Source organism: Zootoca vivipara, chromosome 1 (genome assembly GCF_963506605.1).
Source record: "Zootoca vivipara chromosome 1, rZooViv1.1, whole genome shotgun sequence".
In the NCBI taxonomy this organism is placed as follows: Eukaryota; Metazoa; Chordata; class Lepidosauria; order Squamata; family Lacertidae; genus Zootoca; species Zootoca vivipara.
In genome coordinates this window covers 55,793,728-55,854,675 of record NC_083276.1, presented here as the reverse complement: position 1 = coordinate 55,854,675, position 60,948 = coordinate 55,793,728, and the positions used below count along the sequence as shown (strand labels likewise).

Below are 60,948 nucleotides of genomic sequence, written 5' to 3'. Positions count from 1 at the left end.
TCACTGCTGAGAACATTAGCATCACCAGGGAAACTTGCCTGAAAGATACGGTACTTTGCCAACCCCCTCGTGACCTCCCCTGCATTGTGCAACCTCAAAGTGTGCTCAAGGGATCAGTCTCCGTGTTTGTGGGACAATGGCCAATCCTCCTCGTGAACTGACTGGGGGTCCTGGAACTTGTGCCGGAATCCTCTTCTGTCTGTAGGTGTTCAGCTGCAGACACATTAAACAAGTCAGCGAGGAAGGGGATCCATCAAGACAGAAGGTTTGAAAAATGATAGGATTCAGTGGTCTACATTTTTCTGGTTCTACCTGTCCAAAGAGAGAAAAACTATTTTTGATAGATCAGACTCGGAGGAATAAATGGTAAAGTGTTAGCTTTCAGGTTTAAAAGAAACCTTTGTTTATTTGAATGTGTAATGTACTCAGGAGGGCAAAGAATACAACATAGAGTACGGCAATATAGATAGCTTCTAGTGACCATAACAAATTAATCCAACTTCCTAATTATCTCTTTCCAGCCTCCTCCCTGTCTCAGACTCGGATGAAAATAATTCTAATGGTTTCATTCAGGTGATCGTTAAATATAGATTGAAGACCGCTACTTCTGGTCATCGTGTTTTTGGTACAACAACCCACCATCCATGCACACCCTACTCCCACCAGGAGAAAAGGGGGCAGCTGAGACATGCCAACCCATCTGCTGTGTGCAGAGCCTCTGGAACAGATGAAGTGGCCTGGCTTGATAGCTAGACTGTATCAAATTGCTGAGACCCCTGCTTCACCTTTCTTCTACAGGTGTTCCATCAATGGGGTGACAAATCTAAAGTATCAGAGACTGTGAGAGAAATGAATATATTTAACATTTTTTTAAAAAAACAACACTGGAGGGGAGGGTGGGGGGGGGGAGTGTTTCATTTCATGTTCTTCTCAATCCAGTCTTTGAAAGGGATGGCTCGGGTGTAGCCGGCATAGAGTTCTAGGCTGCATGTTTTATCGTAGCCCCAGCTCACTAATCCTATGAGATGCCAGGTTAACTCGGGAGATGATTTTCCTGGCAAAGCTATAGCTGCTATGCCTCCAGTCTCAGCAGGGCAGATGTTGGAAAAGGCGGTGGGGTGCTGCTTGGCGCAAAACATGCTCTCGGTCACGCTGACCTGGATGCCGTTGTCCTCATACTGCTGCTCACACAGCAGGGAGTCTACCATCTGAACAGACCCCATGCGGAGGGTGTCGTTCTTGTAGCTCGGATTGGCAACATCTGTCAAGATCTTCCAGCCAGTGATCATTATCTGCAAGTCATCTGCGGGTGGATCGATATCGCGTATAGATGCCAGGCATATGGGTTGGACACGGCTGCTGATTTTCCCTTTGTCCAGGAGTTTAATGAGAGCAATGTCAGAGTCGAGCAAGATAGGGTCATAGTTAGGGTGAACTATGATGGCTGAAATCTAGGAAAGAACCCAGAAATAGTCAACAAATTGTAACAGCTTCATTTTCAGTTCACCATTTACTTGAAATTATTATTATTATTATTATTATTATTATTATTGAAGAGTTTGGATTTGATATCCCACTTTATCACTACCCGAAGGAGTCTCAAAGCGGCTAACAATCTCCTTTCCCTTCCTCTCCCACAACAAACACTCTGTGAGGTGAGTGGGGCTGAGAGACTTCAAAGAAGTGTGACTAGCCCAAGGTCACCCAGCAGCTGCATGTGGAGGAGCAGGGAATCAAATTATGAGTCCACCAGATTATGGGTCCACCACTCTTAACCATTACACCACACTGGCTCTCTTTAGGCTGGCCTCTTCCCTGAAAGGTACTCAAGGAGGCTAAAATAGAAAGAGCTTAAAGGGGGGGAATCAGTCATTAAAAAAATAGAAATATTAATAGAATACTGTGTGTGATCTGTTAAAACATACAGATGATTACGATAAAAACGTTGCAGCACCAGCCACTTCCCAAAAATGTGTTTGGACATAATATATACATCTGGGAAATTCTGAGGTGTCTCTAGTCATTGTAAGGTGGTCCCATTGCTCCTGGTGACTCATTGTCATTATTTAGAAAGATCTTATGGTAGATTACACTGTTGAATAGAAAATCAAATGGCTATTGTTCTAACAATGCTTCATTCACCAATGGAAATTAATTTGGGGAAGGTCCACATGTTTTCATTTAAACTGTAATTTCTGTAGCTAGAACTCAGTATTTTGTAGCAAGGTCATTTACACTGGACATATTTGCATACATTTCACAGCTGGATGGCAAACATCCTTTGCAAACATCCTGTGGAGTGCTTCTCAGAGACTGGCAGGGGAAGGAGGTATCACAGTACTGGAAGTGCAAAAATTCTGCATCTGCAATGACCAGGGCCAGGGGGCAGGAGAGGGAATACTCTGCAGTGCAGAATTCCCAAGTGTCTGGTCTGGGTCACTAGAAGAGAATGTGTAGAGCCTTCAGACTTTTTAAAACATTCTTGATGCCAATTAGTAAATTTCTTTAAAACATTGGCAAATGAAGGTGAGGATTTTGCAATACCAGGCAATTCTAATAAGTAGAGTGATCATAGCAATGTATAGGCCCTCTGCCTACAAATGGGTTTCATGATAACAAATAGCTAGCTAGGAAATTGCCTGAGATGTTATCTAATAATACTTCAAGTTGATAAACCTACTTGATTCAAATGGCAGCTAGATAAACCTTCCAGCAGAGTTGACCAGGGACAACAGGACAACAAATTTACGAGCTCAGCTTTAAGCTTTCAGTTCCCCCCCCTCCAAAATGCAGTCAGCAAATGAAATGATGCACACAGCCAAGGGTATACTGGATGCCTGCCTTACTAAATATATTTTCTAATTAGCACTGGTATTAGCTGGCACTTTTTAAAAAAGCAATCTCATCTAAGATGCCAAACATTTAATGAGGAAACTAAAATATAATCACATTGTGAAAGATTCTGGTATAGAGTATAATAGAAATATATTATAATATAATATAATATAATATTATATTATATTATATTATATTATATTACACACACATACACACAAACACAATGGAACACAATCATACAGCTTTCGTTGGTAAATTTGATTTAGACATTATTATTTTAAAAATACAAATGACGTGCTAATCATAGCCATGTACGTAAAACAATGGGGGGGGGGCAAATTTAGTGGGATCTACCGCCATGTAAGTACAGTCGTACCTTGGTTCTCGAACGTAATCCATTCTGGAAGTCTGCTCAACTCCCGAAACTGTTCGAAAACCATTGGCTACAGGAGCTTCCTGCACTCAAGTGGAAGCTGCGCTGGATGTTCGGCTTCCGAAAAACGTTTGGACACGGGAACACTTACTTCCAGGTTTTCAGCATTTGGGAGCCAAAACATACGGGTACCAAGAGGTTCGAGAACCAAGACGCGACTGTACTTACACTTTCAGTCCCCAAATGGTCTCTCTGTTTCAACACGGAGCCCTGAACGTGCAGCAGTCACTTCCTGCAGGCCTTTGCACCTGTTTGGACATGCACAGTGTCATGGCGCCTCAAAGCCTTACCCGTAAGTTCTGTATGGTCTTCTCGTCTCTATCATCATCTCTGTAGAACTTGCCGAGAACGACTTTAATGTCTGCTGCTTTGAGAACAGTGACCTTCCCCAGATTGGTGACGCAGTGGGCTGCCACGACGACTGTGCGCTCGTTTAGAAGGGCCCCACTGCAAATCAATATCCAGGCCCCTTTTCTGTGACTGGGAACCTTCACCCCATTGGGCCTCCTATAGATGGCTGCTTGCCACGGCCATCTGGTTGAGGATGTTTTTGGAACAGTGGTGTTTTCTGCCTTTCCACAGACTGCCATAAAAGAGAGATGAAATTATTATTATTCCTGCTATTGTCTTGGTTTTTCTGTAAGGTATTATATGTTTCAGAGGCTTCTTACTTGGGATGCATGAAGGAGCTCTGCCGCTCCACTTCCCTGTTTTCAGACAGGTTCTCCGGCTGCTTCCCAAACGACGATAGAAAGGAGAAATGCAATCATACTGAAGCTGTGTGTGAAGATGCTGGAACCCTGGAGGTAGTTCTCCAAATGGTAGTAATGGTTTTTTGGTTGGGTATACGTCCAGCTTCTGCTTGTTAAATGTCGACGAATAGAGCCGATGCAAAGGGGTTTCTCTGTTCCGATGCATAAAGAACATAGGAATATCACCCAAAAACCTGCCATCACAGTGTTTTATGGCACATATAAGCAAATGTTTAATGCAGGCATGGCCAAACGTGGCCCTCCAGCTGTTTTGGGACTACAATTCCTATCATCCCTGACCACTGGTCCTGTTATCTAGGGATGATGGGAGTTGTAGTCCCAAAACACCCGGAGAGCCAAGTTTGCCCACGCCTGGTTTAATGGGTACAATTCAGATAAACTGCGCACATGCTTAAACCCTACCGAAGTGATTAATTGTGTCCTTGTAGCCAATAGATTTCATTGCTCAGAATCCAACACAGAGAAGGGTGTGCAGTGGGTTTAAATCATGCCTAACTTGTGGCAAGTGGATCTAAAATTATTTCGAATGTGTCCAGAATGGATCACCAACTTTTTGGGGTGAGTGGGCACATTTGGAATTTTGAGAAAGTGCCATGGACTCCAAAATGGCTGCTCAGTCTAAAAGTGCAGAAAAAGAGGCAGGGCCACAAAATGTATGGCCATGCCCCCACTGGCAGGGTGTGGAGACAGACATTCAAGCTATGAGATGGTCCAGAGCTTACCTTTAAAATAAATCAGTCAATTTATCATTAAAGGTAGGATCTCAGAAGATCCTTCCTCCCCACCATTTCATCTCTTAGGTTTCACTATCAAAGCTGCAACAGATCTATCAGCAATCCATAGGAAAGTCCTGGGATGTCTCACCTGCTGTATTATTAGTTACAGTGCTTACTGATACAACACCTGTGACTATCTCTACCTATGTGTTGTCTTGGATGTCTATACCCAGTGTACCCCCATCCAACTAGCAACCATTATTTCTGGAACATCAGTGTTGTTCATGCAAAGCATTTGGTAGAATGCCCAAACAAGCTAGGACACATAGGGGGAAAGTATCAACATTGCTCATTAACACTGTAGTTATGACACTGTGATCTCACCTGGATTGAACCTGCATTGGGAGTACTTTCTGTCTCACCAGGTCAGAGATCTTTGGCTCTCTGCAAGCTAGGGGGAAAAAAATACAATGTTCCACAATGCTTTTCCATGCTCAGAACTCAAACGTTATGTTTCATATATCTGTCCATCCTTTCCTTTTCCTTAATAGCAATGCCTCAATATGAGAGGCAATCAGTATACAAAATAGCGGCACCTGAATTTTCTTTTCAAAGCAGCTACCGTATTTTTCCATCTATAAGACATCCCCAGGGCCGTTTCCCAGCGCGGCGGGCGGGCAGGCACCCTGGTGCCCTGCGCCACCCAGCCTGGCCGTAGGGCCGGCCCTGGACACCCCCATGTATAAGGCAACCTCTATTTTTTGAGCCCAAAATTAAGAAATAAATATTTTAAACATTCCGTGTATAAGACGACCCCCAATTTTAAAGTTAAAAAAATTGGGGGAAAACATAGTCTTATACTTGGAAAAAATACAGTATGTTTAGAGAGAAGTTTAGCTGTGCATTTTAAATGTATGTTCATGTTAAAATACTATAAACCAGCTTGAGTTTTAGATCAGGGATGGGGAACTGGTGGCCCTCCAGATGTTACTTGACTACAACTTCCATCAGCCAGAGTCAGCATGGCAAATTGTCAAGGATGATGGGAGCTGTAGTCCAAAAGCAATTGGGCGGGCCAGAGGTACCTCCCTTTCTTTAGATAACTATATGTTAGAAATGATACATTTGGTTTTTCTTTATACTTTTCAAGTTTATACATTTCAATTTCACAATCAATTTAACATTTCAAAGTTTGACTTCCTTCCCCCTCTTTCTGCGGTTCTTTAAATTTATTTTTTTATTAGCTTCTCCATATCGAAATTCATTTAATTTACTCATTTAATTATCTGCTTTAAATATATACTCTTATGAAACTGCAGGTTATTACAATAATCCTGCCAGTGTTTTTATCTGTTTGCAGCTTATCTGTAAATATTCAATAAACCATTTCCATTCTTTTATAAAAAGTTTGTTATTTTGATTTCTTATTCTTCTGGTAAGTTTTGCCATTTCTGCATATTCCGTAAGTTTTTGTCTCCATTTTTCCTTTGCTGGTACTCCTGCTTCTTTCCACTTTGGGGCGAGTAGCATTCCAAATGACACATTTGGATCCAGACTAATTGTGAAATCCACTGAATGCTTACTGAGAAGTAAATCCCACTGAGCTCTATGGATCGTACTCCCTGGTAAGTGCATAGAGGATTGCAGCCTAGTTACATTCAGTTCCCATTGAAATAAATGGGATTGAAATAAGACTACCTTCCAAGCAGATATAATGAAGATCACACTGATAAAGAGATGGCAGGGTGGAAAGCAAGAGGCATGAGCCTGGAGGGAAGTCTTGCAGGCAAGTGAAACTTCAGCACAAGAGTCAATGCCAGAAGGCAGACAAATACAGTAAATGTCAACAGTTGCCTAGACCAGGCATCCCCAAACTGCAGCCCTCCAGATGTTTTGGCCTACAACTCCCATGATCCCTAGCTAACAGGACCAGTGGTCGGGGAAGATGGGAATTGTAGTCCAAAACATCTGGAGGGCCGAAGTTTGGGGATGCCTGGCCTAGACAATGATCAAAGTTGATCTGGAAGACACTACAATTGTACCAGTCAGTGGAAGCAAATGTTGGTGGAGTCACCGGAGAATGAGAAGATAACTGAGCCATGGAACCTCCTTACCTGCAGCCCCCCATGGCTGACCACTGAAAGCCATCAAGTACAAACCAAAAGTGCCCCATCTTTAGGTTCTGGTGCAAACATTTTGCAGAAAACGAGTTTTTGTCATTTCTTGTGCATATGCGCACTTAAAAAACCTAGAAATACACATCTGCTGGAGTAGATTCTAAATTCACTGAGAGCAGTGGAGGATGATTGGCAGAGATTGTCTGCTTCTGCAATGGGCGCCAATCCATCCTTGTTTGCCAGGAAGCAGCTTGTATCTCATATGTCTCAGCTATAAAACTAAGCCAATGTAAAAAACAACAAATTTTCAGTTGTCACAGAAGGGACTGTAAATTACCTTTAATGCAAATTGGCTGTTTTCCTGACCATTCTCCATTATCTTGGCAGGTCCTTTGCTCATTGCCACTGAGAATATAGGAGTTATTGCAAAAGAATGTAATGACTGCTCCAATTTTTGCATACCGGCCGTTCATCAAAGCAGCACCGTCCATCATTTTCTTGTACCCATTGAGTGGAGCACCAGGATCAGAGCAGTTTCTATCTTCTGTGACTAACGGTGAGGGAGCAAATGTTATTTCTCCATGCAGAAAGTATTAACCCTGACCATCAGATCATTCCACAGTTTATACACTTATTGTACACTGCCGTGCATATTATTAACTTTCCTTTTATGAGCATTAAAGAAGTAATTGCAACTGCAAAATAACACTACAGGTATAGACAGTTTGATCTGATGAAATCTAATTTCATTGAGCATTGCAATGAATTACTTCAAGCTTTAGCCAAGCTAGATGTGCTCTCCAGATGTTTCAGACTTCAACTCCCATCAGCCCCAGCCAGCACAGCTGCGTTGGGGCTGATGGGAGTTGTAGTTCAAACATTTCAAGGACACCAGGTTGGCAAAGGTTGTTCCATTGGACCATTGCACTCCATAGTTGCATCCAGCAAGTGGTAAACCAAAAGTCTAATGGCAAAAACTAAGGATAGAAGTTGTTTTTCCACAGTTCATCCACAAAATTGCACAGTTTGCAACAACACTGCCATTTTATTTATCATTGCTTGACTGGCTGTAATAACAGCAGATTAATGTGGAAACAGATCAGACTTATGAATGAACTCATGCAAAATTGACACTGGGTAGTAATCCATCCATTTTTATAGGAGTGCTCTCCATATGATCAAGAAACCTGTTTTTTTATGCACATGAATATACTGGAGCTCTTTCTGGCCTTAGCATGTGGCATATTCATTATCACCTGTCTCTGCTCCCCAATTACTATCTCAGTGGGGCTCTCATTTCTCTGGGTTGGCACTCAAGCCCAGAGCCCCAGAGCTTCAGCGACTGCTGAATCGTCAAAGGCTGGAGCTTCTCATAAAGAGAGATTTGGAAAGGAAAGAATTAAGAAGTAAATTGCAACTTGGGATGTGCCACATAACTGCTGGTAGCCTTGGAGGAAAGTGCTTTAAAAGCAATGGGAGATGGAGAGGAGGGAGGATAAGGGCATATCCTGCTGAGCATGGAGAAACAGGGATTCACCTACACACAATATGGTAAATGTATGCATTTTCCATCATGAAACTTAAATGGAATATTGGAAGAATCTTGACAATGGCCTGCCAGATGTGGGTCTCAGATTTGTATCCAACTATTCAAAATGGCACTTCAGCTGTTTTCCAGCCATTTCCAAGGAATGCATGCCAGTTCTGACTTCAAAATTCCAAGTTAGCAATTAAGGGCTGTACATCTGTACATTTGGACTGGTATATTTGTTAGGCTTTTAAAGAAGTACCACAGGGACAAAAGTCTCTTTTGGCCTCTGGCTCTGGCATCCAGAGTACAGCTGTCTGTGGCGGCAGTGACTCAGTCCAGTTTAAGCCTTGTCCCAAGCTTGAAGAAGAGACCTCACAATACCCTTACCCTTACCCAGAATCCCTTGCCAGAAAAGAGCAAGGAAGTAGTTGGATGGAAAGTTTTCATTTTTCTTTCTGGCAAAGACCAATTTTGCCCTCAGCGGAGAAGGAGAAGAGCATCAGCCACAACATACAAAAAATGAAAATGATTTCCTGGTACCAAGGGCAAGTCCTTCCTTTAAGGAAGAGCAGCTGTTGCCAAGTGGAGCAAGACATTTTTAGGAGCACAGGCAAAAGTCTGCCAGGAGCAGGCACTCGTACTTGCTGTAATAATTGGAAGTCACTACAAGCACATTGAGGCTTCTGAACAGGTAGTCTCTTATTAAGAGGGACCATGCAAATGAATGTCACACTATTAATTCATCTACCTCAAAATAGTGTGTTGCCTTTGCTGTTAATTAGCCGTAAAGGAAAATAATAATGGAATAATGGTTGAAACTTGATTTTTAAAAAATGTAAAGCATCCTTACCACATTCAGAATGATGTTTTGACCAGCTCCCATCTAGCTGACAATCGGCAACACGGCTGCCTTTCAATGTGTAACCTGCGTTGCATTTGAAGTAAACCTGGGACCCGTATTTAAAGTCATCTCCTTCCACAAAACCATGAGCAGGAGCACCTGGAGTCCTACACATCACCACTGACAGTTCAGATATTTCAAAAAAATCCACTTTATTACAAAAACAGGGCTGTGTTAAGTTGATTCTTTACTTAGAATGTAATAAAAATATTAAGAAAGAAGAGATACAGAGACAAAAAAATCAAAATATTGAGACTGCTATACATAATTCTTTTTTATAAAAAGAAAACACATGCTTCATTCCAATCTACCAAATTCCTGGTGTATCTTTCATCTTAAATACTAGCACCTAAGTAATCGGATTAGTTACTTGACTTAAAGCATGAGTATACAATTACTTGCAGCAGTAGGCCCTCAGTTTTTCTGTACTCATCTGTGACCAGGTTCTCATGGCACACTAAGCAAGACCATGGGTTAGCGTGATCCCACTGGCTCCCAAGGAAATCAAAGAAATTTTGCTCCTTCCCAGGCTCTTTAAGTCACTGAGGTGTGACAGCCAAGCCATGGTTTTGGCTTAGTGTGTTGTCCCAACCCAGAACCATGGTTGAGGACTCTCCTTAACCATGACTGCAACCATAGGACAAACTTTGGAAAAACTGTTATACTGATGTAAAAAGCCCTGGGAGGGAGCAAAATTGATGCAAGTTCCTCTCTGGGAACCAACATGTTGAATGTTCTGGCTTACTGTGACATGTGAACCAGACTATTATTTAATATGTTATCTGTTCTAGCCAAAGTTTTCAGTGAAGTGCCAGACATCATTTACTAGCATCAAGGGTGTCTAGAACTTACACTATTATTAAGCGATTTTCCCTTTGTGCCCTTGATAAAGTGACTTCTAATTTTTAAGTAGTACATATATAATGTGATTCGGTCAAAGTCCAATGGTATAACAAAATCCTTCTTAGCAATTTTTACTTATTATAGGAAACAGAGAGAAAAAAACCCAAATAAGTAAAAGCAATTTTATAAACCTTTAGAATATAACTCTGTTCATATAACTCACTGGCTTTTTAGGAAATTATAAATATACATCCATCTAAAGAAACAGTAATATCTAAGCTTATTCATGACTCTTTATTCTTCTTTTTCTTCCCTTTTCCTATATCAAAATCAAGAGAAGAAAAAAGGTAACCAGCAAGGAGCAAAAAATAAATGTTTAGCTCATTTTTAAAAGATACGTATAAAGGTATAATTTTAAAATGCTCAGTCAGGTATTGTGACCAAGAGGAGTTTAATCCACCAGAATGCTACAAAACTCTTTTCTCCCGAGTCTTCTAAAGTCTCTAAGTGACCACTGGGTGTCCTTTTGTGCTCTTTGTGTTTCATTTTTCTTATTTTGGGAACACAATTTAATTCAATCATTGTACAACATCCCCCCCCCAAAAAAATACCTTGTGTCTTGTTCATAGGATTTTTATTTTCTATTTTTTTAGCCTCTAGGCCAGGAGCAGGCAATATGTGCTCCTAGGCCAAATTTTATTGGGCCCTTGGTCTGATTTCAAAAGCCCCCTGAAAGTGACAAGCTCGTTTCTCTGTTGAGAGTAATCTGGAACAGTGAGAGTAAGGTGTGTGGCAGAGGCAATAGCTTAGCAGCAGCTTGAAAAAGAACATTCTGAAAAATGTGTCAGCCTTAAAACTGTTAACTTAAGGATATTAGCTCCCAAGGATGCAGTAGCCCCAGCCCAGGGGGGCATGATCACATCACCAAATTGTGGTACTAATAGTATTTCCATATAAGCTATCGGTTATTTTGTCATTGGCGTCAGTTGGCTCAGGGCTGTAGCAGCCTTACTTGGTTGACTAAAATATTCTCTAATGAAAATGATCAGAAATATAATCTCATCTAGCCCTGCCACGACTTACTAATGCCATGGACTTGCAACATTATTTATTCTTTGCATTCTGACAGCCAGAGCTTTTGCTCACCTGAGAGTTTGCTGTCACATACTGTACTGCCTTATTTGGAAGGTGGGCTAAGATATATATGGTATATATAAGGACCCTTGGATGGCTCCCAGGAGGTGGGAACATCATAGCAACTGCATCAGATTTCACTACTACGAAGAGAAGCCTTAGTCCAGCAAAGTGTGCCATGTTAAATTTGTTAAGTCTTTTAGGACCTCGCCAGTCTCTTCGTCATTTTCTTGGGCCAGCAGTCCACATTCACACTTGTCATGTGTGACAAATGCACACATGGGGGGATATTGTTAAACTAGTTAATGGGTAAAATAAAAAAATTCCTTCAGTAGCACCTTAAAGACCAACTAAGTTTTTTTAAAAAAATTTTTTAATAAAAACTTAGTTGGTCTTTAAGGTGCTACTGAAGGATTTTTTTTATTTTGCTTTGACTCAGACCAACACGGCTACCTACCTGTAACTAGTTAATGGGTATAAAGCAGGAGGAGAAACTACCATCTTACATGGACCACCGTAAGCAAATGGCTCCATCCTACTTGTAACAATGCTACATAGGGCCGCCCCTCCACTGAAGTTACCTGCCCCAGTTGGTGGATCACCATCAAATGGCAGCAAATACCAGCCATTTCATATGTTTATTAGCAACAGCCATAAAGGCCACCACATGCCAGAAGTTCCTGGACTAGCCCTCTATGCTTTATGACTTTGCTACCAGCAGAGTTTGCAGGTTCGTATTGGCTGCCTTGTCATTCTACCTGATGAAAAAGCAAATGCATTCAGGACCTTTTTCACCCAGTAAAATGGGGGCAACACATGCTGTCTTGTAACCCATTTTAAGCCCCTTCCTTCTCTAGAGCATTTCCTGCAGTTTCTCTGCAGCTTGATCCTTTTTCTGCCTCATTCCTGCTTTGTGCAAGAAAAGCTCTGAAGCTGGTTTTGAAATGAGTGCTACTACCCTGTGTGTTTTATAGCAAAGTTTTCTTTCATTGTTCGAATGATTGCCTGTCGAGTACATGAACCTGATTGATTTTTTCTCCCTCTTCAGATCCCACTGTGCATTCAATAGAGTTTTAGCCAAGGATAGGATCCTTTATAAGATATATTTTTTAAATGCCTTTTAAGAGTGTCCCCCATCTTCAAGGCCAATTTAACCTTTGCAGCTGCCTATGTGGCTCTAGCTGGAAAGAGGTTTCAGAGAGAAAATGGAATAGTGGAACATTCAGTGCATATCTCCACTTGTAATGCCCATATTCTGCTGGGGTCTGATCCAAACGGGAGAAGTCACACTCAAATCCCTTTAGAAGCACCACCAAACTGTAAGTGTTGGGTTGTCAACAATGAAAGAGTAGCCTGGATGGCTGACATCTTATCCCATGCTACAAAAGAATTACAACTGTACCATCATTTTTCAGAAAAGAATGGAAATGATCCTGTCCAAAAGGATGGTCCTATCCAACCACTACTAAGCACATTTAGGTCCCATTAATTCCAAAGGAAAAATACTGAGGGCATGCTTAACTGCCACATTAAAATAATGGGACTTATTTTAATCCTTTCTAGCATATAAGCATCCATTCTTAAGGAAATCAACCCTGAGTGCTCACTGGAAGGACAGATCCTGATACTTTGGCCAACTCATGAGAAGACAAAACTCCCTGGAAAAGACCCTGATGTTGGGAAAGATGGAGGGCACAAGGAGAAGGGGACGACAGAGGACGAGATGGTTGGACAGTGTTCTTGAAGCTACCAACATGAGTTTGACCAAACTGCGGAAGGCAGTGGAAGACAGGAGTGCCTGGCGTGCTCTGGTCCATGGGGTTATGAAGAGTCAGACATGACTAAATGACTAAACAACAACAAAGCATATAAGTCCCAGGAACCAATAAAAGTGATGCTATGTCTGTGTTACAGGTGCAGAACCTTTAACTATACAAGACCTTCCTAACCATTATTTCTGAATATTCAGCACTGGTAGGAAGTTTCCTGCTTAATACAGATGAAAAGACAAGTTTTCAGTGCTGCAGGAGAATGAAAAGGCAACAAAAGTAAACCCGATTAGGTGAAGTTCAGGCAGCAGCATTGTATAGAACCACCATTAAGTACAAATGAAGGCATTATTAATGTGAATGAAGAACATTCTAGCCAATGTCAATTTTTCTATTTTCACTACATGGCATAGGAACATAAGGAAGGTGCCTTTTCCTAGGCTATTGTGACCGTTTATCCATCTAGACCTCCATGGTCCTCTCTGATTGGCAGAGGATGCTACACAGGCCACATTCACGCCATACATTTAACGTGCTATGTAAACACTTAACAGTCATAACTTCTCCCAAAGAATTCTGGGAGCTGTAGTTTGTTAAGGATGCTGGGAGTTGTTAGGAGACCCCTATTGTCCTCAGCAATTCCCAACCCTCTTCACAGAGAACATGGTAAGACATGTGGAACTGAGCTGTATCTCTCTGGCCCCATGTCATGCACATTTTGTGCTCACAAGGGGAAACTGGTAAGGGTAAGGGACTGGGCCAAAAGAGTTGTTTTGGTCAGTCCACACAGCCCTCTTCCTGACTGATGGAGGAGTGCCAAGGCAGAAAATGTGGGGGGTCTCAAAACTCTACAAGTCCACGAGTGTGTGATGAGATTTAATACCATCCCTGCCTTTTTCTACAGATATTCCTTGGTTTCTTTTTCTTACAATGAACTATATTTAATGTTCTATGTTATATTTATGTTCTGTGGGTATTTCTAGAACTCAAAGACAGTCTAGAATAAATGAAGACAAAGTATCTGAATTTTTAAGTTAAATATTCTGGGTTATTAATAACCCAGAGAATAATTTCATTCCTTTCTTCCTCAATTACTTATGGGCAACATTCCTCAACTTTGAATTATTTGCCATTTAGAAATAGCTTCTATACTCAATTTGCTACGGAAAAATTGGATTACCTATTTAAAACCACTTTCTTCTTCTGCTGAACATTCCCCTATTAATCCTTTCTAAATCCCGACTGTTCTTTGCCCATTACTTCCCTGCATAAATAAAGCCTACTTTTCTTTTTCTGGTCTCTTTCCCCTCCATTATTCATTGCTAAATAATACATAGGTTAATCTCATCCACCCACATCTCATCCATAATATATCCCATAGCTAGATAATAACTCTTTGTCTCCAGTATGACCACAGATATTGACATTTGCCACCTATACCTCTGAAATATGGCCCACAAGAGGCTATAAAGAATCTGATCTTTCTGAAGTCCACTGTGAATTGACCTGAACCAAGCCTATCAGATTGGAATGTGGATTGGAATGTAGCTATCTGTGGGATTTTACACTTCTCCAAATGTTGCAGCACTGCTCTCGGCTCAAAAATTACATCATAAGACAATTTCAAATGTGTATTTTGAGAGAAAGTGTGTTTAAAACCATGCTTTTGTATATGAATTTTAATGCAAGGTTTTTTTCTTATAAATATTCACAGAGAAATGCAGAAATGGTACAGAATGTATAGAACGGGTGAACACATGGAAAAGGTGACTTGGACTAAAAACAGAGAGTGTTCTGTGTCTATTCCAAATAAAATTCCTTTCATGTTTTTAGGGGCAGACTTTGGTCTTTCAAATTTCAGTGGTGCGCTGTGCAAGGCAAAAATTTGGCACCCCCGCCTTTTGCCTCCCATTCTACTCAATTCACTATGTCATAGTTGTGAGAGTCTGTGGTGCCCCCTTGGTTCGGCACCCAGTCTGATGGAACCAGGCGCTCTGCTCTAAATCTACCTGATATTTTCAAGGTATTAATATGATCTTTTAAAACATAATTGATTCTTGACTCAGAGGAAGTTGATCTGATCACTCTGTGACTGCAGCAAAGGATAAATACTTTACATCTAGGTAGGAATTTCCAATCACAGGAAATTACGGGATAGTCTGTCTCTCTAGAACAGGCATAGGCAAACTCGGCCCTCCAGATGTTTTGGGACTACAATTCCCATCATCCCTGACCACTGGTCCTGTTAGCTAGAGATGATGGGAGTTGTAGTCCCAAAACATCTGGAGGGCCGAGTTTGCCTATGCCTGCTCTAGGACAAGCACAGGGAAAGGCTGCCTGGAATACAAATGCTTCCACGTGTGGCAAATGTGTGTTTGAGGCACTTCCACCACACTTTTGAATGTCTGTATTCACACACACTTGTACAGTATTCCTTGCTCATGCCACATACACAACATGGAAGGGAATCTTGTAGTGATCACCGAGCCTCACGGTATATTTTCATCCATGGATTTAGAGTTCTGGTTTGAGCAAAACATCCTTTTCTGCAGTTATCCCAACAGCCAGGAATCACCAGAATAAAGCAATGATGTAATCCCAGCAGCGATGAAAATCTTTTCATGCCCTTCCAGCCAAGTGGAACCCACCCCAATGTCTTCCAGTTCCATGCGTCTGTGAATGAGACAGTAACCATGTGAAAGTATGCTTGGGTCAGCCACTGGGATGTATTCATCCGGAGGCAATTTAGAGGCTGTTGCTTACAACTAGCCACTTGATCTTTATCAGCATTGTTCGAATCCCTTGGAAATCTGTGTCTTTGGATACAATCTTTCCGGTTATTTGGTTAACCCATTTAATTATAGAACTGAACTGGTTTGCATATAAGACTGGGCTGAATGAAAACTATAAACGTCCCCATCAAACTTCACCTTCTCGCTCTATGCTTCTATCATTAATATTGTGAATAGGTTCCAGAAGGTATCCCATGGTAAGCGCATAAGGAACGCCAAAATAAATAGCTGCTTAAAAGGAAGATTGTGGGGCTGAATAAAGGATGGTATTTTCTTTAAATAATAAAAAAATTACAATAAACCAAATCTGTATCCTGTCCTTTCCCCACTTAGCTCAGGATAGGGATATTCCTTAGTAGCCTGGCTGAGACATTACTGGGCTGTTTTGTTGTTTTTGTTGGGGAGGGGGGTGCCTCACTTTCCCCGAAATTGTTTTGGTATATCTACAAATATCAGGCTTTCCCCAAGCCTACCAATCACTCCCAATCACAGCTAATCAATATTTTGTTGTTATGGAATAAGGTTGCATGTGATTAGGAAGTATCCTGGCAATGCTATGAGTTATTATGTCTTTATTGAATTGTATTCACTGTTTTGATGATGTTGTTGTTTGCTTCAAATGCTATTGTGTTTGATATTATAAGTGACTGCAATGTGTGTGTGCTTTAATGTTCTTGTGGTTATTGTAAGCTGCTTTGAGCTCAACATCTGCTGTTGGGAAAGCGGAATACAAGTATGAAACAAATCAGCCCTCTGAGATGGTGTCATTTTTGTTGTGCAAGGATCCACATTTGCAGAATGCATTTGTCGTTAGTGTAAAGGATTTGGGGTCGAGGGAGTGATTAGGAAAGGGGAGCAACATCCCTAGCTGAAATAACCATGAGGTGACATTATTTAAACACCCCATACTAGATAGACTGTAGTTTGGCTGCTTTGTTTGGAAGCAACAGACACTTCTGAAGACATGAACCCCTTACAACAATCCAATCAGGGCATAATCTGAATAACCACAGCCAGATCCTGTTCCTTGGTTGCGGCATCAACAGAATTGCTACAAGTATGCACCTTTTCCTACCAATAATATTTAAGCCTACAGATGAAGTTCATTAATAATCACAGCAACAATAGAAATAATGCAAAGATGTGGAGGGAAGCCACCATGTGCCTTAATTCAAGGTGACATGGTGAGTCAGTAGCAGAGCTGTGAAACTTGAGTTTTTCCCTCTGCATTGTTCTGCAATTCCAAATACAGAATTGGAGCCTAACTTTCCTGACCGCCAACACACACACACACACACACACACACACACACACACAGAGAGAGAGAGAGAGAGAGAGAGAGAGAGAGAGAGAGAGAGAGAGAGAGAGAGAGTGTTTGCCTAATGACATTTCCATCAGCCTGCATGATTTGCCACAGTTTCAGTAATTCTGCCCTGCCTTCCTTTTCAACAAATTCATCTCCCAGATTGCAACGTGATATATTAAGCAATATACCTTATGCTGCATTTTGCAATGCCAAGAGGTCATCAAATTTTATTTCACTCAGAAGAATTCAGGAGCAACCTTGGCTGTCATTTTCAGAGTCCACGCATCCTTGTTCTCAGCTCTTGGATGAGAAGCTCAAAAGGAAAGGGATTAAGTAGGACCTCCACTACACGTTGCTTGGTCTTTGAGGTACTGGTCTTAGGGCAGCAGTCAGGACATAGAAAGTTGTCCTATATGTACTGAGTCATGTCAGACCACTGGCCAATCTAGCTCAGTATCAGGAGTGCCCCGTGACTGTGGATACACGGAGCCATGGGTGCCATGTAGTGTGCATGGCCCTGGCGCCAAAATTTGTGGGTTCCTGGCCCCTTCACAGGGGTGCTCGGGCTCCCAGGGCCCCAGGGAGCTGGCACCTATGCTCAGTATTGTCAGTAATGGGTCTCCAGAGTTTCAGACATGAGTCTCTACAGAGGAGGATTTAGGGCAATGCGCGTGGGGCAGTGGTACTGGGTGTGCAGCCAAGGAGGGTACTTTCTCAGACCCAGGTAGGCTTGTTCAGCTTTGGGAAGGAGTTGTGAGGGCTCTGACAGGGTCCTAGAGTCTTCCCTCCTCCTTCCCAAAGCCAGGCAAGCACCCCTCACCACTTCATTGATGTCAGCAGGTTGGTGGTGTGTATTGAATTTGCACTTAATGCTCCCTACTTCTCGATCCTGTTTACAGATAGCGCACCTCTAGATGCATTGCTTGGGAATTCGGTCTGATAACTTCCCTAGGATATAATGAACGGTGGCATTATGAAAAGGTTGATAAGGTGGGAATGAGAAGCTGTGTGAAATGTATGCAAAATGTAGACCAGTAGGGCGATATATTTTTGGAACATTTCAAAGTGCCTTTGGCAGGGCATGCCAGTAGTTCTCACAGATTTGGTATGTGATTTATTCCTTACCACACACTGTGCATCCCTGACAGCGCAATCCTATACATTTCAGCTCAGGCGAGTCCCATTGAGGTTTACATCCAGGTAAGTCTTGCAGTCTAATCCTATATACATCTTTTCAGAAGTAAACCCCACTGCTTTCGATAGGGCTTGCTCCCAGGTGTGTATAGGATTTCAGCCTTATTCATTTATTGTTTTTTTTTAAACAAACAAACAGATTTTCCTCTGTCCAATATTAGGAAGGCATGTTCAATATTGGCACTCAGTAATTTCAGGTAATCACATGAACATCTCCTCTTTATCAATGCAGCAACATCGTAGCGGTAGTCCCACAACACTGACTCTGTAAAGATTAATTTCTCTTTTTAAAATAAACAAACAACCATGTTCGATACCCTACAGAGAGCAGCTGTTTCTACTTCTCCCGCTGCCAGAGGCTGAGAGGGTGTCCCTTTTAAACACATGAGTCAGTCGGCAAAGACAAGGAAGCCCTGAAGAGCTGTCTTTCTGAAAACCTTGTGTGTGACTGAGTGATGGCAGTGGGCAAGAGTCAAGCACAGGAGAAGAAGGACCAAGAGAACACTTTCACAGGCCTATCCTGGAAAAAAGTGATGTTGGCACGATTGGGGGGGGGCTGCTAGTGATAGCACAGTACGCCACAGTTTAGCTCAATGGAGCACCCTTCATTAGGATGCGGAAGAAGTGTCCAACGGCTGGCAAGGGAGACTTGGAAGCCGCAAAGAAATGGAAGTTGGATCTAAGCAATGAATTCCCCATTCAATACAAGATCCCAGCATTTACTCAAGGACTTGAGCTTGCTGGGTTTTGTTTCAGACAAAGGTGACAGGAAGTCTCAGAGCAAAAAGGGGTCAGATTCCCTCGCTTAGAAGGCCAGCAATTCCCTGGGAGGCCCACTGAGCCAGAATGCTCTGCACCCCCTGAGAGGAACACAGTACACAACTTGAAAGGGAGGGCAGGGGAGGGGGAAGAAGTATTTCTCGCCTGGTCAAAGAGAGGCTGAGCAGGGATAGGAGTGTATTCCACATATACATAACAGGGGTTAATAAAGCACCAGGGTGGGGTGGGGTGGGGTGGGGTAAGAGAGCATTTAAGCTAAAGTTTTTCAAAACTTTGGCTACTTACAGCCTAAGTGTCCAATCTGACCATGGGTGGAGTTTGTTAAATTGCTACGAAAATACTTTGGGTTGGATTCAGACACACAGCTGCTTTCTCAATGTTAGAAAAAGCCACTTCCGGAAATATACCAGAATACAGTGGAAATTTAGCTCTCATTTCCGTGTTATTTGCTTCCAGAAAAAAAATATCCATTTGTAAATAACTTTGAAATGAATGCTAAGCCTGCACTATATTCCACTATATATTTCCAGAAGTGTGTGTGTGGGGGGGGGGTCCTACTGGTAAGTTTGGCAAACAGTCCTGTGAGCCAGTGTGGTGTAGTGGTTAAGAGCGGTAGACTTGTAATCTGGTGAACCTGGTTCGCGTCTCTGCTCTTCCACATGCAGCTGCTGGGTGACCTTGGGCTAGTCACATTTCTCTGAAGTCTCTCAGCCCCACTCACCTCACAGAGTGTTTGTTGTGGGGGAAGAAGGGAAAGGAGAGTGTTAGCTGCTTTGAGACTGTTTCGGGTAGTGATAAAGCAGGATATCAAATCGAAACTCTTCTTCTACTCTTCTCTTATCCTTCCTCAGGTTGTCCAGCAGGGGTTCAAGCAAAGGGCAGAACAACACAGGCCTTGTCCACACACACACATTTAATGAGCATTTGCAGCTCCTTCCCCACTGCAAAGAATTTGGACCTCAGCCACCTGATGCTCCCCTGCACCAGCCCCCCTCCAATTTAGATTTAGAACTGTTTTGAATTTGCAGCTGCTCAATCCACATACAGTTGCACTAGCCAACTGTGCCAGCAACTTTCCATCTTGTTGCAGCCTTTTAAGCACCAGTTTAGTGCACTTTAGTTATAAATTACAAAGCCCATTGCCTGGCTATAATGATAATGGAGGCAGACGAGATCTAGCTGCAGCTTCTAATAGTTTTCTTTTACATCTAGGGATTGAGGCTGGTCGGCTAATTAGGATGAAAATTAGTCCATCCAATTTGCTCTATTAATAAAGGACTGCACATCACTTGAATAAGGGGGTGGGGAGAATTCATTGAGATCCGTCCCTAATGCTAACTATTCATACAGTTTAATTTGACAGAAGTTTAGTAAGCACAGAGAAGAATCAGGTGAACCCAATGCTTTTCTGTAGGGACGCAGGGGTACGCATACCATGTTTCTCATAATATAAGACACGTCTTATATTAATTTTTACTCAAGAAAATAAGCCTGTGGCTTATTTCCGGGGGTGTCTTATTTTTAAAAAAATTACCTCCTCTTCCTGCTGCGGCTCGGCGCCCGGAACTGGCTGCTGCGCACTTTGTTGGTGCTTCAGCAGGGCACGCTGCTCGGTTCTGCCGGGTTGGGGCTCCAAGCTGTGCGCGCTGCAGCTCTTGCTGCGTCCCGCCGCCGGCTTGGAGCTTGGCAAAGCGCGCGCTGCTGCCTTTGCCGGCTTCCGCTCCGTTGGGGCTTGGCAAAGTGCACACTTTGCCGAGCCCCGACTGAGCGGGAACCAGCAAAGGCAGCAGCCCGCCGCCGGCTTGGCGCTCGAGCCGGCAAAGGGTGGGCTCCCCGCCATGTAGTGCTGCTCCCATCTGGAGGAGGCTGCCATGGGTGCCGAGGCCCCGCCTCCTCTTCCTCCTCCTTCCCCATGTCCTTGTCTCGGCTCTGGCTGAGCTGGAAGAGACGGCGGGAGAGCAGCACAGTGCGAGCTCAGCGCGCGCCAGGGAAGGAGGAGCCAGGCCGGGCGGAGCTGCCGCGCTGCAGTACACGAGGAGCCGGAACACGCACCGCTTCCTCCTCCTTCCCAGCTCCCACCAGCGTATCCTCTGCCCCGCCACAGCTGCCCGGCCTGCCTGTCTGCCCGCCCTCCAGCTTCCCCACGCCAGAGGCTCCTCCTCGCCCTCCGGCTCCGGCTGCGCTCCCGGCTGCCTCCTTGTCTGGGTCCCTGCTTGCAGCTGCCGCCGCCGCTGCCCTCTTCCTCCTCCTGTCTCTCGCCTGGGCATGTCGTCCCGTTTTCCCTCTCGGAAGGTTCTTGCTGTCGGCCGCTGCCTGCTCCTTCCTCGCTTCCTGGAACCGCCCTCTCAGACCTTTGCTGGGTCCCACTGGGTCGGGACTTGGCATGGCGTGCCCTGCCATACCAGCATGTCTTATTTTCGGGGTACGCCTTATATTTCGCCAGGTCTTGAAAATCCTGCCATGTTTTATTTTGTAGGGATGTCTTAAAATATGAGAAACACGGTACCCCTAAACAATTTGTGAATCTAACAGGAGAAGAAATGATTTTTTAAAAAATTAGCTTCTTCTCTAGCACAGTGAATCGTCAGTTCTGTTGCTACCCCTGATGGCAGCCTCATTTCCTGTCACGGTGTTTCCTGAGTCCCAGACGGAAGTGAGCGTTTAATGTGTGAAGCAGTGTGGAATGTAGGTATGTGGCGTTTTACATATGAAAGTTTGGCCTCATTGAGGGGTAGTATTTCAATATGAGGAATGCATGTTCTTTGTACTTTTGTCCATTTACTGTATTCCCCCCCCCAATTTGAGCTATAAAATGGGGTTTTTCTTGAGTCAAAATGAGAGTGCCCCTAAACATTTTTAAAGGAAAAAAAGCATTGGGTGAACCAATATTGCAAATGCATTACATGAGGACGGAGAGAACACCTAAAAGTGGTGGGAAGATAGACAATCCCCTGATTCTTCACATCCACGACCAGGATGATAGCACTGGAAAATTAACAATGCAAAGTTAAGCCATTTCAGTTGTATGATCTCTAGGAGAACTCTTCCATTTAGGGTGATATTGCAAAGGTGTCCTCCACACTCTGAATCCCTATCTTCTGAGGTAATGCAAATAACCTATGAAGCACGACCCAATCCACCTACTGCAATTCAACCACTTTGCTTGATGGGACAGCATCCCAGAAGGCCTCACTTGCAGACAATGTCCTACTGCCCTCCACCCCAGCTGAAGCACTTCCAAAAGCACTTCTTTTTGTCTGTCAGGAAACAGTCTCTTATATCAGCGGGATCTGCCTAGAGAAAAGCTACAGTATATCCGGGCTCTTTCAAAGACACAGAATAAAAATGTTCCTGGTTTAGTTTTGAAAGCATTAAGGCAGAAATAATTTGGGTTCATGATTCTCCTCTATGTATCTAAATAAAATTGGGCCTGTTTTCCCCATGTACTACCCAGGAAAAAAATGTTCAGGCTTTGTTTGGTTATACCAAAGGAAATTTTAAAAATGTGTGTCAGGAGTGAATTTGAACAAAGACTGCCATAATTCTAAGACATGAGTAGGCAAAACTAAGGCCCAGGGGCTGGATCCGGCCCAATCACCTTCTAAACCTAGCCTGCGGATGGTCCGGGAATCAGCATGTTTTTTACATGAGTAGAATGTGTGCTTTTATTTAAAATGCATCTCTGGGTTATTTGTTGGGCATCGGAAGTTGTTCACTCCCCCCCCCAATATAGTCCAGCCCCCCACAAGGTCTGAGGGACAGTGGACCGGCCCCCTGCTGAAAAGATTTGCTGACCTCTGTTCTAAGATCTTCAGAATTTAGATAGCTGGGGGGCACACCTCAAGTTTTTTAGCATCTTATAGAACAGGATGATCAATATATTACCCTTCCCCCAATGTTCTTTTGTATAAGTCATGAGGTATTCATATTCTTCATTAAAAATGCACTCCTTTATAGAGAATGGTATTATTTACAATAATACATAAAGGTAAAGGGACCCCTGACAGTTAAGTGCAGTTGCGAACGCCTCTGGGGTTGCAGCGCTCATCTCACTTACAGGCCGAGGGAGCTGGCATTTGTCCACTCCACAGAAAGTTTTTCCGGGTCATGTGGCCAGCATGACTAAGCCGCTTCTGGCTCAACAGAACACTGACACCAGAGCAGCGCACAGAAACACCGTTTACCTTCCTGCCGGAGCGGTACCTATTAATCTACTTGCACTTTTGGCATGCTTTCGAACTGCTAGGTTGGCAGAAGCTGGGACTGAGCAACGGGAGCTCACCCCGTCTCAGGGATTCAAACCGCCGACCTTTTGATCGACAAGCCCAAGGCTCAGTGGTTTAGACCACAGTGTCTATTTCAAGGGTTTCAACCTTTTTGGCCCATTGGCACAATTGGAATTTTGAGAAGGTGTCATAGGTACCAGTCACAAAATGGCTGCTGTGGGGAACTGGCAATGACTGTCACATCTAAAAGCAGATAAGAGCACAAAAGGATGGTCCCACTCGCCTGACAAATTGGCCTGCAGGTGGCAGGGATGCGGGGAACTGGCCTACAAGGCAGAAAAGCTTCCCCACCCCAACTTATCATTATATATGAACCCTGCCCAGCAGTTTACAAACTTTGATTTGTTTTAATCAAGCACTCTTGCTTAAGCATGGTTTGTTGGGCCACCCCATCCCAGATGTTCACCACATTACAAAGGTAGAAGGCAAGGGCAGTTAGAAAACAAGGCAAACTTTGGAGAAGCAAGCGATCTGTGGGACAACTCATGCTTAAATCAATGTTTGTTAAGTAAACCATGGCTTAGTTTTATGTGTGGACCAGGGTATTCTTTCTTTGGCACTTTCCAAAGCATTATTATTATTATTATTATTATTATTATTATTATTAGCCATTGTGTGCCAGTTATCAGACTCCATCAGCCTGCTGGCCTGTGTTCCTTTGGGAAGAAGAGCAGGATATCAATTTCAAACAAACAAACAAATAAATAAATATTCTGCATAGCAATGCTACACATTAGCTGAAAACACAATAATTCAAATCAAGCTCATGTACATTCACGTTCACAGGCATAGGGATGTATGTACTCACAGCTTTCACAGCGGTTCCCAGTATAGCCAGCCAGGCAAGCACATTTGTAGCCACCAATTTTATCTAGGATGCAGGTTCCGTCATTCAGGCATGGAGAGGAAGAACAAGCTGGGAAAAAATATAAGAAGGACCACTCAGTTTCTTTCATAAAACAGCTTCCTTCACCTCTTTCATCTCTTATATGCACAGCCATCCCAGTGTGAAAAACTTTTGTAAGAGAAAGTATTTTCAGTTCCTGTTTTTAAGTGGCAATATAGACCTGTGCTGTGAAGAAAATCATTTTAAAAGTTCTTCCATTTACCAGACCCTCTGACCTGACTAACCCTTATTCTTCATGGTGAATAATATTTTTCTCAAAGACAGGGCATAGGCAGAGTGGTCTTATCTTCACAAATAATCTAAACCTGGAACTAAGGCAGCTCAATAGACACCCCTGTGGTTTTCATACAGATCACCTGAACTTCCTTTGCCACCTGGCCCCCAAGGAACTTAGAACACAGCCAAGACTTGACCCCTTATGATTTCAGAAGACTAGGAAAAAATGGGCAGGAAAGAAGCCATGGAGAAGGAAAACTGTAAAGCCCACAGAGTTGCAATTACAGCAGAAGACCCTGCAGAGACCAAAGGATTGTGAAATGTCAGTGAAGAGATCTAGGTGGGCAGTGAGAGATCTGAGAAGGGGCTTAATGAAGCTGATGTAAGCAAGTAGTTCCTAGCAACAGAAGTGCCAAAAGTTGAAAAACAAATATCCCCAAATGAGGAAGGCATGCCTGGCAAATCCACACCGTGATCAACTCCTGCCCAGGAACCAATGTGGTTCCCCACTGTGGAAGGACGTGTGGGTCCAGAATTGGCCTCCACAGTCACTTATGGAATCATTGTTAAAACCATGTTTATGGAAGACAGTCTTACCGTACTTAGCTACAAGTTATCACCGAAGAAGAAGAAGAAGAAGAAGAAGAAGAAGAAGAAGAAGAAGAAGAAGAAGAAGAAGAAGAAGAAGAAGAAAGTTTCTACAACGATTAATAAAACCACCACTTTTTAATTTTTCTTACTCAGTTGCAAAGCCCCTCTGGCCAGGCCCAGCTCTAGGTGTAGTCCCAGTGGCGCGGGGCACCAGGGCGCCGGGCTGGCAGGGGGGGCGCTGCGCTCTGCGAGGGCGGGGGCGCTGGAGCGATCTCCGCGCCTCAGCACCAGGGCACCTGACCTGCTTGAGACGGCCCTGCCTCTGGCAGCCTGATCCTAAACATGAACCCTCCATTCACTTCAATGGGACTCCTGGTAAGAATGCTTAGGATTGTGGTCCTAGCCAAGGATATCACCTGATCCCTTCTGGGCCACTGCACAGTCTTTTAAGTGTCTCAACCTGTTCTTAGCAATAAGCAGGAGAACAGCCAAGGAAACTCTGTTCATCTTGTTACCCCGATCTCAGCTACCCCTTGAGGTTTTTGTCCAGAGAAGGATTTCACACTGCTATATCTTGTTAAATTTGTGCTGCCAGAGGTCTCCATCCCACAGTCCTCCCCCCGCCAAGCCTCTTCACTCCCCATGCAAATCACATTCTTTCCCATAAACAGTGTCAGCGGCCTTGCAAAAGAGAGCGTTTTAAAAGCTTTTCATTTCAGCTGCACATTAGGCCAGGACAGACTCACAATAAGGCGCACAATAAAGCTTCCTTCTAAAAACTGTAAGCCCTCCATATCCCACTCTGCGTAGATTACCACTGTAGCAACCACCCAATCTCTAAATAATTGCTGCTAAAAATGGGGCGGAAAGAAAAGTAGATGGCAGCAGCGGAATACTAAAAGGCTCCCGCTGAGCAGAGGAAACAAGATCCATTCATTCTGCCCCGTGTGGAATACGCTAGTCCCATGAGTGTGGGAGGCCTTGCTGTAACATACCCCACACCAAGTTCAATTTCACAGAGCCGACTCTTGTTTTTCTTTTTCTTTTTTTTTTATAGGCTGCTTAATTAACACAGTGCTACTTATAGCAACTCCTGTGATGGTACTCTTTGTACTTCGTGCAATAATGAAAAGAGAAATCATGATGCAGAAGATCAACCAGTAAGAAAGGTGTCCAATTTGAAGTGATGAGCCCCAGTGGACTGAGAGGCAGACTTGGGAAGGTAGAAGCCCATAGTGAAAGCAATATGCAACATTCCAACATTCCAACTCTACAGTTCTATGATCCTTACCAATAACGTGTTGTGGAGTCACTGGGCTCTTGTAGATGACCTGTTTATTGAGCATTCATCCTGATTTGCTCACATAATGCTTACGGTATATGGAAGCTAGACTATGTCTGGTTTTTATCGAGCATCCTTTTTGATTGGTTTATGAGGTGGTTATCCTATTTGCTTGTGGGATATTTTGGTGTCTCCCCATTAATCATCCATTCATCCCACACCTTAAAGTGCATTTCCCCATCACTTTCCTAACTGCAAAAAGTTTGTTATTTTTAAGTGGATTTGTTGTGCCAAGGCAACAGGGCACTTTGATCCACTGTAATGGGGCCAACCTAAATTTCCGGCACCTGCTTGAATTCCTTGCACAAAGTCTGGACACCCCCCTTTGACAAGTAGCTATTCCTCTTGCTCAATTTCCCTCCAACCTACCCTTCCCCTCCATGAAATGAAATGGTCAGGCAAGCAGACCCACAAACTTTAGAGTGGCAAAAAAGAAGAAGAAGAAGAAGAGGACAGTGACTTGGAACAGCCTGGCAATCTGGGGAGAAATCTCAGAGGCAATCAGAACCATCTAAGCCCCCCTTTGTTAATTCACTGTTTTATGGCCAGATAGCAGTGAGATCAATTTTCAAAGGATTCTGCAGCTACATACATATGGAGAGCTGAGGATTCAGTAAGGGCTCATTCACACCTACTTTTGCTCCACATTTCTAGACACAGGTCTGGGCTTTCCAAGTCCATGTCTGAGTGCTTTTTCTTTTGCTCCGAATTGCCATTTGCTCCGATTCAACAGTAAATATTGGGTTTTCCTAGGGAAAGCAGCGGGGCAAAATAAAAAGCACAGACCTGTGCCTAGAAAACGCAGTGCAAAAGGTAAGCGTGGATGAGTCCTAAATTAGTCACATGAATAGCAAGAGGCAATCTTGCCCGTAGAATGAAACAGGACCATATTTCACACTCATTGAATTTATTTCTTCAAAATCATGTGGCTAAACCACTGCAAGGGGTATAGTCACAGGATTTACTTCAAAAACTCGAGACCTTTCTTTTCTCCCAGGTAGCTGTTGGTCATGCATTTTATACTTTTTCACCCTATTTACCTGTAATTTCTTCAAAGACGGCATGAAACCCATCAAAGTTCTTGGAACCATCTGAATGGAAGAGAACATGGAGAGAAGGCCCTGTGCTTCGGATCGGGAGAGGCCTGTCATTCCCACAGAAACGCTTAATTATCCTGCTATCAATGCTGTCCCCATCCCGGATCTCCACGTAATCATACTGGCACATGTAGTCAAACTCCAGACTCAGCATGGCAAACCTTGGACACAAAAGGGCGTTTTTTGTTTTTTTACAAATTCAGATGCCAAAATTTCTCACATATGTCTGTATTTCTAAATTACTTCTGTGCTCCTTAATTAGAGAAACAAACTTCCCACCAAAGAGCTTCCTTTACCCCTTCAGTTTCACAAGACAGCCTTCAAAGATAGCCTTTGCTGCTGGCAAAGGCTTCCCACATGACTTAGGCAAGCAAGCGGACACTCCTCTGGGTGGGCTGAGTTTGCAACCAGCCCTGTGGCCCCATATGCTGTGCCACTGCCCTGCCCTATCCCCATCCAAGCAATATCAATGTTGAGAGGATGGCTGCACCCCACCAACCACACCACTTCAGTTGAAAACCCCTGCACTGCTGCAATAAGCTTTCCCACTTACTCTTCCCCATACCCCTGTGTGGGACCCTTTAAAAGCCAAGATAAATTGTGATGCTTTGAGCATTCAATCAGGAATGCTCATAAACTCCAGTGCTCCTGGTGGGAAACATAACAACAGGATCAAGGTGGACACAATCTTCCATGCAACCTGACCCTGATCTCATGCACCCCACACAAGTGATATAGCTTCACTTTCCTGCTGGAGATGCGGAGACTTGAATCCCCAGTCTATTCCTCGGTGGGGAAAGGATTCTGAGAGTATGCATAGTTGCTGCCTCCCTCCTTGCTTCTCCCCAGGTAAGTTTTCTTGGGACCAGACAGAGGGAACCATTTATCTCCTTAAAGACAACCTAACACCATAAGCAAACAGCATGCTCACTGCATCATTTCTGACACAGTATAAGAAATACAGCCAGGGCTTTTTTCCCAGCCGGAACTAGCTGGAATTCAGTTCCGGCACCTCTCAGGTAGGCACCATTGCCATTCTTAAACAACGAGGGAGGCATTCCAACACCTACTTTTTCTAGAAAAATAGCACTGAATACAGCATAACATTAATTATGATTCATGTTAATGTTACAGGTAGGTAGCCGTGTTGGTCTGAGTCGAAGCAAAATAAAAAAATTCCTTCAGTAGCACCTTAAAGACCAACTAAGTTTATATTTTGGTATGAGCTTTCGTGTGCATGCACACTTCTTCAGATACACTAGAAACAGAAGTGTCAGACCCTATATATATACAGAGGGTGGGTGGGAATGGGAGATGGGCTGATGGGAGTGGTAAACCTGTAGATGGATGTTAATGGCTGCTGATGGCTGCAATTAGTCCTGGGCTGAGGTGCTAAAGAAAGCTTGATCATGCATAATGAGATAAGAATCCGATGTCTCTATTCATCCCAGGTGCTTCCATGGTTTTAAGCTTGGTAATGATTTCCAATTCAGCAACTTCTGTTTCCAGTCTGATCCTGAAATTTCTCTGTAATAAAACAGCTGCTTTGAGATCTTGTATAGAATGTCCTGGGAGATTGAAGTGTTCTCCTACTGGTTTTTCAGTCTTATGGTTCCTGATGTCAGATTTATGTCCATTTATCCTTTGGCGTAGGGTTTGGCCTGTTTGTCCAATATAGAGAGCTGAAGGGCACCGTTGGCATTTGATGGCATACACAATGTTAGAAGATGAGCAATTAAATAGTCCTGAGATGGTATGTTGGATGTTGTTGGGGCCAGTAATGATGTTGTCCGGGTGTATGTGGCAGCAAAGTTGGCATCTGGGTTTATTGCAGGCTCTGGTACCAGTGTCCATGTTAAGTCTGGTGGTTGTATTATTGTGGGTGAGGAGTTGTTTAAGATTGGGTGGCTGTCTGTAGGCAATGAAAGGTCTTCCTCCCAGAGCTTGAGAAAGGGAGCTGTCATTGTCCAGGAGAGGCTGTAGATCTCTGATGATGCGTTGTACTGTTTTAACTTGGGAGCTGTATGTGATGACTAGTGGTGTTCTGTTATTTTCTTTTTTGGGTCTGTCTTGCAGCAGGTTCTCCCTAGGTATCAGTCTGGCTTTGTTGATCTGTTGTTTAACTTCATCAGGTGGATATTTTAGTTCTAAAAAGGTTTGCTGTAGATCTCTTAGGTGAGATTCTCTGTCTGTAGAGTTGGAACAGATACGGTTGTCACGTAGGGCCTGGCTGTATACGATGGATTGTTTGGTATGTTTGGGATGGTAGCTAGAAGCATGTAGATATGTTTGTCGGTCAGTTGGTTTTCTGTATAAGGTGGTGTCTATACGTCCATCCTGTATTTTTATAGTAGTGTCCAAAAAATGTATTTCTTGCATGGATTGGTTCATTGTTAGGTTGATGGTGGGGTGAAAGTCATTGAATGTCTGGTGGAAGGTTTCCAGGGTCTGTTGTCCATGTGTCCAGATAATAAAAATATTGTCAATGTATCGTAGGTACAAGAGAGGTTTGAGTGGGTAGGAGTCTAGGAAACGATGTTCTAAATCTGCCATGAAGATGTTGGCATACTGTGGGGCCATGCGGGTGCCCATGGCTGTGCCGCTGATCTGGAGGAACAGGTCATCACCAAATTTGAAGTGGTTGTGGGTAAGGACAAAGTGGCAGAGTTTGGTAGCAAAGTCCGCTGTGGTTTTATCTGAAATGGTGTTCCTTATGGCTTGTAAACCATCATTGTGTGGGATGTTGGTGTATAGAGATTCCACATCCATAGTGGCTAGTATAGTATTGTTAGGAAGATTGTTCAAAGATTGTATTTTCCTCAGAAAATCTGTGGTGTCACGTACGTAGCTGGGAGCACTGATAGCATATGGTTTCAGAACAGAGTCCATATAGCCGGAAACACCCACTGTAATGGTGCCAATACCTGAGATGATGGGGCGATCATGTTAATGGTTGGGGGAGCAGAAAAACTCCACTGGAAATCCCTCTAGGTTACAGGGGTGAAATGTGATGGCTGAACACACCTTACATTTGTACATAAACTTGGAAATAATGATCTGTATGCTGAAGTGCATCTCCCACCTACCTTAACTCAACAACAAAACCAGGTTTAGCATGAATAGTCCACTCACAGCGGGCATTCAGTGGATAACTCTCCAACAAGATCTGACCCTTGGAAGCCTGCAGAACCTGACCACATCCTGAAGGGCAGGAAAAGAAGAATAAGATTTATATTAGGCTCTGTGAGGGAACACAAGACTCAGAAATAGCTCAGAGCTAAATGGACCAGTGGTGCGACTCGAGATAAGGCAGCTTCATATGCTCCTATGTCCTAATCTGTGGGATTGAGGTGTGTTCAAACCAGGATCTGAAACTACAGTTTGTTGAGCTGACTGAGTTAAAAGCAACTTCCTTTGCCACCTGGACACCCACAATATATAGATGGTGACCCTTCTGCTCAATGTGATGGGTCACAAGCGGTGTCTGCACCACCTCCTAACTTATAGGGAACTACACCGGGAAATCAAAAACGATTGCCCAAGGTGGAATTTAAATCTATTATTTTAGCACTGGTTTTCGTTGTGCTTTTCCACAGATCCTGGTTATTTCAGCTTCTTGGGTAGATTGTGCCATAGGTAAACAGTGGGATTCATTGCCATTTTGATGCTACGTCTAGGTATCAGGTATCAAAGCCTTGACACGGCCATAGTACTAGCCTCTACAACAACTTCCATGTTGTTGCTGGAGAAACATTTGGCATGCACCCAAGTATTACCGGTAGGACTTCGATGTGTGGCAAGACAATCTCACAACTGTGCCCCTGCAGATTCAGACTCAGGTAAACTATCAATCCACATTAGATTTGTTCAGAACTTCTTGTCTGTGTGTTCCCTGGATGAACAGAAGGAGAGGGTTTGCTCAGTGGCCCCACTTCCAAACTCTCTATGTCAGGGATGTCCAACCGGTTGACTGCGATCAACAGGTTGATCCCCAAGTGATTGTGGTCGATCATGGGCTCACTTTCCTCCATGGGGAAAAACAACAACATTCGGCCCCGCCCCCCACTCTGTCCTTCATTTGTACACAAATGGAAGACTGAGTTATGGCTGTGTGGTTTATTGAATAGTGAGCAATTTATGGCGTTTCCCCTCCTAAAAAAAATCAAACAGAAATTGCTTCTCCCCCTAAAAAAAGTTCAAAAACCTTGGCCCCTAGAAAAAGCTCAACAAATTTAATTCCCCCCTAAAAAAAGCTCAACAACTTTGGGTCCCCCCCCATGGGTAGTTCACTGACAGTTTTTTATTCTGGAAATAGATCACAGTCTCTTGGGAGTCGGACGTCCCTGCTCTATGTATTCAGAGAGGATGTTGCAAGGGAGATATGAACAAACCAGTGTTTGTAAGGTTGTAGGCAGGCTCACTTGATTTCCCATGTGTGCGGGAGATGAGCAGTGGCCTAAAAAAGCTCAGCAGCTTTGTCACATCCAGCAACATGCCATGTGCCATAGCATGATATTTCCTCTTTCCTGCAAGACTCTACAGTGTTAAGACTTGTCCGTTCTAATAAAGGGGGGGAATCTCCTTTTGTCAGTTTACCCTCAATTACCCTCAATTAAATGCACTCTGATGAAATGGAAAACAAGCTCAGAAGGGTTCATCATAAGTGTTTCGTTCCACACCAGGGCTTGTTGGTTCCTGATGTGAAAAGCTGGAGAATTAATTACTTTGCCCCCATGGCTGTCATTAAGATGCTATTGGGATATGCCAGGATCTGCCGCAACGTACATGATAATGCAGCTTCCCACACTGGAGAGAGGAAACCTTGCCCTGTTGCTGGCTCCTACCTCAAAACAACCTGAGACAAAGCTGCAGGAAACCTTCTTCAGAAGGATTGACAAGGTCCTTGAATCACCTCAGAGAACATTCCCCTTTCGTTATAAGGGGGCTTTTGAGTTGCCTTTGTTGCTCTTGCCTTTTGACGAGAAAGAACTGGTGCAAAGAGATGTTGGCGTGCCGGGAATACTGAATGCACCTTTCTCGGGAGAACATTATGGTCTGAACTTGCAGAAATTCCTGCCAAGGAAATAGGACTAGCCAACAAAGCAGGTGGTCCAGAGGCTAAAGAGAGAGAGCCATTCAAAGAGTGGCCCCAAAGAAACAGGCACATATTTGCCACAAACTTTTGCATGAAGCATAGCTGTGGTGAGACGTGGATCTTCCATTTCCCTCTGCCATCTCAAGCTCTCTCAGGAAAGGTTTATGTAATGCCTGCCACCTCTCTCTCTCTCTTAACAAATGATTGAGCAACCAGCGCCACCATTTCTACTCAAAGGGATCTTTTCTCTCTGAAGAAGAAGAGAAAGACTGGAAAGTTCTCAAGAATAATTTACACCCACAATGGCAAATCCTGGCAAATCCTTCATTACTTCTGAGGAGTGGAGAGGGAGGGAAGAGTGAGAAAAGAATCCATTTTGGAAGACTGTCAGCACCACTGTGCCATCTGAAAAGGAGGAAAAACTGTTTTCTGGGACACACAAAAATTAAAAAGAGAGAGAGAAATAATGATTGTTTAATCCTTTCAATAATTGTAATTTACATTCTGTGTTTATGCCAGAGCTGTTTATTATTATTATTATTATTATTATTATTATTATTATTATTATTTAGGACTACTTCAAGCCTTGAATTGTCCTCTTTAGATACAGTTCCTCTCCTTTAGATACCTCTCTGTGGAATCCTTGTAATGGAAGTGCGATGGTTTCAACGTGGATGTGAAAAGGAAGTGGAGTGGTTACAGTTCCACTTAAAAAGAAGTGGGATTCTATTTAAGGTCACCCGAGAAAATTCATGGGCAGATAGATATCAATAGGGGTGATGGGTACTCTTGTTAAGAGGTAAGTATGCCTTATTTTCCACTAAGTCCACTAGGACTTTGCTCTTCCACCAGACCATATCCATCTGATTCATTTGTATAGTCTTACATAGAATATGTAAGCAAATCATACTGCCCATGGTCTTCTCCCGTTTTTGGTGGGCCCAGAGCCAAGCCTCACCCAGTCTATTGCCTGGCAACAGAATATTAAAAACATGATAAAACATCAAACATTACAAACTTCCCTAAATAGGGAGTTCCACAGGGCGGGCGCTGTGACGATACTCTCTTCTCTATTACTAACAGTGTGCTGAAGGAATTCAGTTATTGTTCAAACAACCCACTATTCCTTCTTTCTCCCAAATAAACTCCCAGTTTTTATATGGGTTTGCTAGTACATAGAGTACAGTTCCAGCTTTCCAAATAACGTGGCTCTGTATCCTTAAAAACTCCAGGCAAATGTTTCAGGAACAATCTTGTGCCCTCAGTAAGGTTTCCCTCTCAAATCAGGTTCACCTCAGCAGCTGTTGCCTCAGCACTTTAGCCACTGCAAGGCACTCTTTCCCTCCACTTGCCTCCTCTGTGCGTGACTGTGAGATGCAAACTATCCACCTGCTCCTCAGGCTTAGTTTTATCTCCCCTCTTCAGTAACCACCCTTTTGAGTTTAGATACGTTGCTGGAATAAGGAGGAACATCCAATTTTGACACAACATAGATGAAAGCTTTATTTAACTGGAGAACATGTATATTTCTTTATGGTTTCATTTGTTTAAACTCTTAGTTCATCATCTTCTTTTCATATAACACAGACTTGTTAATACAGCTCCTGCATCCCTCTCTAACACTGTACTCTCAACTGCCAACTGCCAACTCCCAACTGCCATTTAGAATGCCCTCTAGCTCCGCCTCCCAGGGAACACCTGCCTATAATGGGAGTGATAGATTAACCCATGATGAACTGGAATCATCATCAGGCACTATTCCACCACAGGCACCACTACCAAGAAGGCCCTCTGCCTGGTTACCTGTAACTTCCCTTCTCGCAGTGAGGGAACCACCAGAAGGCCCTCAGAGGAGGACCTCAGTGTCTGGGCAGAACGATGGGGGTGGAGACACTCCTTCAGGTATACTGGGCCGAGGCCGTTAAGGGTTTAAAGGTCAGCACCAACACTTGGAATTGTGTTCGGAAATGTTGGGAGCCAATGTAGGTCTTTCAGGACCAGTGTTATGTGGTCTTGGCAGCCGCTCCCAGTCACCAGTCTAGCTGCCACATTATGTGCTTGGCACATGCTGTAATGTAAGAAGAGCCTGCTGAATCAGGCCAGTGGCCCATCTTGTCCAGCATCCTGTTCTCACGGTGGGCAGCCAGATGCCTATGGGATATCCGCAAGCAGGACCTGAGCACAAGAGCCCTCTCCCCTCCTGTGGCTTCCAGCAACTGGTAGTCAGAAGTATAGCCTCCTTCTCCATGACTGTGCCCAGTCCTCTTTCAAAGCCCTCCAAGTTGATGGCCACCACTGCCTCTTGTGGCAGCAAATCCCACAGTTTAGCTATGCACTTTGTGAAGAAGTACTTTCTATTGTCTGTCCTGAGTCTTCCAATATTCAGCTTCATGAGAACTCCATGAAGTTCTGGTGTTAGGAGAGGGAGGGAGGAAAACTTTGCTCCATTGCATGCATAATATTATACTCTTCTATCATGTCACCTCTTACTCACCTTTTCTCCAAACTAAAATAAAACCTGTCATTTTTTTTGTTTCCTCATATGTTTAGCTTAATGATGTTTCCCCATTAATCCATAATAGTGAATACGCCTGGGTGGAAAGGAATCACTCTTTTTATATATTCATAATGCCTTTTTCATGGAAGAGCTTCTGAGCACCACCTTCTGGATAGATTGAGGTACTACAGTAATTTGTACACTATGGAAATCTTTTTTAAAAAGCAAGGTTACCTAGTCTCCCCTATACTGTAGCCATGGAGGTATTTAAAGAACTTGACCCCTATTCCATATTGTGCCATTTCCTGCAAATATGATACAAACAAGTAAAGTACTTCCAGGCAGTGACTACTAGTTTTTGACACATGGTTGCACGGGAATGTTTATTGCATTTGCCATTAACCGTTTTATGTCTCAATTGATTGATAGCTCGCTTTGCTGTGACTTTAAATGTTGCAATATTCATATAACTAAAGTGCATTATTTGTTGGAGTGTTGCAGGTGGGATTCAACTAAATCATTGCATCACCCATTCATAGCTCTCACCTTATCCAATATTCTGAACGGCGTCGGCCATGACAAGGATCTGTATCTTGTCCTGGGTGGGTAGCTCTTTGGACCTAGCCATGCATTTCCTTGATTCCCACTTTATTCAGTCTTCCCTCCACCATATTTGAAGCAGTACCCTTTCCCCTATTGGGGAGCATGTCTCTAACAATACTCACTCATGCAATCCCCTCCATACCAGCCTGCTCTGCATTCTGCGCAGTAGATGCCCTTGATATAGAAGTTGTCTAGCGTTCCTCCCCAAGATCCATTGCGACAGGACTTACAGTTTTCAAAAATCATACAGCCTAAAAAGAAGAGAAAAACCATCTGGTGGGTGGAAGGCTACGTTCAGGTTTTTTTTTTCTGGATGGGGAATGGCATTTAGAGAACATTTCTGGTCTGATTGAACAGACCTTGGCTTGGAAAGTGTTTTGAGCCACACATATGTGACTTGTTTGTATCCCCCTGAACCCTCCTAAATTGGTTCTGGTCTTATCCCCAAGCCTTCAGTGTGGATTATGGGGCACAGCAAGACGCATGTGGGGAAAGGAGCGGGAAATCCCTTTATTCTAACACAAGAATTAACCGAATACTGCCCAATATCTCTGAACATTAGGCAATGTTTTTGAACATTCATAATCTGTATCTGAGTCTCACAGAACTATTGGAATCTCACAAACACACCTGGCTTTTATATCAAAAATACAACACTGCACAAATTTCAAACACTTAAATTTCTTTTAGACCTAGTACGAATTGAAACTGCTGGGCATGTACATTGGGCTACAAAGGAGCAAATGAAAGTGGATGGCAGAGATAATACACTACAGCAGACATGCTGTTTGCTCTGGACAGCCAGAACAAGTGATAAAAGACTGGCAGCCTGGTTAGATTGTAGCTGGAAATGTATAATATATCTAAATCTACTTATAGTTCCTTGGCTTCAAGATAGAGGAGCCGGAGGACTTGGGGAAAGCTGTTGGCCTATATAGTACTTCCTTTACTAAACACTATCTAGAGAATTTGACTATTTCCTTGGGATAATGTCAAGTAGTAGAAGCAGACTTTGGTTATATGGTGCTCAAAGCAAAGAGAAAATTTGCCCTCCCCCAAATATTTCTTATTTTCACAATAATTTCTTTTGGTACAGTTGCTTTTTAATGGATCTTCTCAGTAGGTACCCATATAGACGGTGCTTTTTTCCTAAAGAAAAAATGTTTAGGGGTATTCTCATTTTCCTACTCATATTGAAATACTGCCACTCAATGAGGCCAAACTTAGGTTCACAAAATGTCTAGGGGTATGCGTACCCCCAGAAAAAAGCACTGCATATAAATATAGGTTTTATTATTGGTACTGTAGTATTAGTAATAGTGTTATTTTGCTCCCCTTCAGCTCAGAACCATGTGCGAGGAACTGCCCGCACTGCCCTAAATCTGGCGTTGCAAGTAGACTAATGACCCAGGGTAAACAATTTGAATCAACTCCTAATAGAAATATTATCTTCTTGGTTCTACTGGCTGTTGCTTCCTTATTCCTTTGTCTTTATTGTTTTCTCATTCCTTTCGCGGAGTCTGAGCTCAGCAACTTTGTTCCTATCTTTTTAAGTAAGGCAATGTGCAAGCCAGGCCTGGGAGACTCAGGAATGAAAAATCTTCATCTGGTGCCGAAGCCAACAATGACTTTACTCTCTGGAGGGCTTCCAGGCATACACGGTGAAATCCTGGAAACTTTCAACTCCGAGTGTGAGTTTAAATTATTAGAAAAGGGGACGTACTAACGGCAATATGCTAAATGCATTAGCTTTCATCAACTCAGTAAACCATTTGTATTGGCACCCATCCATCTCTGGAGAGAGAGAGAGAGAGAGAGAGAGAGAGAGAGAGAGAGAGAGAACTATTCATCATCAATGTCTGGCAGACAAAACAGGCTGCACGCTCCACCTAACTACAAACAGGGTCATTGAATAAAGATTTATGTCTGGTGAGAACAGCCAAAAGGTGAGGCGGTTCAGATAAGGGCGATAGATCAACATACCTGGGTGGATTAGACAGGAGTCACACTCGTTGTCCTCGTTCCTGCAGCAGGGAATAGTGTATCCTACCACTTCTTTTCGCCCGGGGCACACACACTTTATCTGATCGTACTCACAACACTCCCGACACATGATATTCCATTCGGCTCCCGGACAATTTTCATTGATCACCGTATAACCTGCCGAAAAGCAAAGCGAAGAGGTGTGTGGGAGGAAATAATTCATTATTGGAAGAATGTCATCCATTCCGTTACAGCCAAACAACATGTCATGCAGGAGATCTGCGGTTTGATGTCCTGACTCAAAGAACTGTCATTTGGCCGCTATTCCTTGTTGCAGGAGACTCAGCACAATGTACCTTGACTATCACAGAATCCAGAGAGCAGCTTAACTCCATATCTGCACAATGCCATCAACAGGATCCCAGATATAGTAAGAGGCAATTTAAAAGATTGGCTTGACCTGAGTTCTGCTTTATTTAACATTGTTCACACAACTTGGAGTATCTAAGAAGAGGGATCCGATTCACATTTCCTTCCAGCTTATGGTGTTTTCTGGACTTCATGAGAAAATAGCTGCTGCATTGCATTTGTTTCATATGACATACATTATTGTTGTCAGATGACAGATTAGGAAATTGTATAAACACTGGATTATATTCTTGCTCTTGCATCCTTATCATCTTTTTAATGGTTTATCTGTTTAGCACTGTAGCTGAAATAGATTTGCTATTACTGTTGCTACTACCTATCTGAACATTGCGGAATATTTGTATAACTGTTATTTTTTAAGCAGTACCTAAGGTTTTCAACTTGGCAAATGCTGCCAACTCCTCTTTAAGAAACCCCAGACTGAAACTGCAAAAATTGTGACTGTTGGCTAAGAAAGTAATTCTGCAGATTCCATCTTCCTTCCATTGGCATGCTGTCTGCATCCAGCAAATTGAAATTTAATGAGCTGACAATTCTATCAGGGTGTCCCTCAACCAAAAGACAGACCTGAGGGCTCTTACCGTGGAGCCTGGAGATAAGAGAAGGTTGCAGAGATGAATAGAGGAAGGAATGTAACAAGACCGTCCTTCATTTTTGTCAGCAGCAGGGCCTTAAATTTCCTGTTTTATGTTCATTGCAACAAAACTGCTTCAATCAGGATTACACCTTCCACACACAAAGTGACTTAGAAAAAAATTACAATTTACTGGCAAAATTAGGCACACGGAAGTCACTATGAATAGAAACATAGGAAGCTGCTATATACTGACTCAGACCATTGGTCCATCTAGGCCAGTATCGTCTACACTGACTGGCAGGAGCTCTCCATAGTTTCAGACAAGGAATCTTTCTTATCCCTAACTTGAGATGTGGAGGGTTGAATTTGAGACCTTCTGCATGCAAAACAGATGCTCCACCACTGAGCACAATTTTTCTAGAAAAAGAGGCGCCAGAGCTTACCATGAATTTCTTGCTTGTTCTCTTAAAATGGCAATGGTGCCCACCTGAGAGGTGCCGGAGCTGAGCTCCTGTGAACTCCGTCTGAATAAGCCCTTGGTAGGACTCTTCCCTAAATACCTACAATCAGACACATGTCTATGTAATTAGAAGCAAGCCCCATTGAGTTCAGTGGGACTTACTTCCAAGCAAATGTCCATTGTGTTTTTATGAGCTAACTGATTCCAACGGAATCTTCATACATTATTATTATTATTAGTAGTAGTAGTAGTAGTAGTAGTTAGTAGTAGTAGTAGTAGTAGTAGAATTTACCCATCCTAAGGCATACCCTCCAAGTGTACCTATTTTCCAGGGACAGTCCTGGAATTACAAAAGCCATTCTGGCTTCTGATTTGATCCCAGAATGTCTCCATTTCCCCCACCAAGGCCGCCACTGAGCTCAGGGAGGAGGATGAGCCAGCATTATGCAGCTGTTCCATAATCCTGTATAATAAACTCTACACAAAGGATATGTTGGTATTCATGGAGACAGATAGTCAGAATGTATGGGCTGTTTATTACACCAATGGCTATTAAAAGTTAGATTGGAATTTTAGACCCATCCTGGTTTATAAGTCAGATGGGTCCATTTTTATTAACAACGATGATAAAATCTGGGTGACAGGCTGAGCCCTGTGATGTGGCTTGCAACAACTAATTGGAGGGTTTATTCACAGTTGGAATCACAAATATGAGCCAGGTGAGGCTTTGCGACACAGAATCGGTTTGGATGCAGTCTTCCAATTATGAATGAACACTAGAGGGAAAGCAGAGCCTCTTTAAACAAAGCAAAGAAATAATGCAGCGCTTGTTTTTTTGCACTGGCCTTAGAATTCTATTGAGGAGAAATCCCATGGCAGCTTGAACTCTGATTAAAGTACAGGGGGGGAAACATACCACAAAGGGTTTCAGAACGTCATAAAGTACACAACTGACTTTAAGCTATAATGCTTCCTTTCTTCATAGGAAATTGTTTCATTTTATCTGAACACACAAGTTTCACATTCATTCCCAGAAATCTTTTTATTTGCAGCAAACAGCCCTTTCGGAGGGAAATAGACACTCTGGAGGGCAGTATTTGGCCAGAAAACAACACAAAGAGGGAAAATAACCCCTTCCCAGGCCTGTTCCCCTCTATTCCAAAGAAAAAGCCATGGCCAGTTCTAAGCACAATAGCAAAAAACACCTCAATGAAACATGGGACGTTTAGTGGTATTAAGAATAGCCCTATTGCATAATGCCAAAGGCCCGTCGAGTCCAGCATTGTATTCTAACTCTGGTGGACCACATGCTTTAGGGATGCAATAGCCCTCTGCCCACACTTGTGATTCCAGGCAACTGGCACCCTGAGGGATCCTGCCTTCAACAGTCGAAGTAGAAGCTAGCCGTCATGAAGTACACATTTGTTGGAAGAGAAGAACAACTGAAAGGACTCACTGACAGATTTATTGTGTTTATACACAGCATAATTCTCTCAACTACATGGAAAGGTATTTGCTGGGGGGAGGTGGGGAGGAATGCACATTTTCTTCCGGCTCCATGGTTTAAGTATCCTTAAAAAATGATTAAAAGTCTAGATGAAGTGCCAGTTTCCTTAATATTAATCTCAATTTTATTACACCAGTAAGGTAAGAAGAAGCGAGTGGCTAATTTATTGGGATGGAACAAAGGGAGAAATGTCATTAAGTGCTGACATAAACATTTGCACATTCAGTGAGCCAGGAAATAGCCGTGCCCTTAATGTGTGTGAGAGAGAAGCGATTTGATTTCCCATTGCTAGGCTTGGGCATTCTAAAACAGGCAGGCACCCTGGCCTGTATATCACTGGCTTGAATCAGACTCAGCTATGATTTTTTCATTGAGAGAGAAGGAGAAAGAGATAGATGACTTGTGGAGAGGATAGAGGTTTGTAACATTATTCATAGAATGGAAAAAGTGGATAGGAAGACATCTTTTCTCTTAACATTACAGCCACTCAGTGAAGTTTATGGGCAGTAGATTCAGCACCAGCAAGAGGAACGTTGTCACACAGTGGATAAACAACTTATGGGATTCACCAGCAAAAGATGTGGTGGTGGTCACTATCTTAGATGGTTTTAAAGAAGGGCTTAAACAAATCTACCAAGTTGCTGGAAACTTCAGCAGGGGAGTGTGCTTTTGTGCTCATGTCTTGTTTGTGGGTTTCCCACAAGCATCTGGTTGGTCATTGTGAGAACAGGATGCAGAATTAGATTGGCCAGTGGCCTGATCTAGCAGGCTCTTCATCATGTTCCTAAGACCTATGTGATGTGAATTCCTGTTGCATATGAACTGGTTTTATGCCTCTGAATATCAGAGACCTTCCAGAAGCTCTCTCTCTTTTTTATTGAGGATTCATCATGATTTAACCTCATGATGTTACCAGGGTGGTCCCACGTGATCGTGCTTTCAATAACAATTACACCTGCAAATGTTTTTAGGTGGTCATACTGTTTCACTGGCAGTTGGTGCATCTCCTGCGGTTTCCTACTAAAATCCTGTAACATTTCATACCACAAATATTCCATGTGCTTGTTCCTCTTTCTTTGCACCATAGTATAAGAGTGCCCTCTCACGGCAATAATGTTTATAACACTAGGGAAGTATCACAGAACAACTAATAAAGTGGAATGATGTGTGGACAGTTCGGTATAAATTTACCACTAATGTACAATTATTGCATCAATGGCATGTTGTAGAATGCACCCACACACAGAAAAGACTAGTTTGGAGGGGACCATAATTTCTGGAAACCCACAGCAGATCTTCCTCACTGGGATCCAGTCTAGCCACTGGGTAAAAGTCTAGCCCTCCCTCTTCTCCTCTTGCACACCCTGACATCCACACCACCCCCTCAATCTGATCCAGGGGCTTGGGGGGAAGCCCCAGAGCAGATTTTTTGATGGGGCCAACAAACTTACACAATGACTTCATTGGATACAGTCTGAAACACAGGAGAACCTCTGCCAGCCAGTAAATAATGCTGGTTTGGACGTAACACTAATCCACAGTAACTCTGGTAAGATACAAATGTGCCATGTTTTTGTGAAGTACTTCTTCCCTGGTTCTAGTATGTTTACCACAAACCCTCGTATTTCCCTTCCAGCTATTTGAGGTGTTTGTTTCTTCTAATGGAGCAAAGCATTTCGGTTAGTGAATATAGCATGTCATAAATGAACTGGAACCATTGGTAATGTTTCCATCAGTCTTATTTGACAGGAAAGTGTCTGTTTTTCTCATCATGGTCTGGGCACATGTAATGACTTCACCCACTGTTCCCTGTGCCAAACCACCAATGCAACTCTATCCCAAACTGCAGGCTCCTGGAGCATGTGGCGATAGAATAGGCCCTCACAAAATGCTTTTTACAGCAATTTTAAGAAGTTAGGAACCAGTGGCTTTGAACAAACACTGTATCTCACAGCTCTGACAATGCAAGTGTTCCAGGGTCTAGATTTGCATCTCAATGCTTCTCAGCTGCTGTGCTAGAAGGATTGTTGGAGCCCTCTGCTGTATATGTTCTTATAAGGACCAAACTAGCTGTGCAAATATGATTACTGTAATGTGAACAAGCTTTGTTATGTAAACAGCACCACAGGGAAGCCTGGCACCTATGGGAATTTCCCTTGAAATGCAAAAACAAAAAAACAAAAACCAGCTTCGGAGAGGCAGTTTTTGAAGGGAGAGAAAGAGTTAATGACTCGGCTTTCCAGTCCTGAGGTTGCTCAGGCTTCTCTGTGTCTGGTAATTACACACACACACACCCCAAGTCTTATGGTGCTATCTGGTTAAGTAAGAGCAGTTGGAGTCTTCAAAAGACACAAATATTCTCATCACTTTGCTCCCTCCTATGACTTCAATAAAAACATAGGAAGGTTTTTGGCCATACAGTATAGGGAACATGAAGGTTTTTCTTGGCAGATAGAAGATGTGACATAAACTGTTACAGGGTTTTGTGTTGTTTTTTTTACACATGACACAGCTTTTTGACCTCTGAGCAAATCAGTTTGCAAAATATTTTTTATGAGTGGGTGGCCAATGTGTGGAGTGTGATCCCTTAATCATCAGTGCTTTATTTTTCTACTACACACACACACACACACACACACACACACACACTCCACTGATTTTTGACAAACACGCACACACACACACACACACATACACAAAATGCAGGTCCTTATGAAGAATTTATGTAATACATTTGCTGCATTGGAAAACCTGACCGTTGTGTTCTGCTTTGTGAGTGTGACTCATTTTCAGGGGATTGGGGGGGGATGGATGGGATTGGCAGGAATATTGCACAGAGAGTATCCTTACACAGATAATGCTTGACCCCATGGTACAAAACTATTTGTTTGGAATGCATCCTGGTGAATCATCTTTCCAAACCTCCCAAGAATCCCCAAGCAAACTGAGCACATCAGGGCGTGATCAACATGCAGAGAAATGGTTTGCTTCTGATGGAACTTTCTTATATTAAATAGTCAGCATGCTCATGGAAGACAAGGGTAGCAAAGGCTGCTAACTACAATAGCTATGTTTCACCTCCACTGTTAGAGGTGTTGCACTTCTGAATACCTGTTGCAGGTGGGCAGAGTCCTGCATGTCCAGTTTGTAGGCTTCTCAGGGGCATCTGGTTGGCCACTGTGAGAAAAGCATGCTGGACTTGGTGGGCCATTGGCCTGATCCAGCAGGCTCATCTTATGTCCTTATGTTGCATGCATGCTGACATGCTACTGAGACTGCATCTGCTTCTAAAAAGTAAGCTTGTACACCATACACAGGCAAGGCTCTCTCACCCTGCCATGTAGCATCACATACATTCCAAAGGGAACCTTGCCTTTTGGGAGACTATATATACAGGTAAAATAATAGCATAGAACAGAAATGAGGAGCTTGTGGCTTTCCATGTCTTAGAATCATAGAATTGTAGTGCTGGAAGAGACCATGAGGGTCATCTAATCCAAACCCCTGCAATGCGGGAATCGCTTTGCTTCGCGTGAGGCTTGAACCCACGACCCTGAGATTAAGAGTCTTATGTTCTACCAACTGAGCTATTCCTCCCATCATCCCTGAGCATTGGCCATGCTTGCTGGGGTTTATAGGACTCTGGAGGGCCATGACTTCACAATCCCTGGCACAGAAGGTGTCCACCCTATCTCACTGAAAGGCAAGGTTTCATGTTTCAAAGGAAGATGAAGGAATCTTGGGCAAGTCGCCCACAGTGCTCCCTGCCCCTGCTGTTCTGCATTGGCCCTTTTCAGACATTTTATCTAAGGTGATGCAGGCCAGTGGCACAGTCTGCAGCTGTGATCCTATCCCCACTCCACCCCCCAAATTCTACATAGACAGAATTTTTTTTAATCTCCCTGGGTCAGAAAAGCATCAGTCACTCTCTTCAGAAGTGCCGCTTGCTTACATCATGTTTGCCTCAAACTCCCTTTGATGCCTTTGATTCGATCGGAGAATTCTGCTGCACCTGCCAATCTTCTCTCTCCTGGCTCTAGGGAGATAAAATGGAACTGTCTCTGTGTTTTTTGCCGTCTCCCTGCCACCCACTCTGCCTCAAGTAAGCCAAAGGCATCCCATGTATTCTCATAAGTAAATGTGGGATGGAAGTCTCAGGGGTCTCCACACCTTTTTTCTCCAGGCTAAACTGTCTCTGCTTTGCGTCCTTTGTAGTGTTTTTGCCTGGCTGAAATGCCATAGAAGAAGAAGAAGAAGAAGAAGAAGAAGAAGAAGAAGAAGAGGGGGAGGAGGAGGAGGAGGAGGAGGAAGTTTGGATTTGATATCCCACTTTATCACTACCTGAAGTCTCAAAGCGGCTAACATTCTCCTTTCCCTTCCTCCCCCACAACAAACACTCTGTGAGATGAGTGGGAATGAGAGACTTCAAAGAGGTGTGACTAGCCCAGTGTTTCTCAACCTTTTTTGGGCCACGGCACACTTGTTCCGTGAAAAAAATCACGAGGCACACCACCATTAAAAAAGTTTAAAAAATTAACTCTGTGCCGCCCTATATTATAATTATGACTGTAAGAAACACTTGCCAAATATTGCTTTCCGGCGGGTCAGTGTTGTGTATTGGCGGCCGCCAGGCTCGTTTGCACTGAGCTTTGGGAAAGAGGAGGAGAAATATTGCTTTCCGGCGGGTTAGCGTTGGCTATTGGTGGCCGCCAGGCACGTGACAATGCAAATTTCCCTTCTCGTCGCCGCACGTCGCGGCACACCAGCCAGTGTCTCACGGCACACTAGTGTGCCGCGGAACAGCAGTTGAGAAACGCTGGACTAGCCCAAGGTCACCCAGCAGCTGCATGTGGAGGAGCGGAGACGCGAACCCGGTTCACCAGATTACAAGTCTACCGCTCTTAACCACTACACCACACTGGCTCTCATTGATCTCCAGTAATGACTTGTTTGTCTGGATGGGGAATGGAATGTGTAGCCTATGGTGCAAAGGTAAAACTCATAGTTGTTGCTCTGCTCGTTTTTGCCTCTGGCCCTGCCCACCACTGTGTGGCCCCCAGAAGAGAATGAGGCCCCTGGGCTGAGAATGGTTCTTCAATGGTGAGGGGTGTGGCCCAGAGAGAGGGTGAGGGGGGGGGCAGAAGTGGAAGCTTGGAGGGCCACGTTTGGTTCCTGGCCCTGAGATTCTTCACTCCTGTCCTAAAGAATTCTGAGAATTATAGATTGGTGAGAGCAAGTGTGCTGGAATAAATTCCTCCCCATTGCTTACAAAACTATGGGGTCCAGGTGAGAAGGAATGACTGTGAAATAGTTTGTGACAAAGATGGAGACAAAGACCAGCATTGCAGCATTCTCCTGCCCCAGCCCATCCCTCAGCAGGGGTGAAACTGGACTTTATTTCACCTGGGTCAGACTCAGTTTGGCACACACAGCCATGCATATTTGTGTACACACACACACACATACAGACTGGGAACCTCAATGGTGCCCCTCTGGAGGCTTCACCTGGAACAAAAAAACCTGGCTAGCCCCTTGTCCCCGCCCCCTGTAGCTACAGCTCTGCCCTCAGGCATAAGCATATAGAGGGGAGAGAAATGGAGACAGGAATGCCCTTACAGATTGCGGCCCTTTTTGTGTTTCTCCACACCTATCCATCACTACCCTGCAGTGTTTAATGTACAACAATTAGGTAGGATTGGGGAGCAAAAAAAGGAAAAAAAGAGGGCAAAGGCAAGAGCCACAGCTGAATATCAGAGGAAACATTGACTATCATGCCTTATAAAGTGACTCAGCAGGTAAAACTAATCGCTGACTCTGCTAGAAAGTCTGTCACTGTTTGGCAATAGGAAATTAACCCAAGAGACAAAGCTGATCCTATGGAAGGAATGTGGATTACTATCCGAGGAAATTAAATGCAGGGGTATCCCACAAGAATGTTCTTATCCAGGGATCTTTGCTTTCATCGCTGAGGTGGAAAAAGTTGGGGCTTATCTATGTTCCATGTTCACGGTGCCAGAGTGCTGTTGATGTAGCATCCACATTGAAAACATCTGGGAGCTGGTATTAAATACTCCCAGAAGCTGCGTTTTTAAACTGCTTTGAGGAGGGCAAATGTCCCTGCTTAAAGAACAGTTGACCTAATAGCAGAGCAGGAAGTCCCAAGAACAGACCTGTCCTAGTACGCTATTGGTCTCTTTCTCCCTCACCCCCCCCTCCCCAGTCCCCATCATCATTGGCCATAGTCTGCACAAAAATCTCACTGTGTATTCTCACAATCTTACTTTCTTTCTGAGGAGGTGGGGGGTACTTTATTGTTCCTTAAATCAAGTGTGTAACCCGACAGCTACACTTGTGCTATTATTGGGTTGCTTCAGCACTGAAGGCACAAGCTTGGGCAGTAATAAACTGCAGTGTAACTAAGCCCTTAAGAGGGAGCTGCTCAACTACTTTCTGGAGACAAATACAGAGACTACCTGAATTATCTTGTACGTATGCTTACCACAACCAGAGCTTCTAGACATCCGAAAGGCCCCAAAGCAGAATCTGCTGGCCCTGGGGAATTGCCCAGGAAATCCATTTTGTTTGACTTTAAATGCATTCAAGTGGAGCGCAAGACCTGATGCATAACTTTACATATGGAGTTATTTATACACACTATGAGCTTCGGTGTTTGGAATGCTGCAATATTTACTTGGTACATGTGATTTTATCATCATTCTTTTCTTTAATGAGGCAGCAATAGGCAGGCTTCCTTACCCGGAGAATGGATGCTTCTGTTCCTTATTTCACTGCTTACTCTAAAAGCCTAAGGGTCCCACAGAATGCCACAACGTGCCTTTTTATGTCCACATACTGTCCATGGGACGTTGCGGATTTCCTCCTTTCAGATTCCAGAGTTTCCAGTTGCCCATTAGTTATTTAAAAGTTGATCTGGCCTTCCCACCCATTGCTCAGAAGGGTAAACCGCGAGGGACTGCAAAGGACTCTGGGAGCAACAAAAGGAACACGAGAGGTGCCCGGGCTTCCATGGCAAAACAAGGTGGCCCGAAAGCAGCGTGCTTTGGAGACAGTTCCGGCAAACATATATTGAAAGAAGAACCATTTTGGCACTATGCATGCCGGCTCGGCAGGCCAACATGCAAACGACAACCATGCAATAAAATAAAATAGCCCCGTTTAACTTCCACACTATTTCCCCTTTGAAGGGAAAAAAAAGTAGAACAGTACTGGCAAAAGTAAAGCACGGGGTCGGAACTCAAATCTCCCTTTTGTTTTGCTTGTCTTCCCCTCCTTTCTTCGGAGTCAGACTGAAAAGGAAAATCTGCCTTTTGGCAAGCTAAACAAATTACACTTTGCTAAAAGAAAAAGGGATGGCGTTTTTCTTTTCTACTATTTCAGGGAAACCTAGCAAGAAGTAGATTTCCAGCAGTGTGGCTCAGTCAGGTCCTATTGCTTTCCTCCAAATTCTCAGGAAACTCGTCCCAGAAGGTTACAGGATTAATCCCGGTACACGGTGGGAGACCAAAAACGCACCGGCCTCTCCAGAAGGGGCGGGGGGGGGCGTAGAGACCCGTCCTGTTAAGCATGCCTAGAAAGCGACTCGCCTACTTACAGTACCTCTTGGCAAGCAGGAAATGAAGAGGAGCTGCGAGAGGACTGCGAGTCCCAGGTGGGTCCAGGGTGCTCTCTCCATGCTGCTCAGAGTCAGGCCGCCCAGGGCAAAGCGAGTGAGTGGCTGCTGCTCAGGGAAAGGCAAGGCAAGGGAGGCAGGCGAGCAGCTTTTGCTGGGACCTCTGCAAGTGGTGCTTCTGTGAAGGCTCTCAGATTTCAGACCTCGGCTCGGCTCCCCTCATCATCAGAAGGGGGAACTACCTTCAAGAGACTCCTCAGACGGCCAGAAGCAAGACGACGTCACCCCCCAAAAAACCTCTCAGCTGCTCCTTTTAACTCTTTCTGAGCGGGAGGGGAGCGAGAGGAAGGGACCCGTTGGACGCCCAGCAACACACGCGTCGCGCTTCTCGAGTGCAAGGGACACGAGGTCATCGCGGAGGAGGGGCGGGGAAACGGGCGGACAATGTACTTGGGGCAGCTCCTTGCGTATCTTGTGAAAGATACCTGGAGCAGGGCTGCACCAGGGCCAGCAGGGATCCCTCCAACCTCTTTTCTGTGCCGAGGTTTAACACTTGACCAGGCACCCCCAAACTTCGGCCCTCCAGATGTTTTGGACTACAATTCCCATCTTCCCCGACCACTGGTCCTGTTAGCTAGGGATCATGGGAGTTGTAGGCCAAAACATCTGGAGGGCCACAGTTTGGGGATGCCTGCTCTTGACATATGTGTGGGCTGTGTGCATCTGAACATGTGCAGAATTCCAGAGAGACACAGCAGTCAGGAACCTGACTGGGTGCTTCCGGGACCGGGCTGCTGTTTGACTGAGGTGTGATTCAATCACACGGTGACAAATTTAAGCTGGAAGTTGAAGCTGATTTGGCGCTTTTGTGCAACAAACTCATCTCCCTCAATTGCTATAAGAAAAGTGAGCGGAAAGAGCGGGATGAGCTTTGCATGATGCACCTGGGTAAAACAGCAAGCAAATCAGAATGAATGCTCAGTAAATGCCCAATGTCATCTAACTTCCCCACAAACTTTATGCACACAAACTGGGTTGAATAAACAATAAGCACGTGGTCTGGAAGCAGCCATTGTCTTTCTTATACTGGAGCAGAACACCAACAGGAATATCCTGACTCCTCCACCCAGCTACAAGTAAGTTCAGCTCCAACTAATAACTAAACTATACAATAGGAACATAAGAAGAGGCTGCTGGATCAGGCCACTTGCCCATCTAGTCCAGCATCCTGCTCTCACAATGGCCAATCAGGTGCCTGCCTATGGCAAACCCAAAAGCAGGATCTTGGTACTGCACAACAGCACTTTTCCCTCATGAAGTTTCCAGCAACTGGGATTCAGAAGCATACTGCCCCCAAACATGAGCATTGCCATTATAGCCCCACGGATATGCATGGCAGTAATCTAGTGCACCAGCTCTCTGGACCCCCACTGCAACATTTGGCTTCTGGGTTTTTTGTGAATATATTTATCAGCCCCTTTGGGCACTGCATTTTATGTGCAGCTTTTATGATTCCACTGCACTCCGTAGATGAGATGCAAGCTTTTTCTTTGAAGTGCTGAATGTAAACAAAGCGTTATGACAGATACCAAGATGAAAGAATTATGGGTTTGGGAGATTCTCAAAAGGTTATGTCATTCAGCTGACACTGAGGCAGGCTTTTCTAAAACATTAATTCTTCTAGCAACCATCTCTAAAACAAAAAAGAAACTCCACAGCTCTTCTTTTAAAGCTGATCTGATGGGAAGCTAAGATGGCTAGGGATTGAAGGGCAGGATATAAATCTGCTTAAAGAAAAAAATGTGTGTGCTAAATATATGATGTGATAGTTTCTCCCGCATAGTGATTCCTCCCCCCCTCCTGTATCCGAACATGCAACACCCACCACTGCCATGTGCTATCCGAAGTGACATAGAACGGAGAGAATTTTGCTTAAATTAGAAAGTAGTTAAACATAGAACCACAGCTAGTCTCGTAAACTGCAACAATGGAAAACCTTTTGGATGATGCAATGCCATATTCTACTCTGATGTAATGAAGTCAATAAAGGGATGCAAAATGATTTCAGAAGATTCTGAGTTTGGCTGATTCTGAAGCTTGCAGAACTCAGTTCCGGCGCCTCTCAGGTGGGCACCACTGCCATTCTAAGGGAGAGAGAAATAGTACTATTTTTTCTAGGGGGTGTGGGAAGGTGCAGGTACTCACCATGAATGCCTCCCTTGTTCTCTTAGAATGGCAATGGTGCCCACCTGAGAGGTGCCAGAACTGAGTTCTGGCAAGTTCTGGCTGAAAAAATCCCAGTTCCTGCCTCTGTACCTCAAGCTGTTTCTCACTCCCTTTTAAAGTCTCCTCTTCCTCAGGATCTTTCTTTTCTTTTTTTCTTTTTTTAAAAACAAACCAGCCATTCCAGAACCATCTTACTTAGAATCATAGAATCATAGAGTTGGAAGAGACCACAAGGGCCACCCAGTCCAACCCCCTGCCAAGCAGGAAACACCATCAAAGCATTCTTGACATATGCCTGTCAAGCCTCCGCTTAAAGACCTCCAAAGGAGGAGACTCCACCACACTTCTTGGCAGCAAATTCCACTGTCGAACAGCTCTTACTGTCAGGAAGTTCTTCCTAATGTTTAGGTGGAAGCTTCTTTCTTGCAGTTTGAATCCATTGCTCCATGTCCGCTTCTCTGGAGCAGCAGAAAACAACCTTTCTCCCTCCTCTATATGACATCCTTTAATATATTTGAACATGACTATCATATCACCCCTTAACCTTCTCTTCTCTAGGCTAAACATACCCAGCTCCCTAAGCCGTTCCTCATAAGGCATTGTTTTGAGGCCTTTGGCCATTTTGGTTGCCCTCCTCTGGACACGTTCCAGCTTGTCAGTATCCTTCTTGAACTGTGGTGCCCAGAACTGGACACAGTACTCCAGGTGAGGTCTGACCAGAGCAGAATACAGTGGTACTATTACTTCCCTTGATCTAGACGCTATACTCCTATTGATGCAGCCCAGAATTGCATTGGCTTTTTTAGCTGCTGCATCACACTGCTGACTCATGTCAAGTTTGTGGTCTACCAAGACTCCTAGATCCTTTTCACATGTACTGTACTGCTCTCAAGCCAGGTGTTCCTTTCATGTCATAGGATATTCCCACAAGCTGTAGAAATGGCTAGCTGCTCAAACACAAGAAGAGCCTGAAAGATCAGGCCAATGGACCATGCAATTCAGCATCCCATTGTCAATGGCTGACCCCCAGCAGGCAGGACCTGAGCACAAGAGCAACTCTCCCTTTGGGTGGCTTTAAAAAAGAGCCTTAGACAAATTCATGGAGGATAAGACTATCCAGGGCTATTAGTGTGCTGGGGATTTCAAGCTGCACAACAAACCCAGTCCCTCCCACCCACCAAGCCCAAATTTTGACTTTTTGTCATAAGGCAGGTGACAGGGAAGTGTTTGGATAACAAGCACTAGAACCTAGGATACCAGGGTTCATCTATTCCACTTGAGTACTAGTGAACAGGATAGCAAAACCAGGAGCATCAGAGAATGGCCATGGTATTCCCTGCAGGGTGTGGGCCTCATAGATGCCCAGCAATGCCTGTCCCTGATACCAGTCCTTGTCGGAAGCAACACAGCTATGCATACACACCACAGACCCTCCAAGTGTCCCTATTTTCCGGGGACGTCCCTGATTTAGAGAAGCCGTCCCGGTTTCTGATTTGATCCCAGAATGTCCCACTTTTCCTTAGGAATCATAGAATCATAGAGTTGGAAGAGACCACAAGGGCCATCCAGTCCAACCCCCTGCCAAGCAGGAAACACCATCAAAGCATTCCTGACAGATGGCTGTCAAGCCTCTGATTAAAGACCTCCAAAGAAGGAGACTCCACCACACTCCTTGGCAGCAAATTCCACTGCCGAACAGCTCTTACTGTCAGGAAGTTCTTCCTAATGTTTAGGTGGAATTTTCTTTCTTGTAGTTTGAATCTGTTGCTCCGTGTCCGCTTCTCTGGAAGCGTTGCTCCGTGTCCGCTTCTCTATTTTCATTGGAGAAATGCTGTGAGGATATGGAGTTACCTGACCCCCAAGCCATCTGAAGGCAATCCTTTATAGGGAAGTTTTTTTAATGTTTAATGCTTTATTATGTTTTATATATATATGTTGGCAGCTGCCCAGAGTGGCTGGGGCAACCCAGTAAGATGTGTCGGGTATAAATAGTAAAATTATCATTATGGAATGGGACGTTCCAATTTCCATCAGAGAAATGTTGGAGGGTATGACACCAAGCATTTAAATCACGCTCACACAGGATTATAAGAACTGTAGTTTTCCCTTCACAGAGCTAGAGTTTCCTGCACCCTTAACAAACTACACTTCCCAGGTCCTTTGGGGCAAGTAATATCAGGGCCAGCTCTAAGGCAAGCCCGGGTGGCGCAGGCGGTGCCGTGTGGCTGCGCCCGCTGCAGCGGCGCTGCACGCTGCGTCTGCCTGCCTGCCGCGGCGAGAAACAGGGCGGGGCGGGGGCACCGGAGCAATCATCGCACCACAGCACCAGGGCGTCCGACATGCTTAAGGCGGCCCTGAGTAGTATGCTTTAAATGTATGGCATGTAGGCAGTCATAGTCCCACCTGATGAAACCATTTAGAGAGATGGAGGGTGGGAAATGTAAGCACACTGGGAGCCCGAAGCGTATCTGTATCTCTGAACACAAATTAAATTCAAATGGAACGCAGCCCCGAGGCTTGAGCAGAAGCAGCAGTTTAATGAAAGGTTATCACTAATTTTTATTTCCCCCCTTCAGCACATAATTGCTGACTTCAGGCACCCTTTTGGTAAAGAGGTAGCAAAACACATGTCTGTAAAATGCGGCTTTTAAAGGAAATGCCAGACTGCATTGTAGCATCAGATGTGAACATTTTTATAACTTACTTGGAGGACTGAACAACAACGGGAAATCCACTGCCCTTCATGGACATAGCAGCTGGCCCCATCCAAATCAGGACAAATCAATACAAATCAATGCAAATCTGAGGTTCTGCCCCCCCCCAACAAAAGCCTGCCCCCTCTAACAAAAATCCTGGCTATGCCCATGCCATAGCTGCCAAGTTTTCCCTTTTCTCGCGAGGAAGCCTATTCAGCATAAGGGAAAATCCCTTTTAAAAAGGGATAACTTGGCAGCTATGGCCCATGCTGCCCTTTGAACTGTAGGTTCAACCACATGGGCAGGCAGTGCAATATCTAGCATTTGCAAAGCCCTGTGTTCATATTCCTTCAGGAACACTTAAAAGCCAGAGTAGTGTGCTGGGCTTCCTTTGTACTCACCTCTGTGCAGCTGATTTCCCCCCCTTTCCTTTAAAAGGTGCACACAATGTGGTCATCATGCTGATATGTACTGCTTTAAATTAATTTCCCCCCCCCCAATGCCTGTACCTGAGTTTATGTGCAAATATGTGTAGCATTAATTGTTGTTTCCAGCAAGATATTGTTATTGCTAATAATAATAATTGTAATGATGGTAATGTTGCTGCTTTATTTATATTTCTTTGGAAAATATGGGACAAGTCTTAGTTTATGATCAATTTTACATTTTTGGGCTTGGTAAAATGCAGCCAAACGGAATTGAGCAAACTATTTGTTTGATTTGGTTTTATTCATTGGGAGTGTCTGTCTACCCTTTGTATACAGTCTACAGTGACCCACGCCATAAGAAGCTCATGGGGTGGGGACTAAAATATGTTCTAAATAGTTCCAAGGATAGCTAAGGGTGGAACTAGACATTTGCCCAAAGGGCTAGGTACTCCAATCTTTCTCTCACAGAAGAGGGCACCTATTTGCCAGTCTGATGCACATCAATAATTGGCAGTGTGCCATAAACACATGGAAGGTGCACTGCAAGAGAGATATTGTTATTTATTTGATTTCTATACCATCCTTTATCAAAAGATCTCAGGTGGGTGGTGTACATGTTTTGCGGAGCATAGTGATCAAAACATAAAATGAAGCATCAGAATAGACAGCATAACATATTTTTAAAAATAAAAAAGATACCAGTATGTACAGTGCAATAAAAAGAAGTCTCCAAGCAGTTTACATCATTTAAAAAATAAACTAAAATTAAGAATACACTTATTTAGGCAATTTATATACCATGCAATAAGTACCAAGTATCCACAGAGTTACAAAAATAACTATGTAAATACAAGTTACAGGTAGGTAGCCGTGTTGGTCTGAGTCAAAGCAAAATAAAAAAATTCATTCAGTAGCACCTTAAAGACCAACTAAGTTTTTATTTTGGTATGAGCTTTTGTGTGCCTGCACACTTCGTCAGATACACTGAAACAGAATCCACCAGACCCTTATGTATATTCAGAGGGTGGGGGGTGGGGTGATGGGAATGGGTGATGGGCTGATGGGAGTGGTAAACCTGTAGATGGCTGTTAACGACTGCTGATGACGGCAATTGGTCCTGGGGGGGAAAAGTAAGGGCTGAGGCACTAAAGAAAGCTTGATCATGCATAATGAGATAAGAATCCAATGTCTTTATTCATCCCAGGTGGCTCCATGGTTTTAAGCTTGGTAATGAGTTCCAATTCAGCAACTTATCTTTCCAGTCTGTTCCTGAAATTTTTCTGTAATAAAACAGCTGCTTTGAGATCTTGTAACATCGTTTTAAAAAATGAGCATCTTGTTAAATGTAAAGATGTAAAGATGTATAGCATCACATCTACTATGGCCCTGAGGGATTCAGCCCACACAGGTGCAAAATAGGCACTTAATATTCTCTGGTTCAATTACAAGCAGAAAACCATTTTTTAGAGGCCAGGAGGATCTCCTCAAATTACATCTAGCTGCCCAGAGTGGCTGGGGGTGGGCAGAGTATAAAAAATATATTATTATTATTATTATTATTATTATTACAACAAGCTCAGTAAAGTTGTATTGGCCTAACCATTGTTTAGCGCAAATGTGTGAGAGGGGATTGTGACTGCTTTTCTCCTCAGCCACTTTGCTGCAGTACTGCAGTAGCCTAAGTCATGGATTGGCTTAGCTTGTCATCCAAACTCTGACTCATAGTTGGCTCTCCCAGAGAAACCAAAAGAAGCCACCAAGAACAAACCTTGGTTACTGCTTGGGATAGCTTGGAGAGAGTTAAATCACAAGCCCAGGTTTGGAGAACAAACTGGGTCAAACCATGGTTTACCTCAACAGAAAAACAACCAGGGAGTGAAGTGGCTTTAATGTCCTCCCCAGAATTCACATTACACCATGGCTTGGCTTAACATGATGTGCGAACCAGACCATTGTGAGCCCACTATTTTTGAACTCTAGTGGATTCACACACAACATATTTCCAGTGTAAAACAGTGGTGAAATAGTTCTGAACTATTGTGTTAAATTGGAAACTACCTCTAACTGCTGACTAAATTGACAGAGGTTTTCCCCCTTCATTATGTCAGTGTAAAACAAACATTTGTCTGCTGAAGATTCTTTCAATAAGGTTGCATAGTTCACCATGATTTAAAACATGAACATTGGCAGACAATAATCTCATAGCATGATCTAATCATGTTTGGTATTTCAAAGTCAGGGTGCAAGAGGGGAGAGAGCAAGAAAGCTGGCAGAAATATATTGATTTCAAATTTGGCAACCCTGTGGATGTTGTAACTATCTCTATGGAAATATTGTCAGAAAGTTGTTGCTTTTCTTTGAAGGCAGCTTTCCAGATTCCTCCCACCTCCCCAAAATATATTTTAGTAGATAACATTGTTTGACAGACTATGGTAGCTAGATCTAGACCAGCCTTTTCCCCCAACCTGGTGTTATCCAGATGTTTTGGAAAACAGTTGCCATCAGCACCAGCCAGCAAGGCCAATGGTGCTTTTAATGGCCTGAAATATCCCCTGATGTTCCAGTGCTGTGTGTTGATTCCAAAACAGCTTTAGGCCCCATCTCCACTATAAATTTTAAAACAGTATCATACCACTTTAGTCATGGCTTCCCCCTAAGAATTGGGGGAACTATAGTTAGCTGGGAATTGTTAGGCGATCCCCTATTCCCCTCACAAAGCTATCATTCCCAGAGTTCCCTGGGAAGAGTGATTGATTGTTAAACCACTCCAGGAATTGTAGGTCTGCGAGGGAAATATGGGATGGGAGATTTGTTTCCTACTTGTCCTGTGCTTTCTAGGAATGGGTCTAAGCTGCTTTCCCCTGGAAAACACACTCTTTACTGCTGTATTGGAACAAACAGCAATCCATAGAAAACACAACTGCTGTTTGTTCTTATTCAGTGGTAAAGAGTGGGTTTCCCTGGGGAAAGTGGCAGGGGAAAGGGAGGTGTGCAAGAGCCCTAAGTGGGTCTACTCTTTGTAAAACATAATTAAATACCACCTAAAGGGTTTGTGTGTGCATGCCATCTCTCTCTCCCTTCTCATTCTCACCCCTGACTCCTCTGTTTTTCCCCCTCCTAGTTTTCAAGACTGCTCTCCTTTCTTTCCTACCATTTTGGCCACAGCATTTTCTGTTCAGCTTCTCTGTTAGCTTCAGCCAAACACAGACTTCAAAAGCACTTAGAACTGAAAGAGGAAGTGGGACACAGTGTCATCCTTCCAGCTATATGTACTTTTGGTGGAGGGAAGTAACCACCATTGCCACCCCCTGATGGAAGGGGCAGTGAGAGGAGGACTCATCGCGGGTACCTTGGTACCCGATTTTATAAGAATGAATGAATGCCACTGTATTTCTGCTAGGCGCTGTGTTATTAATAATAACCGCAGATTGTTCCTTTCCATATACCCAAAAGCTTGCATGAAGGCTAGTGTAAAAACATCGCAAGCAACTACGTATAAATATTGTTACTGTAGAAACACATATTCTTCCCCTCTTTCTTGCCTTCTTCTTTCTTCTGCTGTTGTCTCCCTGTGTTGAATTATTGATCATAAGCCCTCTGATCAGAAACCTGTCCTCTTCAATGGTATCAAATTGTATGGGAAACGGCCTTACTAGAAAAGCTAACCAATAAACTGAAACTGACACAGGGACAAATGGAAGAGGACGCCTTCACCCCAGTATGGCTACGCTTTATCACATACCGCAGCCCAACAAGACAACAACAATAATCCTCCAACAGCATACGAATCAATCTGGTTTACCTGACCCAACAAGCCCTCCCTCCCCTCACAAATGCAAACAAACCCCACTGCAGACAACCACAGACAACCAGCTACACCCTGCCCCCCAATACCTCTCACTACCAAGGAAATGAAATAAATGAATAAAAAGAGAACCTACCCAGTTGACGCTGACACAAAACCCCACACGTACACTATACAAAAGAATATACGCCTCCCCTGATTTGTAAGAAAGACTATACGACCTGAAAAAAAGAGACAAGGCATGTACTTTAAGAAAATCTTTAATAAAAATAAATTTAAAAAGAAAAAAGAAACCAGTGCTATGCGCACTGGTGGCAGATTGTTGATGATGGCGATGCCTCATTGAGTTGGTGGAGCATATTGTGAGGCCCTCTGGACAAGATATCAGCTTCTGCCCTATAATATGAATAGTCAAAAATATCAAAAGCAGCTTCTTTACTTGCACAGGGTGCTAGAGCAGATCCTGGAAAGAAAGTGAGAAACTGTGAGAAAGTGGTGTCTGCAGTTTCCAAGCAGTCATCAAAGGCAGTACCACAGAGAGCGTCCAACATTACGAAAGACATGAATGACCAAGATCAGAAGGAAAAGAAGGGTCACAACTTTCTCATCAAATGAAGTTAGTACAGCTGGTCATTGCCATGACCTGGTTTTTCAGAACTTGGTTCCCATAAATCTATGCAAGAAACTAATTGTGGGCCTTGGAATGGGGTGGGGTAGGGGAGCAGAATCAGTTAATTTGTGGCAATGATACATCTTGACCCTCAAACACTGAAATCTCAGTAAGAGCAAACATATGCAGCACATTTTCCATTAATGAATTTTTCTCTCTGTAGAAGCCAATGGCTATTGTGTGAATTGAAGGGAAGCTATTTCAGATTTGCAGCTACTTGGAGAAAAAAAAGTGTGTTATTACCTGATATATCACATCAGTGAATTCCAACATATGTCACTTGTTTTTCTATAACAAGTGATGAGGGTTCAAAGCCTAATTGCAAATACTAAAACACTTAGTCTTTGGGTGGGACTCAGTGAGTAAGTGAGTCCCACTAGAGGAAGCCTATGCAAGGATTTCCACTAGCACAATAGGGGTTTCCCCTCCCTGCAGCCCCATTGTCCCATGAAATTGGGTCTGGGAGGGTCGGGAGAATCCCCAAGAATACAGGGGGTGGGGAGAGGAAGACCCTTCCTTCTGACAAACTGATAACCTTGCACTGATGAAACAATTTTTCATAGCATGACACTGAATTCTTCTCATAATCTTTTTATTGGCATGAATCTGTTCTTCCAGGTCTGTTTCAGCCATATCTAAATCTTCTTAGCCCTATTATGACATTATCATGCATAAATAGTCATGCTGTTCGCCAGATGGATCCTTGCCAACTCCACCCCCTGCAGCCCATGTTTGGTGGGGTCATGCCTGAAAAGGCTTTCTCCTTCAAAGCTATTTCTTTTCTGGAAGAAGAGGCAGCTTAGAAACTATTTGTTGTTTTCCATTACAGTATTTGGTCAACTACCATTCCTTGCTTAACTGATAGCCGTTGTTTATCTTCTCTTGTAACTGTAAGCCATTTTTCATATATTAAAAACCACAAGCATGTGAAAAATGGAGTCATGAAGAATCACAGCTGTGAAATGAAGCTCCAAAACTCAATGGTTCATGCTCAGTTTGAGGCTGGAGAAGTTCCACTGAAGTCTTAGGCCAATTTTCAAAATTTGGGGAAGAAAGGAGAGAATTAGCTTGCTTCCATCTACATTGGGGATTGTCACCACTGCATGTAACTCCCTCCCCACCTGCAACTGGTCCTGCCACATCTTAATAAACAGGAAGCCTAAAAGCCAACAAGAATATACTACTGGAACTTGAAAGCCATAGCACTTCTAGACCTGCCCTTTATGACACATTTGGAGTTTCCCATGCCCTCATTTTCAGGTGTACTGTACATCCACATAACATCAAACTGAATTTGAACATGTCTCGGTTCCCCCCTGCCCTTGGCTTATGTGGATTTTTCCTAACTGGAAAAAAGAACCGAATAAGTACAGTAAAAACTAGTATAGGTGTGAAAGGTGGCAGTTCCAAAACTAGTTGAAAGTGAAATTATTCAGTCTCTGTAGATTGTGCCTTTCTGACATCTTTGATGATGCTTCCTTTTTTCCATTTTGGTACATCACAGCACACCTGTGCTATTTTGTTTCTAGGAGCAGTCATAACAAGTTGCTGTTTCCTTTCAAACAACAACAATTTTATGATTTGTATGCTGCCATCTGACTGGGCTGCCCCAGCCACTCTGGGCGGCTCCCAACAAATATGAAAAACACAATAAGGCCTCAAACATAAAAAATTTCCCTGTACAGGGCTGCCTTCAGATGTCTTCTAAAGGTAATATAGTTATTTATTTGTTTGAGGACATTCCACAGGGCAGGCGCCACTACTGAGAAGGCCCACTGCCTGATTTCCTGTAACTTCAAGGCCCTCAGAACTGGATCTCAGTGTCTGGGCTGAATAAGGGTAGAAATGTTCTTTCAGGTATACAGGGCTGAAGCTGTTTTCTGCCAAAAAGAGTTTCATGGTGGCAGCGAGAGACTCTCATTCTCCTTGCACATGACCGTCATACAGCAAAGGAAAATGCTACTGATACATTTGAACTGTGCTTTGTTTCCTTTTATACAGGTGAAACTTGGAAAATTAGAATATCGTCGAAAAGTACATTTATTTCAGTAATGCAACTTACTGTTTTTTCTTTTTCTTTTAATTTTTACAAATGCTTTCTTTTGGAAATTCCACAGTAATAAAACAAATAGTTACAATAATACAAAAATAAACATCCCTATTACACTTCAATAATTGCATTCCATTTATAATTGACCCGCCTAACGACAAATAATTACAATTACAACAAATAAAGGCTTGACATATCTTGCTTTGCATGTCATCCATCTATCTCATATATTGGTTTCACCTTTTAAGTTGCATTACTGAAATAAATGCACTTTTCGATGATATTCTAATTTTCCGAGTTTCACCTGTATATACTGTAACTTGTTGCAAGTCTTGTATTCCAATGAGAAACCTAGTGTGCACATGGGACTATTCTAATTGCTAGTACTGTAAGAGCTGATGGATAAGATTATAAAATTTATTTTTATTATTTGTACTTATGGCCTCCTCCTCAGCAAATGATTCTAAGGTAGGTTACAGTAATAGCACAATCCAAAGAAGTACAACATACAATTAAAGTCATAAAACAAAACCACAATGTGTGAGTGCTAAATCTCTTTTAATCCCATTAAATGCTAAGATACATTAATCGTTGCTTTGCTTTATGGTGTAATTTTTATTTTCGTGAAAGTTTGAAAGTGCCTTTTTGTTTACGTGAAATGTCCTTTCAAGTTAGAATAAGAGCATAAGAGACGCACCGCTGGATCAGACCAGAGGCCCATCTTGT

The 60,948-nt window shown here is 43.5% G+C and overlaps 1 protein-coding gene across 2 annotated transcripts; it reads right to left on the bottom strand.

The window, feature by feature from the left end:
* Positions 1 to 345: 345 nt before the first annotated feature.
* Positions 346 to 48,713, bottom strand: PAMR1 (peptidase domain containing associated with muscle regeneration 1). 2 transcript variants are annotated; one of them, XM_035121024.2, is made up of 12 exons: positions 48,335 to 48,713; positions 37,745 to 37,921; positions 35,884 to 36,012; positions 30,653 to 30,767; positions 27,510 to 27,727; positions 24,222 to 24,329; positions 9,259 to 9,429; positions 7,215 to 7,427; positions 5,145 to 5,211; positions 3,943 to 4,175; positions 3,562 to 3,854; positions 346 to 1,451 (listed from the first exon to the last, which is right to left on the bottom strand). In XM_035121024.2, the coding sequence occupies exons 1-12, from the start codon at positions 48,408 to 48,410 to the stop codon at positions 915 to 917; spliced, it is 2,337 nt and encodes a 778-aa protein (XP_034976915.2). In that variant the 5' UTR covers positions 48,411 to 48,713; the 3' UTR covers positions 346 to 914. The 2 variants fall into 2 exon arrangements, with proteins under 2 accessions (XP_034976915.2, XP_034976994.2); XM_035121103.2 differs by having other exon boundaries at positions 48,330 to 48,441.
* Between the last annotated feature and the right edge of the window lie 12,235 nt (positions 48,714 to 60,948).

Bases quoted from the DNA above. Each gene is read 5' to 3' on its own strand.
- PAMR1 (XM_035121024.2), bottom strand. From the start codon at position 48,410: ATGGAGAGAGCACCCTGGACCCACCTGGGACTCGCAGTCCTCTCGCAG. The intron at 7,428-9,258 runs GTAAGGATGCTT...CCTCACCGTTAG, and splicing joins AAAACATCATTCTGAATGTG to TCACAGAAGATAGAAACTGC. The intron at 3,855-3,942 runs GTAAGAAGCCTC...CTTTTATGGCAG, and splicing joins AGCTCCTTCATGCATCCCAA to TCTGTGGAAAGGCAGAAAAC.